This window comes from Papaver somniferum, chromosome 7, assembly GCF_003573695.1.
Source record: "Papaver somniferum cultivar HN1 chromosome 7, ASM357369v1, whole genome shotgun sequence".
NCBI classification, from domain to species: Eukaryota; Viridiplantae; Streptophyta; class Magnoliopsida; order Ranunculales; family Papaveraceae; genus Papaver; species Papaver somniferum.
The window spans coordinates 32,811,205-32,883,293 of NC_039364.1; the positions used below are offsets into that span (position 1 = coordinate 32,811,205).

Below are 72,089 nucleotides of genomic sequence, written 5' to 3' on the forward strand. Positions count from 1 at the left end.
GAAAGTGTGTCTCTTTTGTGATTCAAAAGAACCGAGTAAACAAAAGAGGAATTCTAGGTTGAATGACAATTCTATTATTCGTCTTCAACACACCTTAGATTTAATTCTCAAAGGTATAACTGTCATTCGTATGTCTAAACCAATTTGTTTTTAGTACTCACCCTTTGTACCCCACCAGGAAAGTCAGTTCGATGTGTTCCTAAAATGTTCAAACACATAACAGTCTTCTTAAGCCATTTTGATCAAGAATAACTCATAATTTTTCTTCTTTCAAAAAGGGAGATTACGTTGTTCATGATGTGAGAAAGATACCAGAAGAATAAAGCAAAAATGGAGGTATGGAAGATAACTTAAAAAGGATAATTGAAGGATATAAATAAATTATCAACAGGTTGTTTGTTCCCTCTGGCCAAAGTTCTTCAGGTAAGAATCAACACTATGCGTCATATTCTGATGATAGTAAATTTTATAAATTTTCACATCATAATGGTTTTCCTCCAAAGATCAGGAAGAAGAGGTTTAACCGGAAATGACGTTCATTTAATGAGCTCAAGGCTCATAATTGTGCCAAATAATCACAAGGTTGAAACCTCACTCTCTTTAAAAATCCTGACAGAGTGAGAAGTATTTAGGTATGCTGATGGAAAAATGTTTATCTGAGTGTCTATGATATTTCCTTATCGTTCTTAGATGGATGATCATTGACAAACACTTCTGCTTAAGCATTTATCATTTGTTGTGTCATAGTTCTAACTTGTTTTGATGTGTCAAAACTGTCACTCTTACTCTAAAAATTGTCATGTACAAATACAATTTTTTGAGCTAAGATATGTGAGTTCTCTCACATAGGCAAACATTATCAGTGTTTTGTTGCATCTATTGAGTACGTCTCTTTTGAGTTGTTTATGAATAATGGTCCAAGGTCGGGTTCGTACGGGTATCCTTGTTGATGTCACGAACCGACTTTGGAAACCCTAACCTCAGGGTTTCTGTGAAACCATTTAAATACCAAACCCACATGTTGAAAAGTACGCATACTTCAGGCTACTTTTTGTCAAGAATGAGATCATCTTCAGGAACTTGTTATTTTCCTAGAGTATTTCTCAATAAGGGGTTTGGTCTCACACTCGAGGAGAAGGAAAAAGGAACTCTTGTGGAAATTGATGACACATCTTCTCAATCTCCTAATATCTTGTTTGATATTGAGGATGATGAAAATATTTCTAATGAAGTTGTTCAAAACTTTATCGGAAAGTTTAACGATGCAAAACTGTTGCTTGTTAGCACTCTAAAAGATCTAGATGGGTTAAGAACCGAATTGTTAAAGGTCAACGCCGAACTCGCTCTGACGAAGACATGTCTTAAGGATCGTCTCAATGTCATGTCTGACGATGGTGTCAACTCTGTCTGTCACAAGCTTGAAAGTCCTGGGACCAGTGAAGCTTTCTTACCGGAACTCTGATTATCGCTTGTGATTGCTCTTTGTTGTAGAGTTATTTTTTATTATGTCTAGTAAATCTTCTTTTTATGTTTTTTGAAGAATAACTAGGGTGTGGAATAGCCATTATTGTGAGTACACATTGCTATGTCTAACGATTTTCATCTTCATGTTTTAGATTTATTTAAATTCTAAGTTTTTTGGAAGATAATTTTTGCAATTTTAATCTTTATGATTTTATATATTGCAAATTCTTATGGGATATGTTGTTTACATCCGTGAACCTGTGACTATCCCATACTTGTTCAAAAGTTATCTCTATTATGTCGATATGAACGTATTGATGGAAGATAGAATGAACTTTTGGCATTACAAAAGTTAAAGCCTTTTATGTTATATTTTGATGGAAGAAAGGATATAACTTTTGTTTACAAGGATGAAGCCTATTGTATGTCATTGTGCAAATAGTGATAGAAAATAGAATGAATCCTTGTCTATTCCGTAGTATTTGGTCGATCTCCAGTCCACATTTATGTGCATATACTGTGTTGCCCCGTAAGGTTCCCTATGTCGAGCATAACCAACTAAATTAGTCATTCTCTTTGGTTATTTTAGTTGTTGCTCCGTAAGTTCTCTTATGTCGAGCATGACCAATTGAATTGATCACTTTGTGGTTAATTTGGTTATGTATTTCAATTAAATTAATCATGCGATTTCTTGTGATTAATTTGGTTGTATTTTTCGATTGAACGAACCATGGGTTCTCTTGTGGTTATTTCAATTGAATATTTTTGGATTCAAATTCATGTTTTACATGTGATTTGTTTGTCCAAAAGAAATCCTTCTTATCTTGTGAAAGTAAGGTCGATTTTATTGTTCCTTCGGGGATGACATTTTATGGGGGAGAGTTCATTTTGAACTTGTGCTTAATTGCCAAATCTTTGTGGTGAACGCGTCTGTGGAATATTTAGGGGTTCTCTTGTATCTTTATTAACTCCTTGATGAATGCATTTAGCTTCGGCTTTATGATTGCATCTAAATTTGTTGGTATGTTAATACATCTTGTTAGAACACTGCTCAGTCGAACTCGCATGCGTTGCTATCTCAAGCATATTTGTCAATGTTAGTGATCAAAACTATAAGTCTTGATTTCTAGTCTACTTATAGCAAAGTCTCGGACTAGGATAGAAAGTGTAGTTGAGCCCAAGACTCCGTGGAGATCATCATACAAAGACGAAGAACTACTCAAGGAACTGGTGGAACTTCATCGACTGAAAGGTATGTGGAGACTTGAACTTATCTATCACTCAAAAGTCTATCTACTCTATCTCCTATCTTGAAACAAAAGTCGTATTGCTATATAGATTTTGATTATGCACATTTGCCATTTCGAGCCGAGTTTATCTCGCTTATCAATTTCTCGAAATATGTGTTGGTAAGCTTTCGCTTTGCCCAAGTTCATCTTTACTATTGACGTAAGTCATATAAGTTTCAATTACTTGAAAATTTCTTTGACGAAAAATGGTTTGTGAACAACAACTATATAACGTCCTCTAAGAATGTTTCAATGATTGAAATGAGAGTTTAGAATATATAATCTTGGAAGGATATAAATATTGTTTGGTAACACATACGTGTGTAAGTCAGTATTCCTTGAACCAAAGTATGCGTACTTTGCTGCTCAGGAAAACCGGAACTAAAGTCCGCGTACCAGTACGCGCACTGTCGGAAGTTCACGTCCCGTGAATTTCTGCTGGAGTTTGTGAACTGAAAACAAACTTATTTTGGGTACTTAAGTACGCGTACCAGTATGCGTACTTAAGTTGGTTATTTTCTAAAAACGGTTATCCGTGAACTTAAACTTATGTAAACTAAGGAATGCATACTTGCAAACCATGGGTATAAAGTTCGTGAATTGATTCGAGTGAATCAAATCGTTTTTTCTTCGATTATGTCTTGTATACTTCTATAAGATCTAAGCAACTGAACAACTCTCTAACTAGTTCATTTGAGTCATTTGAACTAGTTGTGGTAAAGAAGAATATGGTTGATATGGAAGTGCTCATATGGCCAAACATTTGGTTAACTACTGTTGAACCAACTAAGTGTACATGTTTGGGTACGGTTACACAAACCTAAATAAACGTGCATTTCATTTGTGTGTAACAAGCTAAGTGCGATCTAATGGTTGAAAGATATTAGCTTGAATCTAATCAGGTTTTCAGCTAACGGTGAATATTGAATGCTTTCTGACTGTCTAGTTGATCCTGTAGAAAGTGTATTGGAGTAAGTCCTCTCAGATTTCCAAGCGAATTGTTGTGTGTGGTTGTTAGACCCCCTGCATTTTCAGTATGCATACTCGTGTGTATACAAAAAACGTTGTAGGAGACTGGGTAAGTATGTGTACCCGTACGCATACTGGCGGAAGTTCACTTCCGTGAATTTCTGCTGAGTTTTAAAACCAAAACCAAACTCATCTGGTTACCTAAAGTACGTGTACCCGTACGCATACTGGCGGAAAGTTCACGTCCGTGAATTTCTGTTGAGTTTGAAAATTAAAACAAACTCAAATCTGGTTACTTAAGTACGCATACCCCTACTCATATTTAAGTAGGTTACTTTCTAAAATCGGTTGTACATGAACCTAAACATTTATCAATAAGGAATGTAATCATTGCAAACCCTGGCTATAATATTCATGTATTGATTCGAGTGAATCAAACCGATTTTGCCTAAATTGTGTTATTGTATAAATCCATGAGAATATAGCAATTGAACAACTCATTAAATAGTTTCATTTGAGTCATTTGAACTAGTTATGGTTAAGATGAATAAGGTTGATATGAGAGTAATCATATGGCTAACCTCGGTTAACTATTTGTGAACCAACATGGTGTATACGTTTGGGTACGGTTACATAAACCTAAATGAGGGTACATTTCATTTGTGTGTAACAAGCTAAGTTCAATCTAACGGTTGAAAGTAATTAGCTTGGTTGAATCAGGTTTTTCATCTAACGGTGAATATTGAATGCTTTGTTACTAAGGTAACTTGGATTGCAAACCCTGATTTGAAAACTATGTAAAGAAGAACTCCAGCAACTTGGAAACCTAATCCCCACACCTCCTGTGTGTTACTAGTTGCATAACTAGAGTCGATTCTCCTTTAACCTTAGGTTTCTTCTCGAGACCCTGTAGGTTAACGACTTGAAGACTTCATTGGGATTGTGAAGCCAGACCCAACTATTCTCTTTGTAGTTGTGTGATCTGATCTTGCTATTTCTATGGTGATTGAGTGCGATTGTAAAATTGGCTTTAGATTTATATCTCCGATAGGCAAGATAGAAAAGTAGTCACAAACACCTTCGTCTCATCGTTTGTGATTCCACAATAACTTGTTTCGCTAGTCAATTAAGTTTATTGTGAGGTGATTGATAATATTAGCTGTTCTTCGGGAATATAAGTCCGGTTTATCAATTGGTTCATGTTCACCTTGATTTATCTAAAGACGGAACAAAAACTCTTGGGTATTTCTGTGGGAGACAGATTTATTCAATCCTGTAGACTTTTCTGTGTGAGACAAATTTGTTTATCAAGTCTTCGACTTTGGGTCGTAGCAACTCTTATTTGTGGGTGAGATCGTCTAAGGGAATCAAGTGCGTAGTTTCCTGCTGGTATCAGAGACGTAAGGAGCGCAATTGTAACTTGAATCAGTGTGAGATTGATCAGGGTTCAACTGCAGTCCATTCTGAAGTTACTTGGTAGTAGGCTAGTGTCTGTAGCGGCTTAATACAGTGTGGTGTTCAAACTGGACTAGGTCCCGGGGTTTTTTTGCATTTGCGGTTTCCTCGTTAACAAAATTCTGGTGTCTGTGTTATTTCTTTTCCGCATTATATATACTTTGGTAGTTCATCCAAAATATATTTAAGATTCCAGATTTTCCAAGAACACAATAGCCATGGTTCATATTATAATGAAATTTTTTGAGAGGAATCTTATGCATTTTCAAGATACATCATGTCTCATATAGAATTGTATCATTGTCACAGTCAGTAACAAACACAATGATATACAACTATATCATATCCAAAGGATTATGTAAGTCACCCAAGACATACATAGACATAATTCCAATTCCTAATACATTTAGGAATACGAGTATTACGTACTTCATTCGTCTTCCGCCAAGATTTTTTGAAGTAGTCAAATCTTGTCGTTACGTTAACTGAATCACTGATTAAATTAATTTTCTTATAGGTTAGATCGCACCAATCATAGATTGTTATATATTTTCGTATTTTCCTGCTCTGATACCAATTGAAAAGACGAGGGTACCCAAATATACCTCAATCTAAAACTTTTCCACCTATAAGTCCTTTCTCCGAAAGTGATTGTGTATGGACTGAGTCGAGAAAATACAACTAATCGGTTCACACTTCTGTGATCGTCTATGGATACGAGATCGAGACAATACGACAACAAGATAACTTGTGTGATTGACTATGGATACAAGATCGAGACAATACAATAATGAAGTATGTTTACTTGATAAAAGGTTCGGACTTAACCAATTACGATAGAATTGCTATCAATTAAATAGGAATTGACGTTTGTGCATTTTACTTCTAATTATAATAAAACAATTATAATTGCGGAAATAGAAAAGTAAAAGACACGGCAAGATTTTATTAACGAGGAAACCGCAAATGCAGAAAAACCTCAGGACCTTGTACAGAATTGAATACTCTCAGGATTAAGCTGCTATACAAAATCTAAACCAACTTCGTATAGTTGAGACCAAGCAACTAAATCTATAGTTCACCTAGTTCCGTATGTATCCCAGCGCTTCCAACTTGTAATAAGTCACGCACTTGGAACAATTCCTTTGGTTCGTATTCCAAATAGTAAGGGAACAACAAATCTGTTCGGTAACAACTCTTTTCAACCAAGTGATATGAGTTCGACAAACGGCTCTTCTGTTTATCCCAATAAACTCCTTTTTCAGGTCCTTAGATCTATCCAATAACAATTACCAAAGTAATTGTCAAGATTTTGCAATCAATACTTTTAATCACAAAAAATTGTATTGATGTCGATCTACTCAATTAATCAATCCAATCTATCACAAAGATAAACCGATTATAGTTGGATCCTTTTCCAGCCGAAACAAGTATTGTGCACACCAAAGATTATATACCCAAATATCTTCTTTGTCTTCAAATTTTCTTAGATCTTCAATAAACACCTGCACACAATCAACTTGAATCTCTTGTGATCAATCACACACACAACAGAGTCTGTTAAAAATGGATTATCACAAGAAATTTTTAGATCTACAAACAGTCTAAAGATCCCCGTCGAAACTTCGATCTAGTTTGAGTGAATCTTATATCAGAAGAGAAGATTCTCAAGCATAAACAAACTAGGTGCAATCAAAGTTCAACAACCGTTAGTCAATCAAATCAATCAAAAACTAATAATAAACTACAATTATATAATTTCCTACCAACTGTACTAATAAAGCTTCTCAATCCCAAAGAAGTCTTTAAACCGAACGACCGTAAGAGATTTCTCCTAATTAGGTTACTTTCCTCTCCGAATAGGCGGCTCTACCAGTAACAACACAACTAGGTAGTTTTGCTGGATCTGAGGATTAGTTTGCTTGAAATGCAAACTTCAATATTTATAGACCAAGGAAGTTTGGACACCAAGGAATTTCCAAAATCGAAAATATTTCAAGATATGCAATATATTTCCAAATTCGGTTTCCATAATTCTTGGAAATGCTTTGTCCAAATAATGACCGAAATCTCAGTAGAAAATCTCCAATTAGTAAATGCACATTACCAATTTTTTGTTTCTAAAGATATGCATTTTAATTGATGAAAATTAAAAGCATATAAAATTAAAAACCTTAATTAAAAGATTCTCAATTTATTTCGATTCGGGATTCTCCTTTAGTTATTAAGGAATATATTTGAACAATAAAAGATAAGCTTTACTGCACATGTTCAAAGCATGTCGACATCTTTACTTAGTAAATCATTTTTCATATTTACTATCTTGGAACCGATTCGCCACACTTCCAAAACGAGTTTAAAATTGGTTCATCTGATTTCCAAGAATTATGTGATTGATTATCCTATCAAATCACCAAACATGGGTTTCACGGTTCTACCAAAACAAGTTTCGGTTCTACCTCCATGTGGGTACTATAATTAGTCACACTAGTTACCAGAACTTGGTTAACTAGATACTAGGATCAGTTCCCACATATATATGGTATCTAACTTGTATTTGGTGCACATGTCCATAGGTTCGGTTCCCAATAACTAAAAACGTGTTGCACATGTTCATAGGATCGGTTCTCAATAACTAGAAACTTGTTGTACCTCTTACAAGGATTGATTCCCCTTTTGCGATCGGTTGCACCTCTTACTAGGATCGATACCCCAATGTCTAGAGTTGGTCATACCAATTACAACAAATCGATCATACCATCTCAGGTGATTACTTAAGATCGGTTTCACTAATAGAAGTCATACCAATACATAAGTCGGGCCTTGTGAATAGTTTTACCAAGAACATAAGCAATTCATGAGCGGTTATACTAAACACACATATTGGTAATCCAAATATTTGAAATGAATAACAAATACCAATAATCCTAGTGATTTCCCTTTCGATTCACAAAACAAGTTTATGAATGTACTTCTTTCAAACGAATGTAAAACATTGTTTCCTAGGACGAAACCTTCACCTCATACACATACATAATCACAATAGCATTCAAACAATTATGTCGATGTCTTATATACGAAGTTCAAAACATCGGTGTTATACTTCGTATTGTATTCTTTAATACTACGTCTAACTAGAGTATAATCATTCACAGCTTCGCAATTATGTTTTCAATATGCACGACTTGAAAGATATGTTAGGGAATGAAATAATTCAAGTCAAATATTACTAACCTCAAGTGGAAGGATGATGTCGTCGTTGTAGCTCCTTACTTCTTCACATTTTTCAAGTCTTCACGTAATACTTGTAATGTCTCATATCCTAATACTTTCAAGATAACCTATACGGAGTTGACTCTAGTAAATAATCAAGCAACTCTTTAAATGAGTTTTGGTTCACTAAAATATGACAACCAAACTTGACATACCAACGCTTGGTGGGTTCAACCGAGCTATGCTCTAACAATCTCTATGTAAACCTCATGAGACTATAACTTGTCCACTAGGGTCGCCTAGAGGTTCAAAGGATTTATGCACTTGCTAAGTGCATTCGTTATTCCGACGACAAGGATTTAGATTTTATGTTTCAATCAATGTAATAACAAAAATTGCATGAATAAAGTGAATTACAACTTTCAAAAATTTGTTTTCTTTTATGTATACCCCAAAGGTCGGCAAGGTATTAAGATTATTACAATACCGACTATACATTAGCCGGCAAGGTGAGAAATTAAAACAGTGCCGACAAGGAGTTAGCCGGCATGGTAAGAAATGAACGACCATGCCGACTAGTGAAGCATTTACAACAGTCTCATATGTGTCAAAAACAATACAGTCAGCATTGTTAAGTATGTCGACCAATGTTAGTCGGCATGGTCTTCATTCGTCGACCTTGCCGACTTTTCATACAGAAAAAGCGGGGGTCTAACAATCACACCCAATATTTCGCTTAGCAATCTGTATGGACAAACTCCAATATACTTTTAAGAGAATCAACTAGACAGTCAAACTCAATCTTAATAAAAGTATATTATATCTCTCTTTCTCGATTCAATACTTACTCAAGCAAATAGAAATCTGCAAGTCTAATTGAATACAAGATAAATCACTTGAACGGTACCAAAGACCAATGTTCAAGGATTAATCAATTTCAATCAAAAACCAAAGGTTAGATTTCCCAATTGATCGATTCAACGCACAACCTATGATATTTCAATTATATAACAAAATATAATGCGGAAAAGAAATAACACAGACACCAGAAATTTTGTTAACGAGGAAACCGCAAATGCAGAAAAACCCCGGGACCTAGTCCAGATTGAACACACACTGTATTAAACCGCTACAGACACTAGCCTACTACAAACTAACTTCGGTCTGGGCTGTAGTTGAACCCCAATCAATCTCACACTGATCCAATGTACAGTTGCGCTCCTTACGTCTCTGATCCCAGCAGGATACTACGCACTTGATTACCTTAGCTGATCTCACCCACAACTAAGAGTTGCTACGACCCAAAGTCGAAGACTTTAATAAAAAAATCGGTATCACACATAAAAGTCTACGGTAATAGATAAATCTGTTTCCCACATAAATACCTACGAGTTTTTGTTCCGTTTTTTGATAAATCAAGGTGAACATGAACCAATTGATAACCCGGACTTATATTCCCGAAGAACATCCTAGAATTATCAATCACCTCACAATAATCTTAATCGACTAGCGAAACAAGATATTGCGGAATCACAAACGATGAGACGAAGGTGTTTGTGACTTCTTTTATATCTTGCCTATCGGAAAAATCAATCTCAAGCCAATCTTACGATTGTACTCAAATATGATAGAAACAACAAGATCAAATCACGCAACTACAAAGAAAATAGTTGGGTCTGGCTTCACAATCCCTATGAAGTCTTCAAGTCGTTAACCTACATGGTCTCGAGAAGAAACCTAAGTTTAAGGAAAATCGACTCTAGCTAATACAACTAGTATCACACAGGAGGTGTGGGGATTAGGTTTCCCAGTTGCTAGAGTTCTCCTTTATATAGTCTTTCAAATCAGGGTTTGCAATCAATGTTAGCTTAGTAACAAAGCATTCGATATTCACCGTTAGATGAAAACCTAATTAGATTCAAGATAATATCTTTCAACCGTTAGACTGAACTTAGCTTGTTACACACAAATGAAATGCACGTTTATTTAGGTTTGTGAAACCGTACCCAAAAATGTACACTTAGTTGGTTCAACAGTAGTTAACCAAATGGTTAGCCATATGAGCACTTCCATATCAACCATATTCTTCTTTACTACAACTAGTTCAAATGACTCAAATGAAGAAGCAAAAACGATTTGATTCACTCGAATCAGTTCATGAACTTTATAGCCACTGTTTGCAATTATGCATTCCTTAGTTTATATAAGTTTAAGTTCACCAATAACCGTTTTTAGAAAATAACCAACTTAAGTACGCATACTGGTACGCGGACTTAAATACCCGGAATAAGTTTGTTTTCAGTTCACAAACTTCAGCAGAAATTCTCGGGACGTGAACTTCCGACAGTGTGCGTACTGGTACGCGGACTTTAGTTCCGGTTTTCCTGAGCAACAAATGGTTCAAGGAATAAGGACTTACACACATATGTGTTACTACACAATGTTTATATCCTTCCAAGGTTACATATTCTAAACTCTCATTTAAATCATTGAAACATTCTTAGAGGACGTAATATAGTTGTTATTCACAAACCATTTTTCGTCAAAGCCATTTTCAAGTAATTGAAACTAATATGACTTTCGTCACTAGTAAAGATGAACTTGGCCAAAGCGAAAGCTTACCAACACATATTTCGAGAAATAGATAAGCGAGATAAACTCGGCTCGAAATAGCAAATGTGTATAATCAAAGTCTATATATTAATACGACTTTTGTCTCAAGATAAGAGATAGAGTAGATAGATTTTTGAGTGATAGATATGTTCAAGTTTCCACATACCTTTTAGTCGATGAAGTTCCACCAGTTCCTTGAGTAGTTCTTCGTCTTTGTATGATGATCGCCATGGAGTCTTGAGCTCAACTACACTTTCTATCCTAGTCCGAGACTTAGCTAATAGTAGACTAGAAATCAAGACTTATAGTTTTGATCACTAACATTGACAAACATGCTTGAGATAGCAACGCATGCAAGTTCGACCGAGCAGTGCTCTAACACATACTTTCAGAACTGAAAGTGTTGATTTCTGATCTAATTTTGAGTATGATTTCATACAACAGATTTGCAATCCCCTTTTTAGAAGTGTTTGGGTAGTGTGCTTTCATTTCTGTTGCAATACCACCACCCCTGTCATGGGCAGCAACAAACTCAAAATACCTGAATTTGAGAGAATTACACACTCTTCGACTATTTTTTCATTCAATCTTGTTTCTAAAAGAAAAATAATCGACAGGTTGCAGCTTTGTAGGAATGTGTTTAATGTAAGAATTGTCATCTTATTCCCTAATCCACGACAGTTCCATGATTGTACTAACATTGGGATTGCGACTTTTTCGGGAAAGCCACAATCTCGACATTAGTGTGATGTAAATGTTTTAGAGGAGGATCACAATCCATTGGATCAACATTTCTTTTGCTTCCAGAGTGCAGAGTTTCTTCAAGCATCAGTAGGATGGATGGTTCTAGCCATTCTTTTCTAATGATGCATTTTCTTCGCAATATCCTAATCATTTGGTGTGAGATGGAGAGGATATTGAGATGTATCTTCTTTGGTTAGTTCTTGAAGAGATTTTATATCAGAGTTCTAGTGAACTGATTTTCTTTGGTAGATATGGTCATATTGCAGTATACATGGGGTTCATCGAGAAACCTGACTATGAGAAGTGGTCTTTGGTTGTTGCGTAACTTTGTGGTTCAGGGTGCTGCCGGTTTGGTAAATTGGTTTTTTAATGTGGGTGGAGGGTAGACCTTTCTGGGACTTGGGTTGAGATAGAGTAGTAATGGTTGAATTACTTTGAATATATTTTTCAGAATTAAGGTTGGAGTTTTTCTCGGGTATAGCCAGAGAAGCAGTCTCCAAGGATTGGGAGTTACGACCATTGATTATGGGAGATATGGCGGCTTGATTAGCGATGGTGGATTTTGTGATTAAATTGGAGGTAGTAATAGCCGTTACAGGGCTGAGAGGTGAATTCTGGGAGTGATTATAGGAGATAGTTAATGATTGAGATTGACTCACCTGAATTGTGGGAGAGATGATTGGGGACATTTAAATTCTGATGATGCTGGGGTTATTGTCGGTTTCAACAGCTTTTGGATTTTCTCTAGTGACTTCATGAGCTTTTCTGATGAAAATAGAAGATGAACCCGGTTTTGTTTTGAAGCTTGCATTCATCTATTCAGTGAATCGAGCAGTGTTCATGTCTTGCATCATCTCCATGAAGGATTACGGAGAGTCAAACACCTTTTCTTCACACTCTTTTGAAATAGTAGGACATTATCTCATAATATGGCAAAATATGCCACAAAAGAAACATACGCTGAGGTAATCTCTCATACCTGAATTGAGCGGTGCACATCTTTTTAGATGGGAGAGTGATCTCGAATTCTTGTCTGAGCGGCCTTGTGGCATCTAGTTTGACCCTTGCTTTAGTGAAATTTCCCCATTTTGCTTGTTACTTGCAGGAATTTGATGTGGAGTTCCATTTTTTATACAATAAACTCCACATTATTTTATTTTTGAGTAGTCATGGTCCATGGAATCCCATGCACTTGCATTGTGAAATCAACACATTTGAATTCGTACTCATAGGGTAGTTATCAGGATCACACACCTCCATAAGAACGAGATGTTCGTTAAAATCCCATGCGGACCTAGTGATAATTGTGTTGAAAGCACATCCCAACTCAAACTTGATTTTGTACATTGCTAGTCCAAAGCATTAATTTTCTGATGGCCTCCATGATCTTTGAAGAAAGTTGTTCAGGATGTTGAGCCCATATTCACGTCTGTTGATAGTTGTGATTATGAGGGAGTGCTTGTGCTCATTACCGGAATCATTGAGGTCTCCAGGGATCTCGAAAGATTGATCAACATCTGTAAATAGAGATGCCATTCTGGTTGCCAAACTCTCGCACTCTGAATCAGGATGAGTGGAAGAGGAATAAGCCATAAGGAAGAAAAGGGGAAGAAAAACAGCTGCGCGACGTAAATAAAAGAAAAGGCAAAAAAAGAGAAAAACAGAAACTTGAGGTGATAGAAAAACACACTAGGCCATCTTAAATCTGATAAAGAGAAGAAAAGGATCGTCCTTCTGACGAGAAACAAATTATCCTAGAGATGAGAGAGAAAATCGTCATATTAATGAGAGAGAAAAAAATCGGAATGACTTTTCCTAATTAATGTATTTTCATCACCCGTTATTTGAGATTGAGACGAAAAAAAATGACACACTAAAATGTCCAGAGAATTGTTCTCCCAACGAAAATCTAATGACCTTTGACGGTTGTTCTAGCATTTGGATGGTGATGTTTGATGAGTTCATTTTGTGATTTCTCCCGAAATAAATATGACATTTCAGACCCTAATCTTATTAGAAATTTTTGAATTCTGATTTTCCCATCTGGTTAAAGACCTCTTGTGAGGACGACAATGTAGAAATCATATTTACGCATTAAAAGAAGGCCCATTTACAGAATGGTCACATTTTTTGTAGCTGGGTCACAAAATGGTCACATTTTTATAATTCGTTCACAAAACAGTCATACTTCCATCTGATTTAACACTTTTGAATAAAACAGTGTTATCTTTTCCTAAAATACGCTCCTTCAAAATACCTTTCTCATTTAACTAGTTAGTTGAAGTGGTGGTGGAAGCTTAAGAATCTTCACTAAACCTCAAAGGGGAAGCAGTGAACCCTTTGGGTGAATGCGGTGTAACGAACCTGAATGCGGTGTAACGATCCTGAATGCGGTGTAACAATCCTGAATGCGGTATAACGATGTGTAAGTGGCGGCACCACTTCTTACAAATAGCACCACCGTCAAAACAATTACAATGAAGGTAAAATTCAAAATTGTGTATGGAGGGATAATTATGGAGGACACATAGGTAATTTGGTTAACATATTTAACAGTGAATCGTCACTTAACTCTCCTTTTAACGGAAGTGTGACCATTTCGTTAATAATTAGTAACAGTAGGAAGGTTTTGTGAATGGGGTCCTAATATTTCCTTAAAAGAAAAATGAATTTACTCCCCTGCACCTAAAACCTAGTTCCGCCACCGGGTAATTTTGAATCTCCCTGGGAGAGAGACCATCTATATATACCTCTAAAAGGTCGCAGGTTCGACACTTGCATAGCCACTGAAACATAAATTTTAGCCGATATACAGTACTAGAAACTCTCTTGTCGTAACCTCTGACAGAATAATCTACTAAATAGGCCCTCTTTACTGCAAATTCCGTAACTTCAGTTTGGATTATAAAAAAACCCAAGTCTGAGAGATTCCTCATAGGTCTAAATAACTTGAGGAAATGTATTTAGGCACTGCAGAATTAGGTGTTAGAGATTTGATGATTCTAAATAGGGAAATGAAACGGGTAAATATAAATGAACAGATGTCATATAGAATTTTTATGTATATACTATTATACTGACAGGATCCATTTAACATAATTTGTACATTGATAACAATAGGAAGATGAACACACTGTTAATGGGAGCTACACAATAAACAAATCTAGATTAACTGCTGATTAAAACCAAAGGTTTATGACTGCTGTATATACTGGCAGCTGAATGAGTGAGGTGTGGTAAGTGCTAGAGTTGGAGTTTACACATTACTGCTGTATTAAAGTCCAAGGGGGATTGGAAAGGTGTCTTCGTTGTCAGAGATCTCCAGGCTCTCCTCTTAGGGCTGTAAGTTTGAATGAAAAGCGTAGCACATTTCTTGTGGTAACGCTGCCTTCGGTTTACTGCGGGTACCATTGACTTCAATGAGGACATAACATGCAGTTCTCCATCTAATGCAACAAATCCAAATCCCAAAGTTGAGTCAATCCGGGATTCCCTTGGTACGCTCGACTCTTTCACCCATCTATTTGCAGAACTATCATATCTGCAAGAAAATAATTCCCAAAATTATGATTTGCCAGATAATTCTGCAGCATGAAACTTAATATTGCAACAATAAACAATATTGTGGGACAACTAAGGTCCTTCCAGCATTTAACCAACATGCCGAATATTCATATGCCAAATGAAATCGCTTCATGTCTCGAGTACGGTTTCATACAGGTTACAGAAAATGCAAAACTAAAATTTGAATACAAAAAGGAGCAAACAGATGCATCTTATGAACCATGGTAGAGATGGGAATCATGTTATATTGTAAAAGTAGTCAGCAGAACTGGATGATGGCATGATGCTGGTGTTATGGGACAAAACGATGAAAATAATTGACCATCAGAAAACCTTATTGCTTATTATGAAAAATAAGAATATGAATGAAGGCAATTGAAGTAATCTATGATACAGAAAAAACTACAAAGAGAATATTTCTTCTCCACCTCTTAAGGCGCACAACATCAGCGGCACCACATGCAAATTACAAAGAGAATCCTGGTATTTGAGTCCAGGTCTTTAAATCCAGAGAAACCGTGTTTTAGATACATGTAATTAACAAATTCGGAGGGGACACTAGAACAGAGCAGAAAGAAACACAACATGAACAGATATGGATAAGAAAGAAACACAACAGGAACAGGGGACAATATAAAAAACTGGAAATGGATAAGAACACAACATGAACAGAAAGAAACAGGGACAAACTAATTTCCTGAAACAAATAGTGTTGTATCATGACCTGAATGAAAGTAATGATGGATAGAGTTCAAAACATAAGCTGGGCACGCAAGCCAACGTTCGGCTAAACCACGAGAGGTATCGGGTATTTTAGAGCATCCCACTAGTCCTCAAGATCCGAGCATGGAGAAATAGATTATTATTGTGATTGGCCACAAGGAGACTCGAACCTCAACACAGTATCAAACCAGAAAATTCTTGTTTTTATTCACCTTTTTTCATATCTACAAACTTAAATGCAGAAATAGATTAAAAAACAGGGAGAATTTGACTCGTCCACTTCCACCAATCATAGAAACAAGAAAACAGATATACATTATAAGGCAACACAATAAAATCAATTTACAGAAAATTAATGTTAGTACAATATCACAAGGTCCACAACCCACCTTAGCAGGAAACAAATAAATATATCTCGAAAGCATACAAGTTCTACACTAACTAAACTAACCCCTATATTCTAAATAATTTAGACCGTTCAAGATGCATAATCCAAATATAATTTACAGAGAACAAAAAATCCTACAACCTGATAGGTCCACTGATGCTTAATTTAGTGGCTGTCAGCATTACCGAGTCACGGGAGCCGAGCCTAGATCACAGGCTTAAGTTCAAAAGTAAGCATCAATTGGCAACTAGAGAACAACAATGCATGGTTCCCATACCTCTAACCAATACCTAGATATTACCTCTTGGAACTCGATTTTTCTGCAATAAGATGTGTTCAAATATACCTAATTTCTACATAAGATACTTCTATTTCTCAAGATATACATCCGCCGCAAACTAATACTACATTTATTAGATAATCAAGACATCAATCATGACAACAAAGTAAGCTAAACACACTTTTATCAAGAAAATAGAAGCCATAACAGTAATAGCACACAATAATTTAAATCTAGTAAAGTTCAATTTCAATAAGAGTAAAATCGTCTACACATGGTTTATAAGTTACAAGAATTACCTGAAAATGTCATATCCATCAAGCATATATACCACTGGCATATCCCTATTTCCACCATCACCCAGGACAACAACACTTCCAAGCTTCCTCCTCTCCCCTTCTCCCCACATATCTCCAATCTCCCTCCATTTCCCACCATTCTTCAATTCTAAGATTACTCCATTTCTATAATATTCATCCACATGAAAAACTCCAGAAACAGTTCTAGATTCACCATATCCACCCATAACCCAAAACTCCAACTCTTCTCCCTTTCCAATCAAAAATCCAACACATCCAGCACGAAATCTAGGTAATCCATCTAAAGCAATCCACTCATCTTTCTCAACATTATAACACTCGACTGAATTCAACCTACTCCCAGCAGCATTAAACATAGGATGTCTTGAACCACCACCAGCAACCAGAATTTGACCACACTTAGAATTCCCAATACAAGCGAAACTACCTCGAGGTGAAATCATAGGTGCTAATTTCTCCCATGTATTAAAATTGTTACAAACATCCAAACGAAACACAGAAGAAGATGGCGTTGGTGTATCCATCGGATACGATCGAGTATCAAAAACTGATCCACCGAGTACATATATATGATGACCTAATGAGATTGAAATGAAATTCGAAAGACCGTATGCATGAGGATTACAAGGCATGGGAGGAAGAGGACACCAAGACCGATTCTGAAAATCAAAGAGATATGGAGGAGAAATTGAAGGATCTTGTGGGAAAATACAAAGAATATTTGATGATTTGAACTGATTGTTGCGAAGTGTGATTATGGTTTTTTTTGACGAGAGGAAATATTTCCATGATTTTGAAACTGGTTTTAAACGAGAATGATGAGAGTAAGGTATGAATGATATGATTAAGGTTGAAATATCATTTGGTAAACCTGGAATCAGGGTTTGCATTGAATCGTTTGAATTTACAGTTGATGAAGATGAATTAGTGGATGATGATGATGAAGAAGACATACTCAGTTCCAGAGAGAGAGAGAGAGAGTAAACCCCAGATTTTCAACGCAACATTATTTTAGGACAAAATGTAAAACTGAACGTTTCCATTTTATACGGGACCCATACTACCCCAGTTCACTTCAAAGTCCTATCCGAATTCTAGATGCCTTTTAGATACAGCAATGTGGTGCACCATTTCAGAAACGGGGAGGATTTCTTGGCATGCTTGCCAAGATGGTTCTGCATTTTACATACATGGTTGTTATAATAAAGTGCGAAATAATTATTTATTTTTTCCTGGTTCAACTGACTCGTCTGAATTTGGTTCATTAAGTTTTAATTTGATTTATTAGAAGAGTCTGGTGCAAAATGATACCTGATTCAAATAGACCCGAATCAGATGTATCAGCCGAGACAGATCTCGAGATCAGACATCAAAAGAAAATGAAAAAACAAACAATCGCGAGTCAGACACAAACCAACCTGGTGTTCCTTTCACTTCTCTCATGTAATTACTCAACTTACCGTAGCCACTTATTTCCTAAAACAAAGATTAGTTGGTTAAACTCGATTGCTCCAAACGGATAGCCAAATATATAAGCAACGAAAAATATATAACCAAGTAAATTATGTTCCAATTTACAACAGAAACCACCGTCGATCTAACAGATTATACACGACAATTTTTTACAGAACAGGATCTTCTCTACAATGAACTTCCTGATTCCTTTTTCATTTATAAATACAACCACAAAATTCTATACTCACAGAAACTAGAAAAGCAATCTAATGGTCACAAGAATGAGGGCTTCTTCTGATAGCATACATGAATTCAACTGTTGAACTTGTTCTGGCATCCAAGTACAGAAGAAGCTGTCTCCGTATTGTACATCAACAGGTTAGTTGACATTCACCTAGTGAAATACCTTGGGGAATCTGGAAAAGATGAACAATGTCAATTATTCAGAATTTGTATGCAATGATACGAATTGACATGAAAGGTTCAAATCATAGCTACAACGTACTACAAACTGCAATTTGAACCATTGACCGACCATCAATGTTCGAGGGATGGTAGCAAGTCCAAACATTCTTTGTACTAAGAAAAAACCAAGAACCAACATAAATAACTAGAGCCAGGCATCACTACGAAAGCTGAATTACGTTCAAACCACTTGACATCAACAGATACATATTAACAATTATTGGTTCATATCAGCCATAAAAGCATGCTAGGACTTCAAAACAATCAGTTTTGCAAAAAGAGGAGTAAAAGCAAATGCATTTTACGATCATTTAAATGCTGAGACTGCAATACGGATAAGCCACAATTACATAAGAATTAGCTTGGTAGGAACAAAAAAACATACGAAAAGCAAATGAAAGATTTTGGTTATTGGGAAGTATAAGCATTTCTTCACAGAAGGACTATTTTTTTGGATTTGTGTACATGGAAATAAACAAGTATCTACATCCACGCGCAACAAAATGCATTTGCCAACAGAAACAAAATCAGTTGATGACATCAAACTTGGCAGAATATTCAGTTAGATTAGTTTACCTCATCGAGATAAGTCCGGATAGAAAGGCTCAAAGCAAAGCATGGTCCCTTCTTATACCCATCTCACGTATCCCTTGTAGGTGATGGGCTATCTTCTGAATGAATTGTACTCCGTCATCACGTGAATTAATCATATGCTCAAGAAAACTCCGATCTGCTTCAAGTGCTTTTAACCTCTCATTCAGTTCTGACACTTCATGTAAAACAGGAACTAGATCAGTTTCCTTATTCTTTGAAGAGTCTACTCCATCAAGTTTATGACCTTTTCCTGCACCATCGATCTGTTCTTGGTCACTTGTATCATGAGTCTTGTTTTCAGAGTATTCACTGTTAGGCACTTCCTCCTGAACGCCATTATCCATACACTCTGTAATGTATAACCGTTCATTTTCAGATTCTATCAAACACTCCTTGGAAATATTTAAATCTTTCTCCTCGTGCGTACTATCTGCCTTTTGCTTATTGATGTCTTCGTAATCCTTATTTGGTGGAAAGTTAGATTCACATTTTTCCCTATAAATTTCAAGCTCTGCTTCCAAATCTTGCACTTCTTTCTCTCTCGTGGCAAGAAGATCATGTGCCTTTTGGATTGCTTCAACGTCATATTCAGATTGTTCTTCCATCATTCTTAGATACTGCAACGCTTCCATATGCAAGGTAGCTTTCTCCTCTTGTAACCTAGTGATCATGGCCATTGCTTGATTTGCAGCAATTGCTGAAGCATTTCTTTCTTCTTCCAACTCCTTGTATAAAGCATTCATCGATTTACGATCATACTCAACTTGCCGTTTTAATCTATCAACAATAGACTCGCCTTCAATTTCACTAACAATACTTCCATCTAAAGACAAGTTAGACTCATTTCTTTCCAGTGTGATCCTCTTCTGAAGTATCTGCATTCCAATTTCACTAGATGCTTCAGAATTTTTGAACTCCTCTGCATTCCCAAGAATTCTAGGGCTCGTCATATCGTTTGGTAAATCAATCCCTCGAGCTGCAGATAATTGCGATAGCAACAGTTTCAGCTCATCAGTAACTTTGACAGAGCCCTTTGGAGTAAGTTGTTCTGCAAAACTGCTGGATACTTGGTTTCCCTTATTACTGAGAGCTAGCTTGTATGCATCACTTAAATCAATTAATTTAGTCGTTTTTGTAGAAGTTTCATTCATAAGTTCACCCTGGTTCAACTCTGGTCCAACTTCTGTGATCAACTCGCGCTCTAATTTACAGGGTTCCTCACCTTCACTAGTTTCCTTAACAACTACTGCAAAAAAAAAACATGTCATAGAAAGTAAATATGATAGTACAGAAAAAGAAAAATTAGAGAGTGAAAGAAAAAAGTGTAATTGAACCTACAAGTTTTTTCCGAAACATTAACAACAGTTTCACATGAATCAGGTGGCGGGGGAACATCATGTAATGGTTCAGATAACATGGAAGGATTTGACTCCTGTTCTTGGTGCCAGTTAAGTTCTTCCAACCCATGTCCAACGTCGGTTGCGGATGACTGGGGTTTGCCAACATCGAGTTGAACATCAGGAAATAAAATCAAATGCTCTGGCATGGAGTCTTGATGAATCAGCTTTTCTATAGAGTCTTGATGGATCAGCTTCTCCTTGACCAAATCGTTGGGTACATTTCTTGGTGATTTTTCAGGATTACCTGTACACGAATCTGGTTCGACAAATTTCCCAACAAATTCTTTCTCAAGGCCATGCTTTTCAGAAACCAAGTCATTAACATAATTATGATGTTGATCTTCGTCGGAAAATGGGACTTCGGACTCAGAATCAGAAGTTAACTTAACCTCAGTATATCCCAAAGCATCAGAAAATGGAGCTTCAGTTTCAGAATCAGATGTTATCTTTACCTCAGTATATCCTACAGTAGTCAAAGGATCAAAACTTCGGCTTCTCCCTCCGGACCAATTCACTGACTTAGGTGTTGTTAACCTCTTCTTATTTTTCAATCCATTTATACTGAGTGAACGGTTTGTTCTCACCGAACGTGGGAAAGGATCATTGAGTTCACCAACATCAGGCTCTATAGATTTCATCTGGAGAAATCCTTGTGTATACAATCTAGAATTAAATAACTCAGTGCAACAAGTACATTGCCTTTCATTTGAGGAATGAATTACCTTAGTCTCATCATCAGTAAGATCAGTTCCCAATTTACCAACCAAGAGCCGAAACGTCTCAGGATTAGATTTTCTCTCTGTAGCAAATGAAAACAGACAACTTTCACATAGCCCATGAACATCAGCGATTTTATTATGAACATGACAAAAGACCAATGAAGAAACCTCTAATTGATGTGTGCTGCAAATTAGATCTTTATAAAATCCAGGTTTCTCATCCCCAACGACGTGATCCAACCTCGAACACAACAAACATGGGGTTTGTAACTTGAATGAACGAGCAAATTTGGTTATGACATATGAAAGTAGAGCATTAATGTATAAGAGACCAATCAAGAACCACTCAAGAACGGCAGAGGTTAAACAAGCTTTGATTCCTGGAGGGTTCACGCGTACTCCGTGAGATGAGCTCATCTTTGTATCCATAGTATTAGAATCAATGCAAGCAATTAAGCAAGTATGCTGATGCTAAAGCGAAGGATATATATTCCAATTCTTCCAATATGTTATCGAAATTTGAATCCAGAAGTCAATGCTGCATAACAAGTAGTTCAAGAGAAGGAAAGGAAAATCTCATTAGCAACATAGACCACAAGTAAAGTTCTGAAACACAACTCAAATGAAGCAAAAAGGGAACCCATCTTCCTCAAAGAGCCAGCAAATACTTCAAAGGCCTAAATTAAATAGATTATTATGAGCTAAAAAATGCTATAAACAATTCAGGAAACATATGAAAACAGCTGATAAATAAATCTGTTCTGAGGCTCTTGAATTGAATACAACCCAATATAGGTTTACTACTGTATGAGGAAGAATAGATCATTTCAGATATTGAAAATGAATCTTAAAAACAAGTTTTATGTTAGGAAAAGAGGAATTCCAAATTAAATTCTAGAAGAGACCCAGAATTCAGCTCATAAAGATCAATTATTAACAAGAAACAATCAACTATTTTGTTATGAATTATGTCATCTAAATTCAATGATTGAGATTGAGAACGAGATCAATATTATGAATTAATACAAAAAGGAAAAAATAAATGAAAAAACTGACCTGATCATCTGAGAATCACAGCAAAAAGGAAAACTGAATTGAAGTTGATTTCTGAATTATATAGATGGATTTTGATTTCCACCAACAACTGAACTGAAAAACCACAAATATAGCAGATTCAGTAATAAAATGACAAAACAACACAAGAAAAAGCTCGAAAGCTGTTGACTATATCTGTCATCTTTGATCCTTAAAAAGGTAAAACCGACCCAATCAAATAAAAAAGTCGGCGACAACTACATTACCAACCAAAAATGACCGAAAGTTGAATTAAAGACAACTATACTTTGCACCTTGTATGAGCAAGTCTTAAGGGAATCCAAACTATTCCAAGTGTGGAAAAATCATGAAATGTTAAGTTTAGTGGCTTTCAAGTTGGGGTGCTCTACAGAAAATTCAAGCAAGGTTCCACGATTTCGTGGAAGGGTTCGTGGAATTCATCTGAACGCCAATAAGAATAGCGCTAAACGCTAATAAGAATAGTGCTAAAAAAACGTCATTAAGAATTGCATTTTTTTTATCCGTAGATTTAAAATGAGTTGTTGAAATCTAACGGCTGAGAAAAAAGCTCCATTCTTAATAGCGTTTTTTTAGCTCCATTCTTAATTGCGTTTTTTTAGCTCCATTAAGAATAGCATTTCTACTATTCCACCATTACACTTGCGCTTCCATCCACAGTTCCAAGTGCTGAGGTGGCGTGGAAGATGGAAGATGAATGGATTCCACCATAAAACTTGCTCTAAGACGTTCCCATATGGTGGCTAAATACAACATTACACTTTTCAATATTGGTTTACCAGAGTCAAAGTAGATATCGGTGCATGTACCCTAGTCTATGAGGGACAAGTTTGCTTCGAATTTTAACTTATAATCAATTTTTCTTAAAAATAAAAATACAAATCGGTAACTTTAAACATGACTGCTAAGGGGTTATCGGGATTAGAAGGGGGTATTGTTGCTAATTACGGTAACCGTCTTTAGCAATCAAAAGGGAACCAAGTGACTATGAATTAAAAGCTAATATTTTTGTAAGACGTTCTTTTTTGTGGTGTTTTTACATCCTATAGAAAATGGGCACAATCTGATGTATAAACTCGTCTTTACTATTTTGTAAATCAGTCGTTGATAATCAAGTAGAAATTAAAATTAGTAGATGATGAGGTTTGGTATTTCAGAATGCATTAATTTATATGTTTTAGGAATGTAGATATTTGTAAGAGGAACATATCTTCAAAATATTAGCTTCAAATTCATTGTCATTTGGGTTTTATTAAAAAATTGGTGTGGAAATTATGAGTTAGTGTGAGAATAACCATGTCAACGGAAGTAGGGTTTGACAGAAGAGAAGAAGTGATTGATCGGAAAATGGAAAATCAGGATATGGTTCCGTTGCAATCCAACAATATGATTAAATCATGAGGAACAAATACCATAAATGATCGTAAGTTTTTTGTGTTTTAGGGTTTGTTTCATTTTACTTCTTCCTATTTTGATGTTTTTAATTTATGATTATGTGTATGATAAATTAATTGATCGCAATAGCATGAATCTATTCATTTTAATTTATAAACAGAGACCCTAGATGATAATATAACAACTTGTTCTATGTTTGTAATTTTCATTTCAAAATGATGCGCCGGATTTTCTCTTTTTAATGTATAATATAGGCATGTACTAGCTTTTTGTGATGTTATTGTTTGTTTTAGGATTTGTTTTTCAATATGGATGTTTGATTGTTCATATTTGATTATGATTTGGTTAGATTGAAGAAATTGTATTGATTTAGTATTGTATTTTGGACAATTTTTTAATGGTGTGAATTGATTGTTTGTTCCTAATAAGGTTTTGAAGTTGTAATGTTGAATTTATTCATGTCATGTTACAACGTTTGGTAGATTTTAATGACAAAAAAATTTATATTCAATGAAATGGATAATAACGCAACGAATAACCGGTTGGTAGTCAATTCATGCATCACCAAAACCTATTACAAACTCATCTACTTTCTTCCCATTTGCAACAACGGCTAATCAACGTTTCTTCACTGTAATTTCTCAACCAACACAAATCATGGATTCAACAGCCCCAAACCATCATCTGAGAACCCCCAAATCTAAGGGATCTGCCAAGTCCATCAGCTACACTGTTATTTCTTATCGAGTCAAGCAATGGACATCTATATCAATAGTAGATCACGCAACCGTCTTCTAATTCTCACTCATCCATTGTTCTTCTCAACTTCACGATCTCTGCTAATTTTACACCAACAAGAATCACATTCTTCACAATCACTTTCAATTTCTCCTCCAGGCCCTTTACAACCGCCATTTGAACCATCAATTTATGATGGCAGTAAACCATCTTCTTCCCTAGATCTTTTTTCTGTAAGATTTGACAGCCCCATTTCATCGTATAAATTTAGTTTATCCATCCCAGCTCAAGAACGAGCTTCTAACCTTTATTCTTCATCTGCAACATTCATCATCATCTTCAATTAACCCCCTGATCATCACCAACTTCAAATCTTGGTTCAAGAAACCCATCGAAGAATTACAGTACCAAACTTACAAGAAATCAAAGAATTAGAGTACCAAACTAAAGTAAATAATGCACTATCATTTGTTTTTGGTGTTTTTTTAAGGGTTTTGAACAATTTGTTAATGGTCTTGAATTAACTATTTGTTTTTTCTAATAAGATTTTGAAGTGGTCATGTGGAATTGATTCGATTTTTGGGTTATTTTAGGGTTCATTTTGGTAACAATTTTTTATATTCAATGTTATGGACAACGTCCCAAAGAACAACGTAAGTTTTTGATGATTTAGGATTTGTCTTGTTTTACTTATTTCCTGTTTTGATATTTTGTTTTATGGTTATGCATATGGCGTATACATGTTGTTTTCTGTTTCATTCTGATGCGTTGGAATTTTTGTTTTTTATGTATAATGTAGGACATGAAGTAGTCTTTTGGAAAGTAAATGTTTATTTTAAGCTTCGCATTTCAATTTTTCTATCTGTTTTGTTCATATTTATGTATGGTTTGGTTAGATTTTGAGAATAATTATGATTTATATTTGTTTTTTTTTTGTTTTTTTGTGTGTTAGTTTAGTATAGGGTATGGAGCAACTTGTTAGTGGTGTTAGTTGATTTCTTGTTATAATAGGACTTTGAAGTAGTGATGTGAACTTAATTCGTGTTCTTGGTTATGTTACAGTGTTAGGGTTGATTTTGATGGCTCAAGAAATAACTTGTTGGTGTGTTAGTGGGTTTTATTACGTGGATTGAAAGAAATAGTTATTGGAAAACTATAGTGTAGATGCTTGGAGTGTGATAGACTAGGTGTTGGGCGCTGACTAAAACATGTTTTATACTGGGTTTCGCCCGACTCTCACTACATTCATGCCACATGGTAAAGTATTTAAAAGCGGTTATCTTGCTATACGTGATCTCTCTGAGTCCGAGACCATGGTTTACCTCCAATAAAATCTATCCAAATAGTTAGAAATGTCAAATCTATTTCACGATAATTCTTGATTAGACATTGTTTGTAAGTTGTAACTTTGTAGTCGGTTTTTGGCTCACGCTAAGTATAAATAGGCAAGAACTATTGTTTTGCCAAACAGAAATATAATTAAGAATAATGTTAAAAACTATTTTTCCATTGTCGAGGGAGAAATTTCTATTGTAAATGAATTATTTAATTGATTCAAAGAAAAAATAAAAGTTGTTTCATTTACGACCATTAGCGGAACATGTGCCATACAACTCTATCCTGCGAACACAAACTCAATGTCATCGTTTTTTAGAATTTTTTAGACATAATTTTCTCGGATGCCAATAAAATCATATGGATTTTGTTCAAACTCAAAAGCAAGTATGGTGTACCGTGGCATTATGGTTCATTATGGTGCGTACGATCAATAGAACAATCCGAACTTTTAAACACATAGGAAAACTATACCCGCTCAGTGATATGTCATATCTATTGATTCTAATCCAATCCATATATGTTTTTCTAAAGTTAATCTACATCATGGTTGGAATTTAAGGTTTACTTGGACTTTTTTTGGACAACCAATTTGAGCTTGTGTAAAGCACGACCCACCATAGTTACAACCAAAAAAAAAACGTGTCTTATATGATATCAGCGAGGGTAATAATAGCAGTTAAAATAATGTTACACTCTACTTACACAAGACAATCATTATCATTGGTTAGTTGAAAGAAATATCATTTGGCTACCTGAGTTATAATCCACGTGTAGTGTTTCCAATTGTTTGTTGGTGAATGCGGATTGGTTCCCCACCACCTTGATTTTTGTTGTATAAAAGATTCGTGTTTTCTCGTTTCTTGGAATTGCTAGTGAAAACTATTCTCTGTAATCGTTATGTTCTTCACCATTAATGAATTCTTCATTTCCTATACTCTAGTATGTAAACACTAAAAAGCATAATCAGATTCTCCAGTTCTGATACGATTATTATCTATTCTTCCTCCATTTTAATTACGATTGTTTTTTGTTTCTTGATATTTTTTGGTGTAGTTTCAATTTTTATTCGGTCCAGTTTCAAGATTTACAGAAGATTTCTTCATCTTCTTTGTTTCTGCAACACTTCGATTAAAAGGTATTATAGATTTTTCATTTCTTATATTTTTTTCTTTGTTGCTTGATATAGTGTAGAATATCTTGATTTTATTATTACGATTTTTTTTTATTTCATTCAGTATTAGCGAGGGTAAACCCTTAAAAAAATAACCATAGTTTGATTCTCCAGTTTAATACAATTATTATCGGTTCTTGCTCCATTTTTAATACCATTTTCTTGTTTCTTGATTTCTTTTTGGTGCAGTTTGAATTTTGATTCGGTTCAGTTTCAAGATTTATAGGAGATTTCTCCATCTTAGTTTGCACATACCCAACAATGGTTCTATTGAAAGTGTTATTGTGGAAGGATCTATAGTTGTAAGCAATGAAGAAGACTTACCAATAGAGGAATTAAGAGAAAAGGGTCTCCCTTACGATGTGTTATCTTAAATTTGTTCAAGATTGCCAGTAGATTCTTATTAATTCTCCATTAGAGATAATAATGTGGATTCATCTTCACGTGATGGGTTCCTCTTGGGTAAATCATCAATGTTCAATCCCTCGACATGAGAGTCATTGATAGACACATTTTTATGTCTAATTTGTCTCGATTCTATATATTGATAGTTCTCATTCTTGTATTTATTTTGGTATTTTATCTCTTTGTAGGTGTTTTTGGAGAAATAAGCTTTTGCGGCGAAATTGGCTCAAAACGTGGCATTTGAACATCCGTAGCAGACGTACCAGTGACATCCCAGAAATACCCCGGAGGAACCCCGAGAAAAGTGTTGAAAACATCCCAGAAAAATTACTAAACGCACCCAGGGGACAAGTGTTATACGGACTCCAGAAGCGGATAAGGGGCGACCACTGGATAAGGGGTAACCTTTCCCCTGCACGTTCAAAAACTGAAATTGGCGGGGAATTTTGTGCATGCAACTGGAAGAGTTGGGGATTGATTTCGAAGGTGTTTTAGTGAGATTCAATCGCCAGAATTGATTGGGCTGGACGTGATTCAACTAAACAAGCCTGGTATAGTCGTTTGTTTGGATCGAATTGGGCTAGAAACCGAGTTGGAGCTAAACAGGGAAAGTGTTTTTACACGGACCCTATTGAGATTATTTTTAGAATTTCTAGAGAGACTAAAGACCTAAAAATATTTCCAAAGATACATATCTATCTAAGGAAGAGTTTGAGACAATCGGGAAAGCTCAGAAACGCGTGGAACAATTTAGAGAAAAGATTATTGTCGTAACTGCCAAGAAAAGAAAAGAAGAGATTTCGAGAAGATTTTGGAGAGATTTAATCGGCCTTTTTGATATAAATAGATTGGTTGGGTCATATAGAAGGGGTGTCGAGAGTTTGGGAATCGGAGGATGGCCAGAGAAGAAGAAATTTGAGTTCGATCAAACTCTGTTTCTGCTGCTGCTGAAGAACACGAAGAACGGACGTCTGAAGATAGTCGTTCTTCAACAGTGTTTACGAAAAAGTTGTGGGGGTCGCAGCTGCAGTCTCAACATAACTTCATATATATTGTTCTTATTGTAACAGTGAACAACGCCTTTGCAACAGTTATTTCTGTTGCGATTTTTCTGTTCAATTATTTTACTCCCTTTTAATCAACTTTTGAGCTTTATACATGTATTTTGAGATCATGATTAATATGAGGAGCTAAACCCCATTGCCGAGGCGATAGAGGAAGCTATTTTTCCAATAAAGAGTCGTATTTTCTATTTATCTTATTTATTACAATTATTTATATGATTATTTGCCTTGTTTGAGAATTGTTTTAATGATTTTTATTCAACAATTGTGATTTCCATTGATGGTATATGCTTGGACTTAGGTTTTTGATATCCCATGCTTTTGATTTACACTTGTTATTTTAAAAATCTACTTGTTGCAACATCTTAGAATCAAATTAAACGAAAAAATTGAATAAATATAAATATTGGATTTAAATCACTTTGAACTTGGAAAATAGTTGAATCTTAGCCTCGGTGTTCTTTTAATATTGATAACAACATCATCTTTGTTTGAGTTTTCTATTTTTGTTTTAGAATTTAAGTCTATATTTTATCCTTCGCAAGTCTGAGAATCGAACCACTTTTATCACTATCTACAATCCCATCAATTTTTGGCGCCGCCGACGCGAATTTGTATTAGGTTTTAGGTTTTAGATTTATTTTATTTCTTTTAGAATTTTTGTTCTCTTTTACGCCTTTGGTATTTTTTGATTCTTTTCAGATTTCGAGTGAAGCTACAAGGAAAGAAAAAGTGCTATAAAAGGAAAGCATCGCCAAAGAAGGAAAGAAAAGAAGAATCCGAAAGGAGTGAAGAAGAAGATTTTGTATATAGTTACTTTGGTTTATTTTTAGAAACTGTAAATAGGGTTTTATTTTTTGTAATTTTTCTGTTTATTTTTGGACACTTTTTGGACTTTATTTTTGGACCGGGACATTATTATTTTTAAACCCTACGGAAGGGTTGGTTTAAATAAAAACTGTGTGCAGAGAAGGACGGTGATTACGATATCGCCTCGGCCACTCAGGTTCGTACATGACATAGGAGTCGTGGCCCGAGTCGACTTCGGCGGTTCTTCGCCCATCTGGTACGGGAGGTAAGTTTTTCTAAACACCCGCGAATCCCCTGTCAGCGGGTTTACTGTATTCCTTCGTTTGCATATATGCTGAGGACTTGAAACGGCTGCTTTAATTTCCTAGTAAAGGGCAAGGACTGTCCATACAAGATAAGGGTTCAAAGCTTTGTTGAACCCAACTAGGACTACTCGTCCTTCTTGTATCAGGTTAGCCGAAACTGAAGCAAATTATGAACTTAGGCCTGGGACCCTACAGATGCTCCCAATCTTTTTAGGGAAAGAAAATGAAAACCCATACTTCCATGTTAGAAATTTTGAGGAAATTTGTAGTACCCTAAAGATTAGAGACCTTGATGATGATGCTTTGAAACTTAGGTTATTTCCTTTTTCCCTGAAAGATAAAGCCAAATCGTGGCTATATAGTTTGGCTTCCGGTGCAATAGAAACATATGAACAACTTACATCTGCCTTTTTGAACAAGTTTTTCCCTAGGCACAAAACATCGTCTATTAGGACGCAAATCTGCACATTTTCTCAACAGGAGGGAGAATCGTTATATAGGTATTTGGAAAGGTTCAATGACTTATTAGCCCAATGTCCTCATCATGGTTTAGAAAAGGTTAGGCTAGTTCAAATCCTTTATGAGGGTTTAGATTATTCGACAACAACCATGGTTGAGTCTCTATGCACTGGTGGTTTTGAAAACCAAACTGTTGATGCGGCGATGGAATTTTTGAATGAAATCGCCGAAAAGACCCAGCAATGGGAATATAATAGGGAACCCAAGAAAACAATTCTTCTAGGTAGAGGAAACGTTAATAAGGTAGAAGGAGGCTATGAATCATATGCCAAAGTTGCTGTTATAGCAAAAAGATTAGAAGCTTTAGAATTGAGTCACACTAGTGGTAGAGTAGAGCCTTTTTGGGAATGCCAGAATAATAAAGAGCAAGACAATGCTCTCTATAATAACACTAGGTTTGATAACCGTCAGAAGTTTGACCCATATTCAGAAACCTATAATCTTGGTTGGAGAAACCATCTGAACCTTTCATGGTCTAAGGACCAAGGTCAGTTTAGTAATTCTAATGTTCCCCCAGGTTTTGGCTATACTAAGAATACTTCAGGATCAAATCAGTTTCAGAATCAGTCTGATAAGAAAATCTTAAGTCTAAAGGAAACTCTCACCTTGATTATTCAAAATATTGAAAATATGCGTCAATTGCTTTCACAAAGCATAGAAGATAGTAATAGGATATGACAAGAACATAGTCAGGCCATTTCTGAATTGAAAGACCAGGTTAGTCTGATCAATGAGTCTCTAAGAATAAAAGGTAAGTTCCCTAGTCAACCGATACCCAACCCTAGAGGAGTTAATGAAGTAGGTGCAAAACCATTTAATCAAGTGAATTCTGTCACAACCCTTAGGAGTGGTAAAACGGTAGACAATAAGGTAGCCATGCCTAATAGTGGACATACTGTAGATCCACCTTCTAGTTCCCAAGATGATCCCCAGAATGAGCCACTAACTGAAGAAACCGATAAAATTTCTAGTGATGCCAATGTGGTTCCCGACAGGTCTCATTTTGTACCCAAAGCCCCATATCCACAGTTGTTAGCTCCAACAAAGAGAGAGTCGACTTTCAACGAAATACTAGAGATATTTAAGCAGGTAAACATTAACATCCCTTTATTAGAAGCAATTAGGCAAATGCCTGCTTATGCCAAGTTCCTTAAGGACCTTTGTACACGAAAGCGTAAGCTTAATGTCCATAAGAAAGCCTTTTTAGCTGGTCAGATAAGTTCAATCCTTCTTAACCAAACAGCCCCTAAGTATAAAGACCCTGGATGCCCCACCATATCTTGGGTGATCGGTAATTATTCAGTAGATAAGGCATTGCTTGACTTAGGAGCTAGTGTGAACTTAGTCCCTTATCATGTATACAACCAGCTATGTCTTGGTAAGTTGAAACCGACTAAAATGACATTGCAATTAGCTGATAGGTCTGTCAAAATACCTCGTGGTGTCATAGAGGATGTTCTGATTGAGGTTGATAAATTTATTTATCCAGTGGATTTCATTGTTCTAGATACTCAGCCTGTTCAGGATCCTAGTGCTCAAATACCGGTGATTTTAGATCGCCCATTTTTAGCCACAGCTAACGCTGTCATCAACTGTACTACCGGACTTATGAACATATCCTTTGGTAATATGACCACTGAACTAAATGTCTTTAATGTTAATAGACAACCTTCCGATGATTTAGAAGAAGTGAATATGATTAGCACTTTAGTTCAGGATCTAACTCAGGATAATTGGGACGACACTTTATTTGGTGATTCCTTAGATGAACTTGATGAGGAAATTCTTTTAAGTCAGTTAGGTGACCAAACTTTTGAACTAGAAGAAGCTCTTGATTACTTTAAAGACTCTACGGACCCTGAGATTCAAGCCATAGTGCTAGGCCTTACGGAGAGTAGTGTTGACCCTAAGTTTGGGGGTAATGAACTAGAAGAAGCTCTTGAGTATTTTAAAGACTCTGAGGATCCATAAATTCAAGCAATAGTTAGAGGTTTGTCCGAGAATACTGACTACCCTAAGTTTGGGGGTAGTAATGGTCAATTATCTCCATTAGAAGTCCCTAACTTGGGATTCGAGCCTAGTGTACCTGAGGTATTACTTGAGTCACTTCCGACTCCGCAACCGGATCCTCCTGATATTGTCCAGGAGGAAATTCTAAAGACTTGTTGTTCGAATGAGTCAATTTGTCAAGACACTCATATGAAGCCCAAATGGGCACAACAGAAAAACCCAGTTGTCTTGCAGGAAACCTTGGATGAGGATGTGTATGTCTGTTCATTTTTCTGATTTGGTGCAGTTGTCTGATAATTGTGGCAATTTTATTTGCTTTTGTTGACCCACAGTTGTTTCGACTGTTGATATATGATTTGAAAGGTAATTATACATTTTGTGGTATTTGACGTCTGGCTGAAGACTTTAAATTTAGCACTTTTTGGGAGGTAACCCAATCTCATGCAACATGGTAATATCTTTACTTATCTCTTTTGCTTCAAATGGTAACAGTTTCTCCTTGTTCATGCTTTTAATTTTATCTTTAGAACATTGAGGACAATGTTAGATTTAAGTTTGGGGATATGGGAGAAACTTTTTAGTTGCAGTATGAATAAATAAACTCCAGAGCTTAGAAATATATGCCTATTGAGGATTGTACTAACTAATCTAAGTGGATGGAAGCATTTTGATCGTAGGAGTTGAGGAACCAATCTGATTAGATGGAAACATCTAGAAGAGTCTATTCATAAAAGCACATAGCTCAGGTGTTAGAAATAACATGATAGTTTCACCATATCTCGTTGAGTCCTTTTCACTTCTATTTTTATTTTATTTTGTTTTTAAACCATGTTTCTCTAAGTGATAGGTGGGGCCCACGATTCAAGTTGTTACCAATGCTAGGGTGAATTAGAGTGATTGAGTTATAAAGAAAAAGAAAAAAAAAGTGAATAAAGTCGACCACTGGTACCCTTGTATATGCCAGTTGTGTTGAACTAGAATTAGGATTATCGATCACTGGTTCCCTTGTATATGCCAGTTGTGTTGATATTAGTCAGACTAGTATCTCAATCCATTAGGATAGGTTCATTTTGGCGGAGGCCTTCAGACAGATATGGGAAACGTTGTTCACTTAGTAAACATCAAAACCATCTATGTTTTTCTCTATATCCATCTTCTTGATCTATCCATGTGATTAGTTTTGACTCCAGATATTGATGTCCATAGTGCGATTATCTGAGTAGAGCTCTGTCACTTTATATGAATTTTAGTATGCTTGAGTGCAAACTCGTGTACATCAATTGGAATTTAGCATCAGGGTACTTCCTCCTGTAGTCAATAAGTATGCCAACCAAGGAGATTCTTTAGTGCCTTCCAAGGTTCTGCGTAGATAGCTAAGGTCTGGAGTAAAGGTTTTGTGGGTATATCTCTTGTAAGCCCTCCCGAGACTATAACTCGGCCACTAGGGACACCTAGGGGTTTAAAGGCTTATTGCATACGCTAAATGCAATCGACGATGCCTGCGACAGTGATTTAAGATTTTGTTTTCTATTTTAGTTTTGCTCGAGGACTAGCAAATAATAAGTTTGGGGGTATTTGATAGATACATTTTTTTGTCTAATTTGTCTCGATTCAATATATTGATAGTTCTCATTCTTGTATTTATTTTGGTATTTTATCTCTTTGTAGGTGTTTTTGGAGAAATAAGCTTTTGCGGCGAAATTGGCTCAAAACGTGGCATTTGAACCTCCGTAGCAGACGTACCAGTGACATCCCAGAAATACCCCGGAGGAACCCCGAGAAAAGTGTTGAAAACATCCCATAAAAATTACTAAACGCACCCAGGGGACAAGTGTTATACGGACTCCAGAAGCGGATAAGGGGCGACCACTGGATAAGGGGTAACCTTTCCCTGCACGTTCAAAAACTGAAATTGGCGAGGAATTTTGTGCATGCAACTGGCAGAGTTGGGGATTGATTTCGAAGGTGTTTTAGTGAGATTCAATCGCCAGAATTGATTGGGCTGGACGTGATTCAACTAAACAAGCCTGGTATAGTCGTTTGTTTGGATCGAATTGGGCTAGAAACCGAGTTGGAGCTAAACAGGGAAAATGTTTTTACACGGACCCTATTGAGATTATTTTTAGAATTTCTAGAGAGACTAAAGACCTAAAAATATTTCCAAAGATACATATCTATCTAAGGAAGAGTTTGAGACAATCGGGAAAGCTCAGAAACGCGTGGAACAATTTAGAGAAAAGATTATTGCCGTAACTGGCAAGAAAAGAAAAGAAGAGATTTCGAGAAGATTTTGGAGAGATTTAATCGTCCTTTTGATATAAATAGATTGGTTGGGTCATATAGAAGGGGTGTCGAGAGTTTGGGAACCGGAGGAGGGCCAGAGAAGAAGAAATCAGAGTTCGATCAAACTCTGTTTCTGCTGCTGCTGAAGAACACGAAGAACGGACGTCTGAAGACAGTCGTTCTTCAACAGTGTTTACGGCAAAGTTGTGGGGGTCGCAGCTGCAGTCTCAACAGCACTTCATATATATCGTTCTTCTTGTAACAGTGAACAACGCCTTTGCAACAGTTATTTTGTTGCGATTTTTCTGTTCAATTATGTTACTCCCTTTTAATCAACTTTTGAGCTTTATACATGTATTTTGAGATCATGATTAATATGAGGAGCTAAACCCAAACACTGGGATGACGTAGGAATCCCTATTTCACGCATGTGGTAATTCTAATAATTCTTTTATGACTATTTTCATTGATTTTTAATCGATTTATGATTTTTATTGAATGGGTGTGATTTCGTTTGATGGTGTATGCTTGGTCTATGTATTTTTGATACATCATGCTTTTGATTTACAATCATTGCTTTTCAAAAATCTAATTTTTGGCAAAGAATAAGAGTCCATATTTTTAATATTTGATCTATAATTGATTGGAATTATTATTTGAAGCACATGAATGGAATTTGGTGGAATCCTGAGTCTCAGTCTCTCTCGACATTGTGACAAACCTTTTGTATATATAATTTCTATTTTTATTTTAAGTCTAGAACCCAATCTTATCAAGTCCGAGTTGAACGAACTTTACTACCACTTTCAAAACTATATCAGTCATCTTTTCCCCATTCAGAACAAATACGCAATAAAAATATTAATCATTAATATTTCAATAACTTTTCTCTTCGTAACATCATATTTCAATATTTTTTTTATGAACTTATCGATTTCTATAATAATCTCTTTGGTTTTCAAAGCCACTAAAAGTTCACTCATCTCCATTTTTTCTTGAATCTAATCTTTCTTAAACTAGGGTTTTCACCATCATGCATTAAGAGTATAAAAATTGACTTCAATGAGTCTCTATTCCATTCATCCTGGTCATCCTTGATTGTTTCGTGGAATGTTTAGAATAATTGGTTAATGTTTTTCAACATTTTTATATAAATGTAATTAATTTTTTTATCATAATCATTAAGTAAACCTATTCGCTATTTTAATAATAAGTTAAACAATATAGAAAAATAAAAAGTTAAACAACGTAAGAGAGATATTATACTGTCGTTTCAAAAACAGACTTCGTTTTCACATTAAAGTTATGTGTTCCAGAATGTGCTACCACAAAGTTAACAATAACATGAAGTTTTTTTATATTCTCTTTCGTTTCAACATCTTCAATCCCCATCTTCTTACCGGTGCCTCTATACGAATAACGAGTATCATAGTTATTAGATAAACCTATTTATTATTTTAATAATAAACTAAACGAAATAAAAGAGAAATATTATGTTATTCACATTAACATGACCTAGATTAATCTACTACAATGTCACCAGTAAAATGATTTTTTCCAGCATTCTCTTTATGTGTTCTTTCGTTTTCGTTTCAGAATCTTCAATCATTATGTTCTTGTCAGTACCCATAAACATATGACGAGTATGACTCCTGATAGATGATGAATCTTGGAGCTCAAATCCAGTTGTAAATGTTCCTTATTGATTCAACTGTAATTGGTAATATTAAAAAAAAAATTGTGGTACAATAATACCGGATAAATATGTTCGGATAATAAAAAGGTCGTCAAACAAGGACATCTCTGATATTTAGATGACCCTGGGGGAATAATGTTAGGAGCGTGCTTTTGATAGATTTTTTTTTTTATGCACATATATAAACTATATGTTTTCTTGATAAAGCTCACTTATTATACTGAAATAAAAAGAATTTATACAAATGACATAGTTTATCTCTTTATAAAATTTGAAACTATCAAATTACTACAATTGACTTCTGGCTATTAAACAAAAAACTTACACAAGTAATACGAAGAAAATATCCTTTCCCTTGCGCTGTTTTTTAGAACAAAAATTAAACCACTCTTGGTTAATTTTCGAAAAACTAAAAACGAGTTTTACTCAAACTATTTTTCCATTCTATAGCACTTGTACCGTAAATTTTTTTTGATTCATACATTAGTCAAACATGAAATAAAGATCTGATAATACTTAAACATATCGAACATGATTTACTCGCATTCTAGTTTGTTATTTAAAAACGATTTTTCCTTTAAAAAAAATTGTGTGAATACTATCGCAAAAAGTTTATAACATTTACAAGGTATGGTCACCTTAAGAAAAGTATCAATATCATGATTAAATGACCCATCATATGATCTTATTAGGTTGTTAAATAGTTATCCCCATAGATCCCGTTCTCGACTACGGTCTTAGGAGCCAACAACAGAGAGAATTCTTTGCACAACAAAAGAAGTGTCAATCCTCACATCAAGTCACTTTTTCAGATTCGTTTTGTCATAGTATCTTGAAATAGGATTCTGGAAAAATATATTTTATCATTTTTATTGATGCATATAAGACAATTATGATGACAACTTGGGAACTTTATGGCATATATCCACTAAAGGTAGTGGCTTATATTGATTGAAGCAAGATTGCTTAACAACAACAGAGATGATGGTTATTGTCCTTTTATCTCATGAGCATGATTTGTTTGTAATGATAACAACCCTTATTATGATACTACTCAGGATTGTATTAGGGTAATTATCAACTATCGAAACATTGCATTAAAGAAGTGATTTCTCAAGTGATATGTGATTAAATTGACATTTTTGATGATTCTTTTTACGACTCTCACACATATTTCGTGCTTTGTATAGTGTGCTTTCTAACCTATTTCAGAAATGAGCACAAATTGTGGGTTCACTTTCCAACTCAACTAGGTTATGTTGTGGGAAGTTTATCATGCTCAGAGCGAGTACCTGAGTCGGAATCGTTCATGTTTTTAGATCTTCATTAGTAGAGATATGCCTTCTTGATCTTTGTTTCTCTTTCCTTTGTTGTTACTCCTTGATATGCTGCTAATAGACACATTTTTGTGTCTGATTTGATCTCAATTGTCTGATTTGTTAGTACCTATTTTTGTACTTATTCTGTTATTTTATATATTTGTAGGTGTTTTTGGGAAATAAAGCGCGATGGACCAAAAATGCGGAATTCCACTCGTAAAAAGGAGTAAATGAAGTGATTTAATGGGCTAGGCCCAAAAGGAAACATGAAGAATTATTGGGCTAATTATTTAGATATAGGAGTGTGGTAAACGTGTCAAATAGTATGTAGAAGTGTGCCACGGCGTGTCTAGAAGTGTGGAGACCATTTGCAAGATATTAATAATAAAAGGATATTTGAAGATATTTGGCTTAATGAAGAAATAATGAGGAAAATAAACAAAAGGAAAAAAGGAAAAAAAATATGGAAACAAATTATTCTTTGTGGTTGGAAATAATAAAGAATAATATATTTCTGAAATAAAGAAAATTTTGATTGCATGTGGTTTATATTGTTTGACGTATGGCGCATTTTTATTGAAGGATTTTATATTGTATTGACACATGGCGCTACTCCATTGGCTAGAAAATAAAAAGTGTCATCATTTCATGTTGCAAATTATGGAAGGAGTTCGGAATTCCCACTATAAAAGGAGTCGTATGAAGACATTTTTTGGTTGAGGATAGTTTTAGAATTTCTTTTATTTTATTTTTTTTAGTTTCTCTTTGTAATAATGAGGAGCTAAACCCCAATAATGGGATGACGGAGGAAGCCTTATTTCACAATTGTTTGGTAACTATAATGGATTCTTTATGATATTTTGCACTTATTTTAATTGATTTATGATTTTCATTAATTAGTTGTGATCTTATTTGATGATGCATGCTTAGTCTTAGTACTTTTGATGCATCATGCTCGCAATTTGCAATTAATATTTTCGAAATCTACTTTTGGCAAATTAATAGAGTCAATAAAAAAAGATATAAATGTTACGAATCATTATATGAACCAATTGAATTTGATTGATGGTGAAACCCTAAATCCCAGTTTCCCTCTATATTGTTATTACCTTGTATCCATATGCTAGTTTAATTTAAAATTATGTCTTAGATCAATCTCAACAAGTTATAGAATCGAGTTCTTTTTTACCACTTTCTACAACACATCATCCACGATGAGAAATATCATCAAGAGATGAACAATACAAGAGATATCATAAATCATGAGATCTTTATTAATTCTGTCAATGGGATTCTCGTAAGCATTTCTCATTCGAAGGAAATCCTTATAACAAAATGTGGTTATTTCCTCGGTTGCTCTAATGGAGATCTCTGGGATCTATCGATGAGTGGGTTTCTTGGTGGCAGAATCATTCCATTTTCATCTTTTCTGGAATCGTTTCATAGGGACTGATGTGCATCGATATGAATCATGATAAATCTGGCATGTTTAAAGGAACAAAGTTTTTCAGTAGAAACATTTAAGTCTTTTATCACGTCGTCTCGAGTTGGTATGGTTTATCGGATAAATATTTTTCACCTGCAGAGTAATGTTTCATATCTTTCAGTATGACACTCTTGTCAACACGTTATTAAGAGTATCTTGAAGTAATACTAACTTCTTGACTATCGTTAGATTTTTTATTTTCTTCAAATGTGACTTTCCATTAAACAATGGCAACAACATTTCTGAGTTCTCTTGGGATTAGAGTGACATGAATCGGTAGGATGATCATTTTTTGTAGACGTTGGAAGAGTTTTTACAATCATTTATGCCTTAATGATTCTTATTAATACAAAACCAAATGGAGTAGGGTAATCATGATTTGTTTTGGATATATAGCGAGAGACTTGCATTTCTCATCTTGTTTTAACAAAGTCATTTAGGACTTTTCAACTCTTCTTACGAAGAAATTACAACAAATTCTTTAGTCAGAATGTTATGCAGAAATTTTTATTCTTTTATTCTCCTGTCAGTTGTTCTTCAAAGAGAATTTTCCTTCATATTTATCTCAAGAAGTTCATCATTTTTATGATCTATGAAAAATTGAAACTTTTCAACACGGATTAAATTATCTTTTTAGGGTTGTTGATGGGTAAAAACGATTTGCTAGTTTTTGAGTAAAAGTGGAGAGTTGTGCGATACGCGGATCGTCAATTAAGAAAAATATCTAAGCCTTTAATAGATCTATTGCACGAGAGTACTTGTATTTGAGAGATCAATTTGTAAAACTCCGGTATAAACCAAGAAAATGGCAGTTCCAGAGTCAATTCGATCACAAAGAGGGATGAGGACCAGTCTGTAGGAGAGAAACTGAGAATGTGTGAGATCAGCGGTAACTTATGGACTGTGGATGTGTTGAGTTCTCCGTGTTGGAGGGTTCTGCGCGTTTGGTACACTGTTGTAAATTGGATTACAATAAGTTCTGATCAATTAGGATCAATTGCTTGGCTTGATTTATGTTAAGTTCTCAAATCATAGGCTGATGAACCTATTTATTGCAAAATAAAAATAAAAAATGATTAACACATTGATCTCCGGTAAGTGGTGATGGTTGAAGAGGAGTGGAAGAATGAGGAAGTGGATAATCGTGGTTGAACTACTTCCACATCGCGTGGGAGACTTGGTTGATTTTCCATCACAAATGAGATTCTCAATCATAAATCGTTTGTGAATCATTAATATGTTTTGCTTCCTCTTCGTCTTTTAACAAATCCAGCACAAATGAGATTCTCATACCTATAGTTTTGAGATTTCTCTTATCCGAATCAGTGTAAAGAAATCTAAGGTTCTCAGAAAGATTTCTCTAGTTCATGAGATTTGTTTGCTATTATAGAAAGACTTATGTACGAGTTTTATTTAATTTTTGTTTTGATTCTTAGATTTGGGTTTTAGGGTTTCTGATAATGATGTTTTTTTTCCAGTTTGGTTGGTGTTGATTTGAATGAGCGGATTCAACAACTTCATGAGAAACAACTTAGATGGTATGCAAATATTATAACTTCTTCTGATTTCAATTTCTCAAATTAGGGGTTATTTAATTTTAATATTTTGTTCTTATTTGGAGTTCAAATATGTAGATTTGGGTATTTTTGATTGATTTTAATAGTTTATGTTGTAAGTAGTCATTCAGTTTTTCTATACACAAAGGTAGTGATGTGTGATCTTGGACTAAGTTCAGAGATGAAGTCGGCATGTAATTTGCACTAATGAAAGCCGCAGGTGAGTATAGATTATATTGGCCATGTTCGAGTTTTGTTATTATCATCATTTTCATGAACATACAACAAATGATTGCAGAAATGTAAAAAAAAATATTTTGAGAGTCTATCTAGAAATTTATTGTTGCTGCTAATAGTGTGTTACAGTTGTAGATATCCGAAGTTGTTTAAATTATTGTGTCCGAGCTAACTCTGAAGCAAGTCTACTGCTCCTATATACAACTACTTAATATATTGGTGTTACTTAATTTATTTAACTGTGTGACATTTGATTGAATAATTTTACTTGTTTTAGATTACTAGAATCAAGCTTATATGCATTCCAGAGGATTTTTGTATTGGAACATCAAGCCGGATAATTTTCTTACGCGTCCTAGACAGAACGCCAATCAAGTACTAAACTTGTTTCCTTGATATCTTATTTGAGTTGTATGGAGCTGAAGTTTTTTATGTTTCTTTATTTTACTTAATATATTAGATGTTTGCTTCACATATATAATAATGCTCTCATTATATATGTTCTTCAGGTCTATATCATTGATTTTGGGGCGTCTAAAAGATATCGAGAGTCTGCTACTAACTGCCATATTCCTTATAGGCATGCATTTTTCACTTGCTATGAATTTGGTGTAAAATTGAGTGATCTTCCCTGTAAAATGTGAAACAATTACTCCCATTGAGATATATATATCTTGACTTCATATTTTTCTGATTGTGGTATTTTACCACCAATGCTCGACACATAAAATGTCATTACATTCGTTGTGAAGTAGTGACATATTAATACATGGTGTTTTTTTTAATTTGGTAAACAGGAAGGTGGTTTTTTGTTTTGATTTTATTATTTTATTCTATACTAACACATCAGTATTGACTTACCACTTGCTGAATTTGCTTGTTGGCAGGCAAATGGGTTCTACGAGGGTAGCGAAAATCTCACTGAAGTCACAATCTGGAAGATATTGAGCACTAACTACGCAAGTGGATGTTGTTGAGTTTATTGATCCGCAAGAACTTGTAATGGTTAGTAAGTAAGATGCTTTAGATTTGTTGTTTTATGCTCGGATATTAGTTCCTAGCTTACCTGTGGAACAGAGTGACTTATTTGTTCCCTTTTATACTGCAGAGTGTACCCATCTTAAGAGTTGGTTTTTCTCTAGTCGAGCATGCTTCATTGAACTATCCTTCTAGTAAAACCTACCATTTGGGTAAGTTAACGGGTGTTTGTAGGATTTCAGAAATCCCTTTTATTTATTCAGTACGATTTCATTTGTCAATTAGAGGACGCAGATTACGATGGACACATCCCACTGCATCGTAAATTGATAGATACGACAATGTGGTTTGTACTTCAGTAGCGTATGACTTCTTTTATACTTACTCGTTGTGTTTGGAGTCTTTGTTTTTCGTTGTACTATTTGTAATCCTAAATGACACGTACCTGCTCAGTTTTGTCAAAGGGATGAATCACCTCGGCAAAGATCGGAAATTGGGCAGGCAGTAAGTAAATAATCTCAGCAAATTTCAAGGTTTTTCTCCGTGTTTATCATTTTATTGTATCTGAAAAATGAAGAACATACTTGTCATTCTTTTGATACTACACACAAAATTTGTATGTCCTTAGTTGACATGTTATCTTATACTCCCTCCCTCCCTAATTAGATGACCTATACCATAAAAAAGTGGAGTGATAGATTAGTATTATTATAAGAAACATGTAAAATTTGATAGCCATATTTATATTCATTAGATTGGTGTTTTAAAATGTTTTCCGATGATACAAAGTTTAAGAAAATCCATTGTATAATTTGAGAGATAAATCATTTCTAAATTTACTAGTAAATTTTAACTAGGTCATCTAATTAGGGACGGACATGGGATACTAGTAGTATTATTTATTCAACTTATACTTATATGCTTAAATCCTAAAAAATGGTTGAGTTCCTTATGATTTGTTTTGTTGGATAAATTTGATTTCCAAAATGAACATGGGATACTTGATTTTGTTACATGGAAATCTAATTTTGACTGGTGAAAACCTGGAGTCAAAACCAGTATTTTTTTGATGTTGTAAAAGTTTCGCAACTGCAACATGTTGTTGCGATATTTTTGTTTCGCAATTATCGTTAACTGTTGCGACCATCTGACTTCGCAACTATTTGAAACAATTGCGAACATTTAACTTTGCAACAGTTCAGAACTGTTACGACCGAAAATTCGCAACGGCAATGTAGCCGTTGCGAAATATTGCAACATCAACTTTCGTAACAGAGCAGAACTTTTGCAACCCCGCTTTGCAACTGTCATCTACGGTTGCTAATCATTAAATTCGGTGTAGTGCTTGTAACAACTGTTGGCTAACTGTAATTTTGACTTTGATATTAATTTTGTAAGTTCATCCATTCAACAATTATTTTGAGTCTCGTGATTCTCCTTCCTTCGTCAGCATCATTATTTGCTTCCCAAACCTTACATATCCCATCATACTTTTTATACTTTAAATATTATGGGTGTTGGTTGTTGATTATCGTGTACTGATATATAAAATAACTTATTTTCCACTAAAAAATTTCAAGTAACTTAGCGGTAGTAAGTATCGTTCATGAGAGAAACAATAAACTTTTCATTGTAAAACATCCCATAAAAGATGGGTGAGGTGGGGGTATGGATGGTAAATGATTATGCAAACAAGCAAACAAATTACTTAAATCAAACAAAGCAAACTAAGTAGTTGAAAATTATGATCAAGGAATCCTTCACGGTTATTAAACAGTCATTAAAATAATATTCTTGGCAGTTTTTTTTAATCAAATGTTGTACACAACTATAGACTAATATTATGAGCGTTGAAACTATCTCCACTAGTCCAAATATCACCGGATAGGGAAGCGCTCGACTACCGTGTTTCATTCGTCCGAACTACAAAAGAGTAGCACACTCAAGATAACTCAGTTGAATGCTTTATGTTTTAAGAATTTTTAGATTGAACCTAGCATCAAGACCCTTGGCGCAAGGTATTACTTAGTAGTGTTTCCTTTACAAGTGATTGATCCATAGGGTCCCTCTGCAAGGTCTCAAATTTTCTACTTATCTAGAGAATTGTTCGACTAATACAAATTCCTAATTTTTAATAACGATAAGTTAATTATTAATATAATTTAGCATGCACTCTAGACAAGCAAATATTCATTCAAATTAGTAAAAACAAATGACAATATATGAGGAATCTTATTTAACTCACATATTAGCTTAAATCATTGCTTGAACATTGAATTAATCCTCAATCAAAAACAAATTTAACTAACCGACGTCGCGCGGCCAAAACTCCCAAAACTTAACCCTTTGATTTTGTTCTTCTACTTCCAATACTTGATGTTAAGTTAAAAAGATATGCTTTTTAATGGCTATATCAGAGATTTTTAATATAAAGAAGTGTGGAAATGCTCGTGTATAATCCCACGCATCAATACTTGCAAGATACTAAGGTTAGGGGGAAAAGATCAATCAAGACAAGCCAAAAACGCGACTCATTCTTTACTTCTCAAGCAGAACCAGTAAGGCCCAACAACCAACAAAAACCAAATCCAAGTTAATTTTGGTATTTTGCTTATAACCAAAGTAGTTTATGTGGAAATGCTCGTGTATAACCCCATGTATCAATACTTGCAAAATACTCAAGTTAGGCAACAAGCCCGTTCAAGGAAAGCCAAAAACGCGACTCATTATTTACTTCTCAAGCAGACCCGGTCAGGACCAACAACCAACAAAAACCAAATCCAAGTTAATTTTGGTGTTTTGCTTATAACCAAAGTAGACCACTTTTCCAATTGCACCTGCTGACCGAGCAGACATTAACTCGCTCCGAGGTTATAAATGGTTGGGCAGATTGGAGCAATGAGTTCATACTTGGAACTCGCCTAAACTCTGCCTAATACTCGGATGAACTTATTAGAGGCTCAAAGTCCCGTTGATCATATATATTGCTACGAACATGACCTATATCTAATTAAAATCAAAACTTTAACTTCACCGTGTATTGATTTAGCAACACCATTACAATTAAAACTATATAGTTCAGCATAACATATATTCAACAACAAAGTAACTAAAAAATATTCAGCTTGGAATCGGCTAAAAAATACCCTAAAATCGACCTTGGAGACCTATTTGATAGCTCAAACTCGTCATCTTGGAACCATAAAATCACTAAGTTCATTTAGCTAGTAGCGATTAATCGCGTGGAAATCAGCCTTGGAGACCCATTTTAACTACTTTGCTTATAAATTCTTAGTAATTTTTCAGAATTGAGCGTTTGTTGGCTCGTTTGAATCGTTTTTCCATTCTCAACAATCAAATTTTGGATTTGGATAAGCTTTACATTGTGTACGAGTAGCAACAATAATTATGAGTAATGGCTTGGTTATTAGAGCATAGCTCGGTCAACCTCGCATGCGTTGCTATCTCAAGCATGTTTGTCAATGTTAGTGATCAAAACTATAAGTCTTGATTTATAGCCTACATAGCTAAGTCTAGGACTAGGATAGAAAAATATAGTTGAGCTCAAGGACTTCATGGCGATTCATCATACAACAACGAAGATCTATACAAGGAACCGTGGAACTTCATCAACAAAAAGGTATGTGGAGACTTGAACTTATCTATCACTCAAAAGTCTATCTCTTCTATCTCCTACTTCTTATGAGACAAAAGTTGTATGCTATATAGACTAGATCATACACATTTGACATTTCGAGCTGAGCATTCATTGCTTATCTTTTATCTCGAAATCGTGTGTTGGTAAAGCGTTTCGCCTTTGATCAAGTTTATCTTCACCTAGTGACGAAAGTCATGAAAAGTTTCAATCACTTTGAGAATTGCTCTGACATGAATCGCTCTGTGAATAACGGCTACATAGCGTCCTCTGAGAATGTCTCAATGATTGAAATGAAATTTTAGATTACATAACCATGTATTCCTTGAACCGAAGTTTTCGAACTTTGTTGATCAAGAGAAATCGGGAGGATTGTGGAATTTGCTTGCCAAGTCCGCGAACCCAGTCGGAAGTTCTCGACTGAGAATTTCTGCTGGATTTTCCAAAACTCGTTTGTGTGCTAAGTCCGCGAACTGGCGGAAGTTTTCTTTCCGAATTTTTTTGCTGAGTTTGGAAAACTCAACCGATTAACTTAAGTCCGCGAACTTGTTTGTGAACATAAGAGGTTATGATCTAAAGATGTTCTCTGAACATGAAACATTAAATTACTAAGGAATGCTTTATGCAAACCGTGGCTATAATGTGTATGAGCCGATGCAATCGAATCGAATCATCTTTGTCTCAATTGTGTCTTGTGTAGTTACATAAGATCTCATAGTTATTGAAAAACTCTTTAACTAGTTCATTTGAGTCAATTGAACTAGTTATGGTGAAAAAGAACAAGGTTAATATGAAATGCTCATATGGTTAACCTTTTTAGTTACTATGTTGAACCAACATACACGTACACGTTTGGGCATGGTTTTCACGAACCCAGTAAACGTCTACCCAAGTGTGTGTGACAAGCTAAGTTTTCGATCTAACGGTTGAGAAATATTAGCTTGAATATAAATCAGGTTTTCATCTAACGGTGAATAAGGATTGCTTTGTAACTAAGGCAAAACCCTGATTTGAAGGCTATATAAAGGAGACATCTAGCATTGTGCAAAACTAATCCCCACACGTCTGTGTGCTACTAGTGCGCCCGCTAGAGTCGATCTCCATTAAGCTTTGATTTTCTTCTCTAAAATCAGATTAACGACTTAAAGACTTCATTGGGATTGTGAAGCCAGACCGATACTACTTTATCATAGTTGTGTGATCTAATCTTGCATCTTCTATCGTACGAGTACAATCGATTGATTGGCTTGAGATCGTGAGAGTTCTCCGATAGGCAAGATAAAGAAGTCACACACATCTTCGTCTCACTGTTTGTGATTCCTCGACAATCCGTTTGTGTAGTCAGGAAGGATTGTAGAGAGGTGATTGATTAATCTAGGTTGTTATTCGGGAATATAAGACCGGATTATCAATTGGTTCCTGTTCACCTTGATTTTATATCAAAAGACGGAACAAAACCTAGGGTTTATCTGTGGGAGACAAATTTATCCTTTTATAGACTTTTCTGTGTGAGACAGATCTGTTTATTATCAAGTCTATGATTTTGGGTTACAACAATTCTTGGTTGTGGGTGAGATCAACTAAGGGAATAAAGTGCGCAATATCCTGCTGGGATCAGAGGCGTAGGAGTACCACTGTACCTTGGATCGGCGGGAGACTGATTGGGGTTCAACTATAATCCAGTCCGAAGTTAGTTTGCAGTAGGCTAGTGTCTGTAGCGGCTTAATACAGTGTGTATTCAATCTGGACTAGGTCTCGGGGTTTTTCTGCATTTGCGGTTTCCTCGTTAAAAAAATTTCTGGTGTCTGTGTTATTTCTTTTCCGCATTATATTTTATATAATTGAAATATTACAGGTTGTGCGTTCGTGATCATCAATTGGAAATCCAACCTTTAGTTTTTGATTGATATTGATTGATCCTTGGACATTGGTCTTTGGTACCGTCCAAGTATTCCTTGTATTTGATAAAGACTCGCTATTGTTTTTAGCTTGAGTAAAAATCAAATCAAGAGAGAGATATTAACTCCTTGAGATACTTTTATCTAGATTGAGTCTGACTGTCTAGTTGATTCTCTAGTAAAGTATTTCGGAGTTAGTTCATACAGATTGGTAAGCGAAATATTGGGTGGTGTTGTTAGACCCCCGATTTTTCAATTGGTATCAGAGCAGGCAAACACGTTTAAGACCTCATCAGTCTGTGTTTGTAGCAATCTGAGTCTGTGAACAGGATCTCATACGCATACCAAAATGCCTCCTAAATCTGTCAACTTTGTCAAGCGTCTCGGAAATACCTCAACGGGTCACTCCTTAGATGATTCTTCTGAATCCCAAGGTAGGAAGACTGTTCCATCATGTGTTGGTCATTCTTCCTCCAATGAGACTAAGGGTGCACAGGAACCGAGCCGAAAACCCGAACCGACCCGGAACCGGCGGAACCGTACATGTTTTTGTACCGAACCGAGGAAGGGGGTACAGGTATCGGTCCAAAAAATAGGAACCGAGGATGATGAGGTATAGGTACACGGTCCTGCCTAAGTCCCGTACCGTCCCGGACCGAATATACCGAAGAATTCTAGCCATCAGATTTAGAGGTAGTGAACTAATAATAGCCATTAGATTTAGGGGGTATATATATAGAACATAAGGCTAGGGTTTCTTATTTTCTTCTTTCTTTTTTCCGTCTCTCTCAGAGAAGGAGAAGAACTCCATTAGAGTTACAGGGAAGAGTTTTATTCTAAATCTTCTCTTCTCCATTAGACTTCAACTCCACGAACACCAGTTACACTTACACCACCTCTAGATCGAGAAGAAGAAGGAGAAATTGTTAACCAAGTGTAAGTTTTTTTGCTTTTTTTCTCTCCAATTTTACTGATTCTTTATTTATTGTGTTTTATTGTGATTCACAGAACTTGATTCGTTATTTTTATTGTGATTTTTGATGGCCAATTGCTTGGAATTGAATTAATTTAATTTAGGGTTTGATATAGGGTTATATCACGCCAAGGAGAATACGAAGGGAAAGGATTCAAGGAACCATCCAGCTCAGAAATTGTTAATCAAGGGTAAGTTCATCAAAATCTCTCATTGATTCCTGTGAAGTCTTCTTCTGTTTTTGTGAAATCTCTCATTTTTGTAGGGTATTTATGTTTGTTTGATCCTCGGATTTCTAATTCAGTGGACTTGAGATGCTAATTAAAAAATTTATGTGAAAATTCATTAAACCATATTGTAATGGAATACAGAATATCTAAAAAAAATTTACCTGTGTTGTGTAGGGTTTCTTTGGTTTGATTTAGGTTTGGTTGGGGAACTGTATATGACTTTATTTAGCTTCAGATTTGTAAATGAGTTTAACTTGTCTATTTTAAGGATATAAGTGGAGTGTGCTCTTTGTTTTCAAGTTGCATCATGTCCATTTTTGCTTTATTAGAATTGTGTCTGTAGTTAACACTTGTATTATCTAGTGTAGCTTTGTTATATTTGTAGCACAAAGTTGTCGCCACTAAATAATTCGTTGTTAGTAATAGCTTTAAGGTACTTATTTCCTTGTTTTGTAAATATATATATTTCTGTGAACTGTTTTTTTTTCTTGAGCTTATAAGGTGCTTGCGAATCTGCTGTACAAGCCAAGAAGGAAGAAAAAAAGAGATTAGTAATTGTTTCTACTCGCGGTTTAGTGCCGGCGGTAAGTTTCTTGAAACAATAATGTGAAATGATGCTTTTGTGATAGATTTTTAATATGGTTGCTTACTGAAACTTCTGCTTTGGTTTGTATCATTCACTCCCTGCAAATATGGTGTGTGCAAATTTGGAAACCATGACTCTCTCATTCCTTATCTAACTTGTGCATTTGGTTGATGTTCTAGTTGCTCTTACTGATTCATGAACATGTATGTAGTTTGGAACTTTGGCTTGTAATCTTCTTATGTATTTTATATGCAAATGGCATCCTGAATCTGCAAAGTGATAATGGTTGTTGTTGTTGTGGATTGTGAATCGAAATCATGTTTGAATTGGTTCCTGTCTCAGTTTATTCCATTAGTGTTAGGCATTTTTGTTTGCAGTATCTTGTATTTTGTTGGTCTTTTATGTATTAAACTGTAAACTCTTCTTCGGATTTTCAAATTTGCATTTTATAGAAATGCTTGCTCATTTTTCTTTCATTTTGCTCATATATTTCTGAGTTGGGTGATTGGTATGTTCTTATATACTTAAAAATGTTGTTTTTAGTTCAAATTACTTACTAACTGCTATTAAATTTTTTTTTGCAGAGTTCCACTGGTTCTATCATAGCCACCGCCAGTGCTGCCATGGAGTTGGAATAGCCGAATAGTCATCTTTTATTTGCAATGTCCTTCTTTTCTTCATTCAAATTACTTAAGAGTCTTAAGACTATTATTTGTAATTGTGTATGTCTATGTGTTGCAGCTACTGTCTACTTGCTATGTATTTAGCTTTGGATTGTTAATATTACATCTATCTTTTTAAAGAACAAAAATTTTTTTTACAAAAGTACCGACAGATACCGGACCGTACGTGTACCTAATTGTACCGGAACCGAGGTACAAGGTACAGGTACCGGTCCAAAATTTTGGAACCGAGGCTAGGGAGGTACAGGTACTCGGCCTCCGCAAGAACCGAGCCGAACCGTACCGTGTGCACCCTTAAATGGGACTTTGGACATAATGGCAATAGCTGAAATGGAGCTCACTAGAATTTCAAAAAATTCTACAGAGTTTGTTGATCTCAAGGATCATGTACAACTCATGGATGAATTTGAAAGGTCTATTGATCGTGAGCAAGTACTCTACAACATTATAGGGTCATTCGCTAAGGAAATTGAGAAACTTCTTCAGGAAAACAACATACAGCGTGAAAAGATTTGTGATCTTGAAAAGCTGGTCAAAGAAGGTTCAATTAGAGATAATTGTTTGATCAAGACGCATTCATCTGATCTAGACAGACTTCGTGTTGAGAAGGAGAAACTTGAAGCATCGCTTGTCTTAGCCCATGGACATTGCGAATCCTTGAAAAAGGAAAACTCTGTCTCAAAGAAAAATTATTCTGCACAATCTAATTCTCATGAGTTACTGTACAGAATGAAATTTTCTCCAAGAGAAAATTGTGTCAAGAAAAGTTTTCATAACTTACAATTTTCTCCGGTGGCTATGAAGTTTAAACAAGTACCAGTTGTTTCTTCTCCTCCACGAATTTGTACCTTCTGTGGAAAAGAAAATCACTATGCTATCCATTGTTTTGCTAGAAAGAAACGTGTTTCTGAACTTCACAATTTGCTTATGTCTACTGTCAATGGAGTAAATAGTCGGACGACTACTATAATGAAGGTCTCGTTCACAGGAAACCAGTCATCTTATAAAAATGATCTCTCTCTTAGAAATCATTACAGGACATTTGTAAATCCATGTGTTACCGATGAAAGTATGTCCTGTACTTATAAGAACACATCTGATAAATCTAAGTCTAGTGTGTGGAGACGAATTTAAGAAAATCCCCTAGAACCTATTTCTAGAGGTCATAGACTTTGTCATCAGAAGGGTTTCTCGCCTGTGATTCCCAGAAGAACTGCTAGATGCACCCTTTTTCCTGGAAGCTGCAGTGAAAGGACTAGAAATGTTGTAATAAGACATCCTGAAAGAAATTACAGCTACTCTCTCAGAACCTATAGTGAGACTATGTCTCCCTCTGCTACTTAGCAGCAGAATGGTCCATTCTTATGTCTAACTTGAGAGATACAAGGATGAGGATTTGAGAGATGCTCAAGTATTGTGATATATTTTTCTTGTCTTTGTTGTTTTACCCTCTTCTCTTTTTCTTTTTGTCTCTATGATTTTGGGATGGAGGATTTTTGAAAGCTACATAGTGTGCAATATCAATTTTAGGGCAAATGGTTTTTGATCGACCCACGAACGCCCGTATCTCCTCAAAGAACTCTAGGGTTTCTAGCCAGGGCATTCACGAACATATATAAAACTTATATGTGTTTCATTTTTCTTCAGAAAGGAGGACTATGGAATTTGTTCCCAAAGAAAAAGTTAACTCCTTGGTTGAGGATGACCTCAAAGGATGTGATTCTGGTCAAGAGTTTATACGGAAGAAAATGCTTGAAAGAAAAGAGTATAACACTTGGATTGGTGAATCTGTCAAGGATTTGATTAGTGTTCAGAATGAAGTTAAGAACGAACTGGCTAACCTCCAATTGCAGATAAACCAGCTGATTGATGGACATGCGAAAATCCTTGGTACTCAGAATATCTTGATCAGAAATCATAAGAAAGTTATCCTTAACTGTGCAAAGGCTCGTCATTATGCTCGCACTATTGATCGAAAAGTCAACGTTCTAACTTTTGAACATGGTGTCTCTACGGTCAACATGGTCAAGGATATCAGTGACTCCTACTTTGATGGACCATTTCAGAGGTATGAAATCATCAAGGAAAACTGAGTCTTATTTTCCTTGTATGTCTTCTTTTTGGATTAGTTGGAAGAATAACTAGTACTTTGAATAGCGATGATTGTGACTACACATAACTATTTTTGTGTTCATATTCTTATGTTATTTTTTAGGTTTATTGGTTATTAAATTCTAAAAATATTTGGAGGATGATGTTTATTGCAGTATTTTAATGGTTTGTGATATTGCAATATTTTTATGGGATATGTATTGTTTACGTCCGTGAACTTGAAGGTCCCATATTGCAGTCAAAAGTAAAGTCGTTCATGAATCAGTATTCGTATTGATGAAAGGACGAATGGACTTTTGACATATACAAAACTTATGCCTATGCAATCATGTATTTGATGGAAAATAGGATGAAATCTTTTGTTCAACAAGGATAAAGTCTATTATGTCGATATGATGGAAAATAGAATAGATCCTTGTATGTTATCCACGGTATTGATCTTCATTGATCCATTTTATTATGTTTTACCGTGAAGGCTCCATTGTGTGTCTTATGTTGAGCACCTTACAACTAAGTCGATTTACCTTGGCTTGGTTGGTTGTTCCATAAGATGCTATATGTCAAGCATTAGGAACTAAATTAATCAACTAGTTTGGTTATTTAGTTAGTACTCCATAAGTCTTCTTTCTTATGTTGAGTACATGTACGGTTAAGGTTGTCATATTCTATGATGAACTTAGTCGGGGTTCCATAAGTTCTCTTATGTTGTGCCCAAAATAATTAAATTGATTACTTCAGTGATTAGTTTGGTTGTTTGCATTCCAATTAGATTAATTATAGGTTCTCTTGTAATTAATCTAGTTGAGTTTTCATATATTCCACAAGTTCTTGTGTTGAGTATATGAAAGGCTACACTATCATGTTCTTTGGTTAATGTAGTCATATATTCCGTAAGGTTTTCCTTATGTTGAGTATTTGAACGGTTAAGTTAGTCATCTCCATGTGATTGACTTAGTCGTAGCTCCGTGAGTTTACTTATGTTGAGCACTTTCAATTAAATTGATCACTTTTGTGGTTTGATTTAGTTGCGTATTCCAATTGAATTAATCATGGGTTTACTTTTGGTTAATTTGGTTGAGCTTTGGATATAGAAAATCATTCCTATGGTTTTTGGTGTCCAATAAAAAATCCTTCTTTTCTTTCGAAATTAAGGTCGCTCTTGTTGTTCTCTCGGGAATGACATCAAATGGGGGAGAGTTATTTTGAACTTGTGCTTAATGGTAATATCTTGCGGGGAGTGCGGCTGTGGAATTTTATAGGTGTTATCTTGTATCTTAAAACTCCTTGATGAATGTTGTTAGATTCGGCTATTAGATTGCATCTAAATTAAGTTGGTATCTATTTTTCTTTTGGTCATGAAATGTCTCTTGTGGAAATTTCATTATGATCCCATTCTTGTACCTTTGCCAATTTTATTGACAAAATGGGGGGGGGGGGGGAATATTGTGGTTCACACTACAAATACATATGGTTTTCGGATCATTGTGAAAGGGGGAGTGGTTTCCATGATCGAGATGGGGTATTGACTAAGGGGGAGTGATACATATCACCGTAGTATTATTGTTAAAGTCGTGATACAATTGGACTTTATGTTATATAATAATACTATGACACTGTATAATAATGATTGAGAATCTCGATTTCTCTCATTGTTATAGCTACGGATATTCCACAACAATGGTGCTAAACTTACAACCTTTGGGATCATTGGAGTACTTGGAAGGACGAAGATTTCAAAGAACGTTGAAGATTAGACTATGGAATAGGAGCCACTAAAGTTTATCTTTTTTGTATTCCATATGTATTAATAGTTTTATGACAAAGGGGAAGATTGTTAGAGCATAGCTCGGTCAACCTCGTATGCGTTGCTATCTCAAGCATGTTTTTCAATGTTAGTGATCAAAACTATAAGTCTTGATTTCTAGCCTACATAACTAAGTCTCGGACTAGGATAGAAAAGTGTAATTGAGCTCAAGGACTTCATGGCGATTCATCATACATCGACGAAGATCTATACAAGGAACCGTGGAACTTCATCAACAAAAAGGTATTTGGAGACTTGAACTTATCTATCACTCAAAAGTCTATCTCTTCTATCTCCTACTTCTTATGAGACAAAAAGTCGTATGCTATATAGACTAGATCATACACATTTGACATTTCGAGCTGAGCATTCATTGCTTATCTTTTATCTCGAAATCTTGTGTTGGTAAAGCTTTTCGCCTTTGATCAAGTTTATCTTCACCTAGTGACGAAAGTCATGAAAAGTATCAATCACTTTGAGAATTGCTCTGACGTGAATCGGTTTGTGAATAACGGCTACATAGCGTCCTCTGAGAATGTCTCAATGATTGAAATGAGAGTTTAGATTACATAACCATGTATTCCTTGAACCGAAGTTTTCGAACTTTGTTGATCAAGAGAAATCGGGAGGATGTGGAATTGGCTTGCCAAGTCCGCGAACCCAGCCCGCAGACTCAGTCCGCGAACTGTCGGAAGTTCTCGACCGAGAATTTCGGCTGGATTTTCCAAAACTCATTTGTGTGCTAAGTCCGCGAACTGGCGGAAGTTTTCTTTCCGAGAATTTCTGCTGAGTTTGGAAAACTCAACCGATTAACTTAAGTCCGCGAACTTGTTTGTGAACTTAAGAGGTTATGATCTAAAGATGTGCTCTGAAATGAAACATTAAATTACTAAGGAACTTTATGCAAACCGTGGCTATAATGTTCATGAGCCGATTCAATCGAATCGAATCATCTTTGTCTCAATTTTGTCTTGTGTAGTTACATAAGATCTCATAGCAATTGAACAATTCTTTAACTAGTTCATTTGAGTCAATTGAACTAGTTATGGTGAAGAATAACAAGGTTAATATGAAATGTTCATATGGTTAACCTTTTTGGTTACTATGTTGAACCAACATACACGTACACGTTTGGGCATGGTTTTCACGAACCCAGTAAACGTCTACCCAAGTGTGTGTGACAAGCTAAGTTTTCGATCTAGCGGTTGAGAAATATTAGCTTGAATCTAAATCAGGTTTTCATCTAACGGTGAATAAGGATTGCTTTGTAACTAAGGCAAAATCCTGATTTGAAGGCTATATAAAGGAGACATCTAGCATTGTGCAAAACTAATCCCCACACGTCTGTGTGCTACTAGTGCGCCCGCTAGAGTCGATCTCCATTAACCTTTGATTTTCTTCTCTAAAATCAGATTAACGACTTAAAGACTTCATTGGGATTGTGAAGCCAGACCGATACTACTTTATCATAGTTGTGTGATCTAATCTTGCATCTTCTATCGTACGAGTACAATCGATTGATTGGCTTGAGATCGTGAGAGTTCTACGATAGGAAAGATAAAGAAGTCACAAACATCTTCGTCTCACTGTTTGTGATTCCTCGACAATCCGCTTGTGTAGTCAGGAAGGATTGTAGAGAGGTGATTGATTAATCTAGGTTGTTCTTTGGGAATATAAGACCAGATTATCAATTGGTTCCTGTTCACCTTGATTTTATATCAAAAGATGAAACAAAACCTAGGGTTTATCTGTGGGAGACAGATTTATTTTTTTATAGACTTTTCTGTGTGAGACAGATCTGTTTATTATCAAGTCTATGATTTTGGGTTACAGCAACTCTTGGTTGTGGGTGAGATCAGCTAAGGGAATAAAGTGCGCAGTATCCTGCTGGGATCAGAGGCGTAGGAGTACAATTGTACCTTGGATCGGTGGGAGACTGATTGGGGTTCAACTATAGTCCAGTCCGAAGTTAGTTTGCAGTAGGCTAGTGTCTATAGCGGCTTAATACAGTGTGTATTCAATCTGGACTAGGTCCCGGGGTTTTTCTGCATTTGCGGTTTCCTCGTTAACAAAATTTCTGGTGTCTATGTTATTTCTTTTCCGCATTATATTTTATAATTGAAATAATACAGGTTGTGCATTCGTGATCATCAATTGGAAATCCAACCTTTGGTTGTTGATTGATATTGATTGATCCTTGGACATTGGTCTTTGGTACCGTCCAAGTATTCCTTGTATTTGATAAAGACTCGCTATTGTTTTTAGCTTGAGTAAAAATCAAATCAAGAGAGAGATATTAACTCCTTGAGATACTTTTATCTAGATTGGGTCTGACTGTCTAGTTGATTCTCTAGCAAAGTATTTCGGAGTTAGTCCATACAGATTGCTAAGAGAAATATTGGGCGGTGTTGTTAGACCCCCGCTTTTTCATTAGTGTTATTGGGTCTCTCTACACTTGTAGTAAATCACTTCATTAATATTTTTGGATATATTTTTACCTCTTTTATATAATTCGCCTAATACGAGACATAAAACAGAAAACAAAAATAATACAAGGTAATATACAAAAAAAAATCTAGCAAATGGGTGTAAGAAAACGATACTAAAAATATTGAAGTTATGAACTTATCGATGGCCATTGCATGGTTAGATATAAAGTTTCCTTGCAAATTTGACCGCTACATTGATGTTAGATACATGACAAAACAAAAGATTTAATTAGCATTACCTCACTGCAAATATACTGATTTGTCTTACCTCTATTTATAAATTTTATATATATTAACTTTGTTATCTCCTTTAATTCTGCTTAATTACATTGCAAGTAAAGTTTACGTGTTATATATAATATGTGCGAGGTGGCTGACCCACCAAAAGCCACGCACAACATATGGGACCCATATCAACAGTGCCACCTGCTACAACACTTGTCTATTGTTGGTGAACAATAATCCCTTTCAAGGATGATGTTTATCACTTCATGTATGCTATATATATATAGCTTGGTAACGTGTAGCTTCGGTGTACGAAATAAAGAAAGAAATGAAAGTTCTCATTTTCATTCTCTGGCTTACTTCCTTTCTTTCATTATTCGATGTATACGTACAATATTAATACTAGTCTAACTATTTTCTTAATTAATTGGTATTTAACTAAACAATTATAATACGTTATCAGCACGAATAGCTCTTTCAAATTATTGGGCTTAACCGTACACAGAACTGCTGACTAAATACTGAGAAGATTTAGAGAATTTTTCTTTTCTCAGTTTACTTATGTCTTTTAATTAAAGGCAATATGTATGCAGACAAGATACATGTACTTGTGCTGTTTGTTTTTGCTGTCACTAGGAACAATTGATGGTAGCAGATTTTCACATCAAGTGATTAATTAAATTTGCTCATGAAACCAAATTGCGAATCTCTACACAAAAGTTCCGTTAATTAAGTGCAATAAGAAACAAGGCTTATATATCCATGGCTGCGGGTATGGATATTTATAGGGCGGATATGGTTAAGTATGTTGGTAAGTAGTCACAAAGGTAAGACTAAATTGCAACTGCATTTTGCTAAATTTTTCTTGATATATATACGGTACTAATAATTTGATAACGGTGGAGCGAAAAATTATCGCATCCCTGAAAAATAGCGTAAATTTTATTTTCTCAGCTTTGATAATCTCCAGAAATTTTGAAATAGTTCCATCAGAAGATGGAACGTCGTGTGGCATAATATGGGCATAAAATGCGTGCTCCGCTAGCCCGTTGGTCCCAGAATTGACCCGTTACAAAATTGATAGTCGTTTCTATCGGCGGTCCCTGAAGCGACCAACTAGGCAACCTTGTCAGAAACAGTTTATCCATTTGCGTACTTGTAAACTAATATTTTGTTGGCCATGAAGGTGACAAAATTGGAGATTTGTGGATATTGTATTAGTGCCATATTTGTTTGGATGTTTATCCTTTGTTTTAAGTTTTGTCTATTTTCTTTACTTATTTTTGTAAATAATGGATTCCAGAAACAATCCATGAGATGTTGTCGACTCCAGAAGTAGTCCAACATATATTTTGTGTCTTCCTATAATAATCCAAAATTTATGGGTTCCAGCAGTAATCCATAAAATAGACTTTAAAACTGGTCTATCGAAATAGTTGGATTTTAGGAATAACCATAAAAATAAAAATTGGGTTCCCGAAGTAGCCCATGGTTACGTAATGATTTTGTTAATGACTTATTAATGTGTGTCCCTCGTCCAACTGTGACGTCGGATATGGATTCCTAAAGTAATCTATCCATTTTAAATAGACGATAGAGATATTTGTCTCTAAACAAGGGAACAACAAACACAAATTTTTCGAACCATTTCTGTAACCTTGTAGAGGTTTTGGGAAATGTGAAATGCCATTTCGGGTTCGAATAATATGATAGACGGCTCCGGAAGAGCGTGTATCATTTTGGTGGTATAACAATCATCATTATTGACGCCTTATATTATTCAGGATTCCTGAAGAATCTGTTGAGTTTTTGAGAATATTTGGCGTTACCACCTTGAAATGATAAATGAGCATTTTTATAGAGTATTTTGTTACTTCATTTGTTTTTGTGCTAGAAGCACGTTTAGAGAAGCTTGATGCTATCTCTTTTACGAGGTGTGCATGTGAAATTCTATAAGTAGAATCTCACATTGTCATTAGCCAGAAGTCTGATGACTTTGATTTTTCATGCTCAGGCATGATCAGTATGGACACCAAAGTTCTACCAAGATGAGTAGACAATACAAAATGCTCATAGACATCCTTTATAGAACCAGAAGCTTCTGCCAGTAGATAAGGATGTAAATTGTGTTATTGGTCCCTGAGACAATTAGTTGTTAAATTGCATTAACATTAACATTATGGTAACCCATTACTGAATCACCAACATTAACTCCTAGAAAGGATTCAAGGTGGCATATGCAGGACTTATTCACCCTGCAGTATGGACAATTATTTCAATACTTTAATGTATTGATAGACACATCTACTAGATGGTCTCTTGTTATATTAACACGTAATGTTAGATTTTGCCGAACTGTTTGTGCAAATCTTGTGGTTGCGTATCCATTTTTGGACTTTCCACTTAAGTCCATTTATCTTGGTGGTAAATTGATAGGTTTTGATGCTTTGCCTCCAGTTGGTGTTATATCGAGCATATAGTTAGCACATGTGCGCACTCGACATGGTCTAGTTAAGTTCTTTGTTTAAGCATCTTTAGTTTATTGCTCGACCAACTATTTACCATCAATTACATCTTGGGAAGCAACCTTACAACTTACGTATTTGTTCCATAACGTCACCTAGCTATATATGTTGGTTTTGATTCATAAGACATTTAAAACCATGTGTTGGTAATGTCTTATTGAAGATGAGACTGTATTCCCGCCGTTAGGGGGAGGAAGTAAACCTTTATAAGGAACGGCGTGAAATATCTCATCTCTTGTCGAGCCTGCAGCTGTTTTTGGGATACCTATTGTGTAGTTAAATTAAAACCCAAAAACTATTATGAGCAGAATTGCTTTTGAAAATCAGGCAATTATGGAACCAGAAGTTTCCAGAAATGAGATAGTAATTTTTCCGCCATGATCAGGAAAACTAAAATGCCACCAGAAGTTGGCATGACAACCCGCCACCAGAAGTTTGGCAAGAGTAGGGTTGATAACCTTAAAGGTTCTCCCACTTTAGTCAGGGGGAGAAACGTCACCATAAAAGGATGGTGCAAATTATGATAACCTAAAAGGGTTTTTCCCGCTTAAACCAGGGGGAGAAAGACTGCCATCTGAAGATGGCACGTATTATGTCGACAACCGTAAGGGGTTTCCCTTGAAGTCATGGAGATAACAAGAACCACCTAAAGGTTGCAGTGAACAATGTCGACAAATTAAATAGGTTATTTGATTAAGTGTTCATCCTGATCAAAGAAAGTTTGGCTGCCACTAGAATTGGCGTGAAACATGTCATTTGTTTTCTCACACCAAGATATTGGATGTAACTGAGGTGTTGGAGATTACTCATGATTAAAACAAATAACTGCAGTAGCTCTGGGAAAATATTGTTGGTCACTTGCTTGAGGATGCAGACACGGGAAGTTGTCTCAGCAGGTTAAATCATGCATCTCACAGTGACGAAGTCGTGTGTTAAAACACACTTGAGGCCTGAATAACTGCCTCATATATGCCTCTTATAATAGAGTCCAATCACTTTTCCAATATGTAGTGCTCTTGAAGAGAGACTACAGATAGTGCTCGTGGAGACTATCAGAATATGATCCACATTCTCTAAGTTTATATCTCATTAAAATGAGGATATCATAATGCCACTGAAGTGGCGCTGGTACCAGTTTGTGAAATTTTCTTGAATATGCATGCAATAGAGAATGTGTTAGATCGTATATGATTGTAGATTACTGTTTATAATAGTGGTTGTGTACCCCTCTGCAGAGGAACATCGACATTGTGATTGGTAGGCATATGACATATTACCTCAAACTAAGGTAGAAGATGGAATCTCTCGAAAAAGCGCAAAAGTTTGGATCCGACTCACACCGTAAAATTGTGAGGCCTGAAAATTACAGGTTGCTGTTTGAGATTAAGCGCAGAGAGAATAGTATTATCGTTTTAAGTGCGATTGAGGGTTTCCTGCTGAACCCCAGGATTGGTTCTGTAAAACTAAAATTATTCTCCTAATATTAATGCACCTTAGAGTGGTAGTCTCTGAAGGACTCTAATTGCATCTTGCTTTGTGATTATATTTGAGACTTTGAAGGATTCGACTTTTCCTAGACCAGACAGCCACCTGACTTTGTGATTTATCGTCAGGTTTGAAATTTAGTCATAATCACCATCTTGAATAGGAGAAATTTATGAACAATCTTTTGTGTATTTTATGTCCTTGGTATAAGGTTAAAATCCGGATGAAATGATGATATCGTTTTTGGATTCTTAAGAACCTTAATAGCGCTAAAATCCACGCATGAACTAAACTATGAGATCTCATTGAAAAGTGAAACATTTGCTCGACCTGAAGTTCGAGTTCATGCTAGCATAGCCTGTCTGTATAGACTAGAGTATCCAATCTTGATACTCATGATACTTATTGTGCTACTAAATTGGCACTATTACTATGTGATTCCCAAAAGTGGGAAGTGACCGATCTATCTGATACGTACGTAGAAATAATATTTTATGGTCCAGAAGTACCATATATGGATATAATGCATGCATTATCTTGTTGTGTTCTAACTATTGTTTTGCAGGTTACCTTTTAGAGGCTGAAATTGATTCTATGGTATTTATGAGTTTACAAAAGGCCTTTCATTGTTATGCCTGAAGTTAAAGCGAAAGTAAATTGGTGTGCAATGGACTGAGGATTTAAAAGCGAGGTGTACAATGGCGATTGTGCACCCGGCGCAAGACCTACAGTCAATCCTCCATAAACTGCAAATGGTAAAGCGGTTTTTCTGAAGGCTATATAATTTTTGCACCACCAGCCGCTTTAAGAAGTCATGCTTCAGGGGGAGTAAACTCGTAGAATCTTTGGATGGACTAAAACGCGTTGTACTCTTTTTCCTTCGCTAAGGTTTTGTCCCAATGGGTTTTCCTTGTCAAGGTTTTAACGAGGCAGCATATGCGTGTCCAACACCATTATCGGGCGACGTCCGTTGTACTCTTTTCCTTTTGTCTGGTTTTGTCCCACGCGGTTTTTCAGACGACGTTTTTAACGAGGCAACATTAGCATTGACGTCAGCATTATTATGAACTTTGGGCACTCAGGTTTTGTCTCAAGTGATTTTCCTGGTGCGGGCACTCAGGTTTTGTCCCAAGTGGTTTTCCTGGTGCGGGTGTTCAGGTTTTGTCCCAAGTGGTTTTCCTGACGCAGTTTTGTCAAAGAAAATATTTTATGGCGGCGACCACCCTCATTCTAAGCTCGGGTTTTGTCCTAAATGGTTTTCCTGACGCAAATTTGACAGAGGAAACATTTCATGACGGTGACCAATCTCACTCCAAGTTCAGGTTTTCCCTAATGGTTTTCCTGACACGATTTCGGCGACGGGAGAAAATGTGTAACTACCATCATCACTTTGAAGCTACCGATGTTGTACTCTTTTTCCTTCGACTGGATTTTACCGGCAAAATTTTAACGAAGCGACGTTCTTAGAAACGGTGGGTCATCCAAGAAGGAGTGTTATATATTATATGTGCGAGGTGGCTGACCCACCGAAAGCCACGCACAACATATGGGACCCTTATCAGTGCCACCTGCTACAACACTTGTCTATTGTTGGTGAACACTAATCCTTTCAAGGGTGATGTTTATCACTTCATGTATGCTATATATATATAGCTTGGTAACGAGTAGCTTCCGTGTACGAAATAAAGAAAGAAATGAAAGTTCTCATTTTCATTCTCTGGCTTACTTCCTTTCTTTCATTATTCGGTGTATACGTACAATATTAAATACTAGTCTAACTATTTTCTTAATTAGTTGGCGTTTAACTAAACAATTACAATATTACGGATGAATTCCCCTCTATTTTGCACATTTTGGAAAACACGAAGATAGACTGTAGATGAAAATCAATATTTTTTCAACAAATAAAAAATGAAGAAGAAGACAAAAACTAGCGGACGAACGATCAGTTTTCGACGCAGCTTGACCATCGAATGTTTTGATCATGGATCGTTTATATATTTAAGCTTGCTTTTAAGATATGAAGGTTTTTTTTTTTGGATCGTTCTTCATTTTATTTTATCTTACCTCTAGTAGATTGCTCGAGCCATAATGGCACCGGAGGAAAGTAGGGGTATAAATTCGGGCAGGATGGGCCGCCTGGCCCAAAAATTAAGACAGGCCGGGCAGGCCAGACTTAATACTTATGAGCCCGTAAACATATTCAGGCCGGGCAGGTCGGGCAAAAGTAAATAATTTGCTACCCAAAGACCGTCCAAAGCCCGCTTTTTATACGGGCAGGCCAGATCGGTCCGGACATGCAAGTATTTTGAATATTTTCTTAATTTTTTTAAGTTTAAATTTTTAAATGAACGGTATTAAATTTATTTATTTTTAATACAGTATTCTTTTCTTTCTAACATTGCATAGCGTAAGTGATAGTATTATTTTATATTTAAATTACAATGACAAATTTTTAATTTTAGCCTATAATAAATAATTAATTAGAGTACAACAAACTTTCTAATAAGAAAATATATTATCATTAATGTTTTGAAAAGGTTAATAATAAGTAAAAACAACTATATATTTTATTTTTTTTGACATAAAATTGACAATTATAACTTTTAAGTCTTTTTAAGAGGATATTAAATGATTAATGGCACATAGAAGATTTTTAGGCCGGGCATCAGGCCGGGTAGCAGTCCGGGCATCATAATTAATTGCAAAGACCGAGACCACCTAATAAATTAATCCAGGTCAGGCCGGGAGGCCCGTCAACAGGCTTTGGGCTACTTCGATACAGGCGGGCTCGGGCGGGTATAGACATACCGAGTATTTTCGGGTATTATTTACACCCCTAAAGGAAAGGGTGCCGGTGCTATTGTAAAAGCTACATTTGTGTATCGGGTCATTCACCAAATTACATTTTTAAAAGGAATATATTCACCATAATGGCACGACATTATTGTAAAAACTTGAAATTTTGAAGGGGATATTTGTTTTTTTTTGGGTGGCGATGGCACTGGTCGTGGCGCTGGTATAAAAAACGCAACTTCATCTTCTTGCTCAGATCAAGTCCATTTGGGACTAGATCTGAGCAAGGATCTTAATTTTTTTTGTGTTTTAGATTTAGAATAGAAGGATTTTTTCATATTAGGCTTATTTTCTTCACTTTCATGGTGATTTTTATCTTCACCTTCATGGTGATTCTCTTTTATTTTAATGGTTACTTGATCTTAATTATATGTTTGTTCAAGTACATCGCCGGATTCAGATTACTCTATATTCTCCGGTCAGCAAATTTGCAGATTACTCCTATACCATTGGAGCATTACTTCATCAGGAAGACGATTTTTCAAATGGTCCATGAATATTATGAAGACCATCTTCTCTCCAATTTAATCGGTTCTTGCATTCTTGTATTAGGTCAGTATTTGGAATTCCTTTTTCTTTCCTTGTCGGAATTTTCAATCATGTACCGCTACAAGCTTGTTGTTTCTTTTTTACTTTTTGAATTTGATGTACTTGAGATGTATGTAATCTTGATTTCTATTATTGAAAATTGAATTACCAAAAAAAAAAGAGAGAAAGATTGTTAATATGGATTAGTATCTTCAAAATTAGATAACAGCTGTCATGGAGGGGAGGCAGACAGACAAATGGATCTTAATACCTGACCAGTTATGGTCAAATAGTCGTCGCAAAGGTTGTGAAAATGCCAAGAAAATGTTTGCCCAAGGCTTTTATGCCCCTGATAGGCCTAATTTATGTCGTGTGGAGGAGTATATTTTAACCACAAACAACTGTAATCTACATATTGTGCGCATGAGAGCCAAGTGTAAAACTTAAGGTTATTATAGGCATTTTAGTCATATTATCTTTTTTTATCCCGAGATTAATAGGCAGCCGAGAAATTAAGCTAACTTTTTTTCTTTTTTAAAAGAAGAAGTGTCATTATTAATAAACAGGAACTTCTCTTGGGTAACGAGTCCCCACCGAATCATTCATAACAATTATATTAAGGAAATCAGAATGAGTGTGCTCCCATATGTGAGTTGATGTTCTGTTACTGATTCCAATCCCGTGCTATAATTGTTTTTTTGCTGCAAAGTCAGAAAGTCCATCCGCCGATTGATTCGCTTCCCTATATGTGTGTGTTATCACATAAGCCTGTAATAAACGGAGATGTTGTTGTATTTCTTGTAACAAAGTTCGTATGATCCAAGGTGCCTCGGAGGGGTCCTTCGAGACAAGTGATAACAACGCCGTTGAGTCCGTTTCGAATTGGATGGTGTTCCATTCTTTGAGGTTCGCCATCCTCACAGCTAGTAGTAATGCCCATGTCTCTGCCACGATTGTTGTCGTTTTTCCAAGTGGTGTTGCCTTAGCCATAATCACTGTACCATGTTCATTTCTGCAGATCCAACCCGCTCCAGCCATCTCTGGTTCTCCTTGATTGTTTATTTTGGACGCTCCATCAGTGTTGATTTTGATCCATTGGTTCTGGGGGGCCTTCCATTGAACCCAAATTGTTGTCGACCTTTCCCGCTGTTGTTGTTGTGTAGCGTGTTGGTTGCAAATATTGTGTTGGACTGCCCATTTGTATTCCTGGCTGAGGAGTAAGGCTATATGAAATATTTGTTTCCGTGTTTGCACTATGCTGTTGTAGACCTTAGCATTTCTTGCTAACCAAATATTCCACATTGTATAACAAGCCAACGTGAAATCCTCCTTCCTTGTGTGCATTTCCAGAAAAGACTCAAAGTTGACTGGTTGCTATATCAAAGTTGGTATTGTTGTTCTTCCACCTAACCCTTGGTTCCCAGATTGGCTTCTAGAGCAATGTTGTTGCTGAGCAATGATTTTGGCCACGGGTGAGGTGGTAGGACAATGCTGTTGTAAACATTGTATTGGCTGGCCAAGCTGTTGACATGTCTACACATCATTTCCCAAGTCTCCCTCGCTCGTGGGAAGTCAAAAAGGAAGTGTTGCACCGTTTCTGGATGCTGGTTGCAGATAGGACACATGTTGAAGGTGGTTATGTGTCTATAATGCAGAGCATCAAACGTTGGCAGACCATTGTGGCTGACTTTCCAGAGGAAAAGTCTGATTTTTTTGGGGCAGTCTGCTTTCCAAAGAGTGTTGTACTTTTTCTCCATGTTGGTTGCACTCATCTGTGGAGATTGGTTGGTTGTTGCGGTTGAATTTTTGAGAAGCATCGCATAACCGCTTTTAACCGTGTACTGCCCCTTTTTGGCATGAGGCCAAATTGGTTTATCCGGAGAAGGTGGATTTGGGATATGAATGGCTCGAATTGCACTACTGATGCTAGTGGGGAAAATATTATCCAACAATTCAGTATTCCAATTGAAAGAGTGTGGTACCATCAGAGAACTTACTAGGTTGTCGCCCATATGTCCCAAGTTTGGTATACTTTCATGCAGTGGTATCCACTTCTCTTTAATAGTTGTAGAATTTCCATCCCCAATCTGGACCGCAAAATTTTCCTGCACAAAATGGGATATTTTTGTAATATTTTTCCATGCCAGGCTGGCATTTTCCTGTGGAGGTTGCAGTCTTCTCAAGATCGATTCCATGCCCAAGTATTTGCTTCGATAGAGAGTGTTGCAGATTGTGTTTGGTTTTTCATGAATTTGCCAGACTCTCTTTCCCAAAAGTGCAAAATTGTGTTTCCTGGAATTTCTGATTCCCAAACCTCCTTGTTTTATTGGTAGGTGAAGTTTCTCTTTGCATACCATATGCAACTTCTTTGTCGCTTTATAATGACCCAAAAAAAAAAATTCCTCGCAATCTTGTTTATTTTTTGGTGAACATGGACCGGCAGTAACCGCGTTTGCATAATGTGATTGGATGTAGGAATTAGGCTTGAGTTTATGAGTAACCATCTTCCCGCCTGGTTGAGACATTTTGCCATCCATCCTTTCGCTTTCCTTTCCAATCTTTGAAGCAGTTGAGCAAAAATTGGTGACGAGTTTCGTCTAATATTAAAATCCACTCCCAAGTATTTAGGAGGATTTTCCATTGTTGGAATGTTGAACATCTGCGTCAGCCAATGTTGAACACTTGGAGGGGTGTTTGGGTGATGTATAATGACCGTTTTTTGTAAGTTTACGTAACTTATTGTATATAAATAATTTTACTTTAGATCTAGGTTCAGGTTATGGGATCTCCCATGCTCTATCTTGAGGTCATTATGCAAGCTATGATTACTCTCGACCACCACGGCGCTACACCAACAACTCAGCTCTGCGCCATCACCATCATCACCAGCAACCACAACCTGGTCTTTATCATGCCCTTTCATGGGATCAGTATGCAGGCTCTGATTACTCTCGGCAAATGCGATGCGACACCAACAACTCAAATAGTCGATGCAACTTTGCCAACCACTTTGAGAAAGAACGTAATCAACTGGTATTTGCTTTTGTAATTTTTCCTTCCGTGTCTTTAGTCAAGCTTATTAGTAGTACTAAGGATAGTTCAGAGTCTGCAGAACATCAACAATCGGATTGCTTTATTCAAGTTTCACATCAACAACAAGAACAAAAGGTGCTCACAGAAGGTGGGGATAGGATCCACACACCACAACACAATAGCAGCAGCAAGTACAAAACCACCAATCAATCGGCTACACAACTATCGTCAACACCCTCGGATCACTTCAAGGTTCACACTCTGAAGTACCGTCAAATCTCAGGCTATTCTTATGGATAGCCATTGAAGAAGGTTACAAAACCTTCACACTATGGATCTACCACCACCACACCATCAAAAACTACTGTGTTAGCTGTAACTGTCGTGTTCTACACCAACTGTGGATGCAAACACCAGGATCAAGAAATAACCAAGATTGTGAAGAAACTATGCAGGTAACAAGGATCAAAATAGGAACCAAAAATCGTAGGAATTTCCACGCTTTCAAGGAGATGAGGTCTAATCGAACAAGACGGCCAGAATTTAATGCTTATAATTGGGATTTAGTTAGGCTAATGGTTATTTACCCAATTGTAAAGACTGGGAATGTATTTTTTTCCGTATTTTTTTGCACCTGTATTTTTTTTTCCGTATTTTTTTGCACCTGTATTTTTGCACCTGGGAATCTAATCGAACTCTAATTTAATGCTTATTCTTTGCACCTGTATTTTTTTTTCCGTAACTCTCGGTTTCTCTTTTACGTCGTATCTCGAAATATTGTTTCCAGTGAGGTCATCGCAAATTGTAATCATCTTGTTTGTATGTTCTTCTCTGTCAAATTAGCTTAATTTTTGCTGGCAATGACAGTAAAGACTTTTAAGATGGGAGATCTGGGATTTTAGGAGATGCAAGGATCAAGATGAAACTGATGATTCGGTTATATGGTTTTTTGATGATTCAATTAGAGTTCAGAAAATCTCAATTCCAATACTTGGGTTTGAAATCGAAATTCAGAATTGGGGATGTAACAATTTCAATATCAAATCCAATTAAAATTGGTGGTGCTGGCTAAGAATTGTGATGCTGGTTATGTCTGTGGTAAGTTACAACGTTAGTGGTGGCGGTGAATTGAATAGGATTGGTATCGTAACCAGAGGTGGTGGTAAAGAAGAGAGTAGTAGAGGTGGTGGTGAAGGAAGTGATGGTGGTGGTGGAGATTTTGATGGTGTTTGGGTCGCAGACTCGCAAGATGGAGTTGTGATGGTGATGATGGTGTTTGTGGTGGTGGGGTTTACGATGGAGGTGATGATGTGGTAGTGGTGGTGGAGATTTTGATTATGATTATGAATGTCATGAGATTTCGGTTATGATTAGGTTGGTGAATTAAGTGGTGGTGCTGCTAATGGTGGTGGTTCTGGTTACAGTGCTGGTGGTTTGGGGGAGAAGATGAAACTGATGGAGGTCTCTAATGGTGGCGATGGTATTTTGTTAGTACAGTAGAGGACGAAGAAACTATGATTTTGTTTTCATAAAACATCGATTGTCTTAACTATCCCCTATTTTGGATGAAATCACAAAAATTCATTGGACGCCCGAACTAAAGTAAAAAAATCGGAAGGATATATGTGAAAAATAAAAAATGACCACCAAAATTTCTATCACTAACACCAAACAAATCATTTTCTTTTATATTATAGATGCATGCACTATTGATGATAATGCAAATTAACGATCCTAATTGGGGAGGCAAGTAAAATAACCCCAAAAGAATAAAGTGAAAAATACTAGAACCTACTATATGGGTTCAATATATACAAGCCCCACAAAATGGATCCTTTTCTCCCAACTCCATACTTTCACATTTTGATATTGCTAGGCCCAAAACTTTTAATATTAGGGCTTACCAATAAAACTACACTTTTAAATACCTGAAATACCCCATCTACATTTGATGAATTGTATCCGGCTTATGTTCAGTTTCATTTTTTTATTTCATTTTCTCTCTCCATCTAAAACCAGAGCGAAAACCAGAGATTAGATTCATTTTCTAGGGTTTTCTTGATTCGATGTACTACGAAGAGGAAGAAATGATAAGATTCTTTGATCTCTACTTATGTATGTACTGACGATGTATCTGGATCTTCATTGGTTTCTGAGTAAGTCGAAATCGAGATGCAGAGACGATGAAGATTGTCATCAACAATTAGATCCAAAGATTCAACAACAAAAAGTTGAGAAAGATAAGTTTCTCCCTTCTAATCCTATTTAGATCAATTGAAATTTCTTATTACGTGATTCAGAAATTGATTCGGAAATAAAACTCAGAAGAAACTAATTCTTACGTCTCTTGAAAATCTAATTAACTTTTATTTCAACTGAAATTCATTGATTAATTCATGATCATAGTATAGATCGATTATCATCTTATCCCAATCTTCGTGTTTGAGTTAAGAAATTTGAAAAATATTTGTCGACAAATTTTCTAGGCTTACTGTTAGAAATTGATCTGTCTCTTAATTTGTAATCTCGATCGACAATTGAACTTGTGATTCTTGATTAGAGCATTTTAATCCTTATTACCCTCTGAATAGATTTGAATATTTACTTACTTTTGATTTTCGATCTGATCTGAACTTATATATGTCCATGATCAATTGATTTAGTAATTTTTATCGTCTTTGTATCTCTGTCTAAGCTCTTTGATGGTGTTTCCCAGAGGAGAATAGTCGAAGAGCTCCCTATAATTCCTCTCCTGAGATAGAAAAAGGAAAATCCGATTAGGGAGATTTCAGTTCATGTTCAAAGGTTGAAGAAGCGGAGGCAAAGGCAAAGATATAAATGCTAGATACAATTAAAAGACAAGGAAATTGAAGAAATAGTAAGATGAGGATGGTTTATAATTACTAAAAATAAATCTGGTATCATAATAAATCCTCTTAATTATGTCTTTCAATCCTGTTGATGCCTTTGTGTATAGTTTTGAGTATTTTGAAGATTTTTGTGTTTTATTTCTGAGAAATCTGGTATATCATAATAAGGGTGATGGATATTTCTAGTATGTACCTATATCTGCTGATTTCCAGGGCTGGCCTGTTAAGTCCTCTATTGAGCATGTATCTACTTTGTTTAGTATAGGAGCATGAATTATATAAATTCTGGTTTCTTTTTCATGTGTTGTCTTTATCTAGTTTCTAATTTGATTTCCCTGTAATTGTTACAAGTGCATAAGGTCCTGTTTTTTGAATCATTGGTTACTAGTAGCTATTATAATTGCAGGAAGCTTGATTACTTAGCTTCCCTGTACTGCATCTAACCTGAATCTACGACTTGTATATTTCCCCTTCAGTAGTCCCTGATTTTGTTATTCTGGGTTATATCATTTTGCAACTGAATTTGTTGAGTTTCTTTCTTCTTTTCAACTTGACACATTGAATTGCGTCAGTTTGTTGTTTACTAGTAGTTTTTTTCTAGCTTACAGATTTTTGCAGGTTAGTTAATGTTTACTTGCTATTGCGCATACAAGCTATAGGCATGTGTTGGAGTACTAAGGGTGACATTAATCAGACTAATAAGAATGTTTGCATCATCAGATGGAATGTGAGTTCTTAACTTTCTAATGATTGCTCCTCCAAATAATTACTGGATGTGTAACTTTAGCTACACATGCTAATATGCATGTGTAACTAATGGTTACACATGCCATATCATATGTAACTATTTATTACACATGCATTTTGTATGTGTAACAGCAGTTTACACATACAAAATAGGAAAGATCTTTATATGTTATTCGATACGGTTGGGGGAAATAGGAAAGATAAATGAGTTTAAACAACATGAGGTAACAAATAAGGAGTTGCAGGAAAGGTACTCACAAAACCACAAGATTTGGAAGCAGCGTAATTGAATCTGGGATATTCCCAGTCTTTTGGTTTCCGTCTAATAATCTGCAGGCAACGAAGCACTAGCTACTTAGCATAAGTGAGGATGAGAAGCTTATAATTATAATGTTATAACATGAGTATTGCTTACATGTGTTTTAGAACCATACTTGTATTTGTACAGTGGTGGTATAAAGTGTTGGATCTCCGATTTGGTTAATGCATTTTACTGATTATGTTTTCTGAATCTACAAATTCGACTAGTAAGATTTTCTGATTTTAATTTTAGGGTTTTATTCTTGATACTTCATTTTATTGAAGTAGTGTTAAGACCTAGATAGTTCTAGATTTGATTATAACTAGTTTCATGTTGTTGGTTTCAGGTAAGTTCACTGTGACGACGTACGAAAGTGGCAAAATGTAAGTGTAATAGAGTTTCAATCGATTATGTTGTAGTGTTTGACTTCGTACAAGATATTATTTGTTTTGTTTGAACCGATGGTGTTTCCTTGTAGAGAGTCCTTACTTGATTAGGGCATGGTTTCTTGTGTAATCAAATTAAAATTTAGGAATAGCATTCTGTGAGTGAGAGCTAGTTTGTCTAATGTTTTGAAGTTTCTATTGTTTAAGTTTTCTGTTTTTTTAGAGTTACAATGAAGAATTTTTATTATAACTAGTAAAATTGTAGGCATTTTATCTAGTTTCCTATTTTGTTAAGTTTTGTCAGTTATCGTGTGTTCATCTAATTGGCCTTGGTGTTTTGTACAGGATGATGGTATTCAAGTGAAAGTCGACAAGCTTTCTTCCACATGAGCCCAACTTAACTATGATCAGTATTATTTTCTCAAATACTGTAAGCGCACAAAAATTATGAACACTGCTGAGAATTTAGGAGAGGTTCTTATTTACACAGTGAGCCTCCACTTCCTGTATCATTTTTATTTTTATATTTTATCATTTCTTAAATGCTTTTGCTTAGAAGGTTGATGTTCGTCACCAATCGTTTGATGTTGTATTCTGTTTTGAAACTGAAATCTCTCACTTGTATTCCAGTTTCAAATGAGGGGAGAAGTTACTTGCAAAGTTC

The 72,089-nt window shown here is 35.7% G+C and overlaps 2 protein-coding genes across 3 annotated transcripts; both read right to left on the reverse strand.

Annotated features, from left to right (window-relative positions):
* Nucleotides 1-14,791: 14,791 nt before the first annotated feature.
* Nucleotides 14,792-18,021, reverse strand: LOC113296908 (F-box/kelch-repeat protein OR23-like). Its single transcript, XM_026545268.1, has 2 exons — nucleotides 17,002-18,021; nucleotides 14,792-15,288 (listed from the first exon to the last, which is right to left on the reverse strand). Exons 1-2 carry the CDS (start codon nucleotides 17,973-17,975, stop codon nucleotides 14,991-14,993), a joined length of 1,272 nt encoding a protein of 423 aa, XP_026401053.1. The 5' UTR covers nucleotides 17,976-18,021; the 3' UTR covers nucleotides 14,792-14,990.
* A 521-nt stretch (nucleotides 18,022-18,542) lies between these two features.
* On the reverse strand, nucleotides 18,543-22,897 carry LOC113296909 (probable myosin-binding protein 4). 2 transcript variants are annotated; one of them, XM_026545270.1, is made up of 4 exons: nucleotides 22,712-22,897; nucleotides 20,875-22,193; nucleotides 19,519-20,779; nucleotides 18,543-18,893 (listed from the first exon to the last, which is right to left on the reverse strand). In XM_026545270.1, the coding sequence occupies exons 2-3, from the start codon at nucleotides 22,082-22,084 to the stop codon at nucleotides 19,548-19,550; spliced, it is 2,442 nt and encodes an 813-aa protein (XP_026401055.1). In that variant the 5' UTR covers nucleotides 22,085-22,193; nucleotides 22,712-22,897; the 3' UTR covers nucleotides 18,543-18,893; nucleotides 19,519-19,547. The 2 variants fall into 2 exon arrangements, with proteins under 2 accessions (XP_026401055.1, XP_026401054.1); XM_026545269.1 differs by having other exon boundaries at nucleotides 19,519-20,782; nucleotides 22,712-22,894.
* Between the last annotated feature and the right edge of the window lie 49,192 nt (nucleotides 22,898-72,089).

What these genes read in the sequence shown, in the direction of transcription:
- LOC113296908 (XM_026545268.1), bottom strand. Translation starts at nt 17,975, where the DNA reads ATGTCTTCTTCATCATCATCATCCACTAATTCATCTTCATCAACTGTA. An exon ending in GATGGATATGACATTTTCAG is followed by an intron (nt 15,289 to 17,001) that starts GTAATTCTTGTA and finishes ATTTTCTTGCAG; the next exon opens with ATATGATAGTTCTGCAAATA.
- LOC113296909 (XM_026545269.1), bottom strand. Translation starts at nt 22,084, where the DNA reads ATGGATACAAAGATGAGCTCATCTCACGGAGTACGCGTGAACCCTCCA. An exon ending in TAATGTTTCGGAAAAAACTT is followed by an intron (nt 20,783 to 20,874) that starts GTAGGTTCAATT and finishes TTTTTTTTGCAG; the next exon opens with TAGTTGTTAAGGAAACTAGT.